The sequence below is a fragment of the Odocoileus virginianus genome, chromosome 5 (assembly GCF_023699985.2).
Source record: "Odocoileus virginianus isolate 20LAN1187 ecotype Illinois chromosome 5, Ovbor_1.2, whole genome shotgun sequence".
NCBI lineage: Eukaryota > Metazoa > Chordata > Mammalia > Artiodactyla > Cervidae > Odocoileus > Odocoileus virginianus.
This window is the reverse complement of record NC_069678.1, coordinates 42,436,414-42,508,502: the sequence shown is the minus strand read 5'-3', so window position 1 is coordinate 42,508,502 and position 72,089 is coordinate 42,436,414. Positions and strand designations below refer to the sequence as shown.

Below are 72,089 nucleotides of genomic sequence, written 5' to 3'. Positions count from 1 at the left end.
GCTGGGAGAAATATCAATAACCTCAGATATGCAGATAACACCACCCTTATGGCAGAAAGTAGAGAAGAACTAAAGAGCCTCTTGATGAAAGTGAAAGAGGAAAGTGAAAAAGTTGGCTTAAAGCTCAACATTCAGAAAACTAAGATCATGGCATCCAGTCCCATCACTTCACAGCAAATAGATGAGGAAACAGTGGAAACAGTGGTTGACTTTATTTTTATGGGCTCCAAAATCATTGCAGATGGTGATTGCAGCCATGAAATTAAAAGATGCATGCTCCTTGGAAGGAAAGTTATGACCAATCTAAACAGCATATTAAAGAGCAGAGACATTACTTTGCCAACAAAGGTCCATCTAGTCAAGGCTATGGTTTTTCCAGTGGTCATGTATGGATGTGAGAGTTGGACTATAAAGAAAGCTGAGTGCAGAAGAACTGATGCTTTTGAACTGTGGTGTTGGAGAAGACTCTTGAGAGTCCCTTGGACTGCAAAGAGATCCAACCAGTCCATCCTAAAGGAGATCAATCCTGGGTGTTCATTGGAAGGACTGATGCTGAAGCTGAAACTCCAATATTTCGGCCACCTGATGCAAAGAGCTAACTCATATGAAACGTCCCTGATTCTGGGAAAGACTGAGGGCAGGGCTAGAGGGGGAAGACAGAGGATGAGATGGTTGGATGGCATCACTGACTCAATGGACATGGGCTTGGTGGGACTCCAGGAGTTGGTGATGGACAGGGAGGTCTGGCGTGCTGCGGTTCATCTGGTTGCAAAGAGTCAGACACGACAGAGTGACTGAACTGAACTGAATGCCACTTTCCTGCCCTCCCCCTCCAAAGTAGATGACCATTTGTGCATTTCTTAAAGATTTCTTCATTAGGAGAGTTTCCCTTCACCACTGTCATAAGAGGGTGGCTCTTATGGCCATGAGAGTTACTGAAGAAGCAGTAGTGTATGACATGGACGTTGATGCCATATACCTTTCTTGTGCTCTTTAGGCCAACTTGTGCCTAATCCTCAGTCCATGATCTCCATCTTACAGCAAATTGCTGCTAGGCAGCTAGACCCTAATACTTGACAGGTTTGATAGAAACCAGCTGATAATGAGCAACTAGCTTCACCAAAGTCCCTTGTCTCTTAGTCATTCATCTTCAACAAGACTTAGTAACACACTGGGAGCTATTTTTCAAATGGTGAGTAATTCTCTGCTACAGAGAGTATAGACTTTCTCTAGAATTCTAGGAGTCTATCTTCTCATTTTCCTACTGGGCCTTACTACAAGTCCCATATCTTCCACAATTAATGACTCCTCTTATGTCACAGAGTCTGCTGATTCATATGGCCCAAGTAGCAGGAATATTTGTACAGCCTGAACCTGCTACAGAGCGTTTTACTGCTCTGGGCCTCACGCAAAACTGGAAGCCTTCCTTGTCACTCGGTAAATGGGTTGGATGAATATTCCTATTGGGATATCCCAGTGTAACGTAGGGCTTTCCTGGTGGCTCAGGTGATAAAGCATCTGCCTGCAATGCAGGAGACCCATCTTACATCTTTGGGTCAGGAAGATTCCCTGAAGAAGGGAATGGCTACCCACTCCAGTATTCTTGCCTGGAGAATCCCATGGACAGAGGAGCCTGGTGGGCTACACTCTATGGGGTCTCAAAGGGTCAGACACAACTGATAGACTAACACTTCCACTTTCAGTGGAAAATAATGCCTCTAAAATTACTAGGTGCTGTTTTCTTCTTAGTGGTAGAAAATTTAAAGTGCAGTAATATGTTCTTTATTTTTGAATGGATGTCCTGTAATGCCCAAGATTAAATATCAGAAACATTTTCCGGGCCAGAGTAAATATTTTAAGACTTTGTAAGCCAGATAACCTGTGATAACTACCCAACTCTGCCATTGTAACATGAAAGCAACCACGACCTATATAAGCAAATGGGCCTGACTGTGTTCTAATTAAAATTTACAAAAATAGGTGGTGGGACAGATTTTGCCCTAGACCACTGAGTTCCTAAAAACTTCACCAATATGGTAGGCCTGTGATGGGCCTGTCTACCATTCTCCAGAGGACAAATGTCACTTCTTCCTCTTCCAGTCCAACTAACATGGTATCGTGGATACAATGAAGTATTAGAAGTGTGATGTTCTGAGGAATGAACAGATGATGGTCCAAGTCACAATACAAATAGCAAGAGAGTTAAGTTAGTCCTAAGGCAAAGCCATAAATGTACACAATGATCTATCCCATGTGAATGGAAACCACTTCTTTTCTGCCTTTATCCCATAAGCTCCTTCAGTATCAAGCCCCATCTATAATCCTCTGGCTCCTATATATATTTAGTCTTTGCCACACTTTTGGCCTATAGTCTCTTTCCTCTCATAGCAGGCCCAGCATGTCTCTGGCTGGTTTATGCTGTGACTTGATCCTATTTATAGATCTGGTAGCCAGGAGGGGAGGTGGGATAGAACTCAAGCAGGCACGTGTTTCCTCACCAGGCAGAAATCTCTGTGCTATGTTCAAGCAAAGGACACAGTCCCAGCTTTTAGTGGGGAGGAGTACATCACTGCTGCAGGCCTAGAGGATTGCAGGAGATCGAAGTGTTCAAGATTTCAGATGCATCAATCAGGACCCTGATGCCGGTGTGGCAACTCTATCAGTGTTTAACACTTTCTTTATTTCTTAGAGCTCTGCTTTTCTAAGTCCTGGGCCCAATCCTAATTTTTTCTGCCATCTGGCTATGTCTCTATATGCTGCCAAGGAGTCCCTCTTGCTTTCACACTTTGCCTTATTGTCTTTCTTAATACGCTAACAGTCTCTAGCAACACCCATCCAGGTTCCATTATCCTTATAATTATTTTCCCCAAATCACTCAAGCACCTGAGATATTGCCCCTATAGTAAATTCCCTTCCTCTAGTATCTCAACCTAATTCAACTCTGGTAGAAGTTTTAACAGTTGTGTGATTATAACACTCCAGGGGCTCATTGCCAGCTGGCCAACAGGTGGCCCAGTTCCTAAACCCTCATTTTAAAGCCTCCTTACTTTACTCCTGGTATCACAGACAGATATACCCATGAAGCACATAGTGAGACTCTGAGATTTTCATGCAGGAGATTGAGTGAGGGGTACTCTTTGGAACAATGCCTGTGAGCAGTGAAGGAAGCAGGGTTGGGCAGAGGGAGAATTTGAACTATGATGCAGTTGCAAAGGCCTCTGCCCATTAGGAGCTATGGAGCTGGAGTGCCCCAGATGGGCTGCCCCAATTCAGCAAGAGGATCAGGATTTTGTATCTCTCACATTGACCAACCCTGGATATGAGCTGCTCCCCGGGAGTGGGTGTAAACTTGGGTGAATCAGCCTCCTTCAGCCAAGGGCATTCTGGTAGCAGAAGCCAGTTATAAGCCATCAGAAACCAACACTTTTGGCATCTGAGTGCCTTGGTCCCAAGGGAGAGCTGGTTGGGTAATACATCACAGCATCTTTAATAGGGGTTTTATTAAATAACACCCACTTTGTGTCCATGGAGAAAACATTACCACACACGAAAGGCAGTAAGCAAAGGATGGCTTGAACCTGAGTTGCCAAATCAATCCTGGGATGACGACTCTCTAAACTTAATAAGATAACCTTTCCATTGAAGGAGCTTCCCAGGTGGCACTGGTGGTAAAGAATCTGCCTACCAATACAGGAGACATAGAGACATAGGTTCGATCCCTGAGTCAGGAAGATCCCCTGGAGAAGGGAATGGCAACCCACTCCAGTATTCTTGCCTTGAGAAATCCATAGACAGAGGAGCCTCCTGGGCTACAGTTCATGGGGTTGCAAAGAGTCGGTCACAACTGAGCAACTAACACTTCCATTTAAGACACTGTAATTTTTAATTTTTAACTTTTAATTTTTAAATTAAAAGTATAGAGGATTAATCTTTAGCTACACAGGCTCCTATTCTTTTCAGATCTGGGGATACCACGTGCCCCTTTCCAATTTGATCACATAGGTGTATAGAGGATTAATAAACAATGTTGTGTAAGTTTTAGGTGAAACACTATATTCATTTTCTTGCAACCAAAAGTATTCTAATGCATGCATGCATTGCATTATTTCAGTTAACCCCCAGTTACTCTGAAGTTGATATTAATCCCATTTCAAAATTATACAATTAAAGTTTAGGGTAAGTTCCCCAAGTTCACGTAGCGTAGAAATTGGTGGAACCTAGTCTAAAATGTCACACCATCTAAATCCAAACTCCATGCTCTTTTCCATTTAAAAAAATCTATGTGATCAAACTGGGAAGAGGCAGGTGGCATCCCCAGATCTGAAAAGAATAGAAGCCTGTGTAGCTAAAGATTCAATATATACCAGAAGAACTGCTTTTAAGAAGCTCCCAGCTTCCTGAGTGGTGGCTCCAAAATCCTATGTCCACGTCCTAGTTGCCAGAAACTGTAAGTGTGACCTTATGTAGAAAAAATGTCTTTGTAGTGGTCATTAACCTCAGGTTTTGAGATAATGAGAGTCCCTTAGGTTGTCTCTGTGGACCCTAAATCCAATGATGAGAGTCCTCATAAGGGACACACAGTGGAGACTGGGCTTGGAGGAAATGCAGCCACAGCCAAGGGTCTCTGAAAGAGCAAGGACAATCACCTCCAGCACAATCCTGCCCACACCTGGAGCTGGACTTCTGGCCTGCAGAACAATAAAGGAATAAATTTCTGTTATACACACCACCAAGTTTGTATCACTTTGTTATGGCAGTCTCAGTAAACTAATACATCTGTGATCTTTCTTTCATTCAAGACACATTTCCTTTCTCACATAAAGGTAATCAGGGTGCTTTTCTCTTATGTTTGGTTGAGTATATTCCTTATGCAGTAAATTTCTAATGGAATCCTTTACACTTCGAAGATGGAGTATAAACTATTTCCTTAGCAGAAGTTAAACATCTGTAGAGATGTGAATGAATGCTTGCCCTAGAAGAAGGCCCATAGCCACTGTATTTACAATACATTCTCCATAGGATCCAAAGAACTCTAAGGATTTCTGAGAAAGAAATGAAATGAAAGAATGAAAGAATGAGAGGCACCCAAGCTCTAGGAGAAGCAAGAACGAAGACTATAATAAAGAGATGAAGTTTCCAATGTTTGAAAGTGAGAATAATCCAGTGTTTCAGGTTAGAAGACTGGAAATCCATGTCTTTAGAAATAAGATTTGGTTCATGAGAAAACCAGAGTTACAGAAGTATTATAAAGGAGGATACAAAACACAAAGTCAGACAGCCCGAAGTCCTTTCTGAATAGAGGGTTAGGAAGTTAGCGGGAAATTCATGTTTCTATAGTTGAATCTTGTAGGCAACTAGAAAAGGTATATTCCATTTCAATGACAAACTGTTATCTCAAGAATTATTTCTATTATATTGGGGGCAGGGAAAATGGGAGAAAATCAGTTTACTAAGAGTAAAGAATGGTATGAACTTAAGTCTGACTGTATGAAGGGAGGGAATGGAATATTTTCTGAGCCTGTCTCTGTGAAAACCTAGGAGATGAGATTTAGAGGATTTGGAATAAGTCATAGCCAGAATCTTGGTTGTCAAAACCATAAGGCCCAGGTGACAGCTGCTCCACCGAAGACCATGCAGACTGCCTCCCAGGTAGCAAATGTGCTAGAATCACCTGTTTTATTCCCATATAGTACTTGATGGATTGGGCTAAAAACAGGGAGGTAAGAGGGAAAAGTGCTGTGAGAGAAGCTCTGCTTCCCAGAAAAGAGTTTATGTGACCTTCTGTAACAAAATCACAAAGTGTTTTGATACAAATTACCTCCCAGGTGTTTACAGTCCAGGCTGGCCTGCTCCTCTGCCGAGCAGCAGGTGAACTAGGAAAACTAATTTTCAGCATATGGTTTACAATTCCAGCCACAAGAAAACACCTCTTAGGCTCCACCCTGTGACCCTTGGAGCTGCACAGACTGGAGACTGCAAGGGCCCAGAGACAGCAACAGAGACATTAACAGCATATTGGGATTTCAGCTCAGTTCACTCACTCAATTGTGACTGACTCTCTGCAACCCCATGAACTGCAGCACGCCAGGCCTCCCTGTCCATCACCAACTTCTGGAGTTCACCCAAACCCATGTCCATTGAGTCAGTGATGCCATCCAACCATCTCATCCTCTGTCGTCCCTTTTTCCTCCTGCTCTCAACCGTTCCAGCATCAGAGTCTTTTCAAATGAGTCAGCTCTTCGTATCAGGTGGCCAAAGTATTGGAGTTTCAGCTTCAGCATCAATCCTTCCAATGAACACCCAGGACTGATTTCCTTTAGGTCTCCTTGCAGTCCAAGGGACTCTCAAGAGTCTTCTCCAACACCACAGTTCAAAAGTATCAATTCCTCAGTGCTCATCTTTCTTTATAATCCAACTCTCACATCCATACATGACTACTGGAAAAACCATAGCTTTGACTAGATGGACATTTGTTGGCAAAGTAATGTCTCTGTTTTTCAATATGCTGTCTAGGTTGGTCATAACATTCCTTCCAAGGAGTAAGTGTCTTTTATTTTCATGGCTGCAATCACCATCTACAGTGATGTTGGAGTCCAAAACAATAAAGTCTGACACTGTTTCTACTGTTTCCCCATCTATTTGCCATGAAGTGATGGGGCCAGATGCCATGATCTTAGTTTTCTGAATGTTGAGCTTTAAGCCAACTTTTTCACTCTCCTCTTTCACTTTCATCAAGAGGCTCTTTAGTTCTTCACTTTCTGCCATGAGGGTGGTGTCATCTGCGTATCTGAGGTTATTGATATTTCTCCCAGCAATCTTGATTCCAGTCTGTGCTTCTTCCAACCCAGTGTTTCTCATGATGTACTCTGCATATAAGTTAAATAAGCAGGGTGACAATATAGAGCCTTAACATACTCCTTTTCCCATCTGGAACCAGTCTGTTGTTCCATGTCCAGTTCTAACTATTGCTTCCTGACCTACATATAGGTTTCTCAAGAGGCAGGTGGGGTGGTCTGGTATTCCCATATCTTGAAGAATTTTCCAGTTTATTGTGATCCACACAGTCGAAGGCTTTGGCATAGTCAATAAAGCAGAAATAGATGTTTTTCTGTAACTCTCTTGCTTTTTCGATGATCCAGCGGATATTGGCAATTTTGATCTTTGGTTCCTCTGCCTTTTCTAAAACCAGCTTGAACACCTGGAAGTTCACAGTTCACGTATTGCTGAAGCCTGGCTTGGAGAATTTTGAATATTACTTTACTAGCATGTGAGATAAGTGCAACTGTGCGGTAGTTTGAGGATTGCCTTTCTGTGGGATTGGAATGAACACTGACCTTTTCCAGTCCTGTGGCCACTGCTGAGTTTTCCAAATTTGCTGACATGTTGAGTGCAGTGCTTTCACAGCATCATCCTTTAGGATTTGAAATAGCTCAACTGGAATTCCATCACATCCACTAGCTTTGTTCATAGTGATGCTTCCCAAGGCCCACTTGACTTCACATTCCAGGATGTCTGACTCTAGGTGAGTGATCATACCATCGTGATTATCTGGGTCATGCAGATCTTTTTTGTATAGTTTTTTTGTATATTCTTGCCACCTCTTCTTAATATCTTCTGCTTCTGTTAGGTCCATACCATTTCTGTCTTTTATTGAGCCCATCTTTGCATGAAATGTTCCCTTGGTATCTCTAATTTTCTTGAAGAGATCTCTAGTCTTTCCCATTCTATTGTTTTCCTCTATTTCTTTGTATTGATCCCTGAGGAAGCCTTTCTCATCTCTACTTGCTATTCTTTGGAACTCTGCATTCAGATGCTTATATCTTTCCTTTTTTCCTTTGCTTTTCACTTTTCTTTTCACAGCTATTTGTGAGGCCTCCTCAGACAACCATTTTGCCTTTATGCATTTCTTTTTCTTTGGGATGGCCTTGATCCCTGTCTCCTGTACAATGTCATAAACCTCCATCCATAGTTCATCAGGCACTCTGTCTATCACATCTAGTCCCTTAACTCTATTTGTCACTTCTGCTGTATAATCATAAGGGATTTGATTTAGGTCACACCTGAATGGTCTAGTGATTTTCCCCACTTTCTTCAATTTAAGTTTGAATTTGGCAATAAGGAGTTCATGATCTGAGCCACAGTCAGTTCCCAGTCTTGTTTTTGCTGACTGTACAGAGCTTCTCCATCTTTGGCTGCAAAGAATATAATCAATCTGATTTCAGTGTTGACCATCTGTGATGTCCATGTGTAGAGTCTTCTCTTGTGTTGTTGGAAGACGGTGTTTGCTATGACCAGTGTGTTCTCTTGGCAAAACTCTTATTAGCCTTTGCCCTGCTTCATTCTTTACTCCAAGGTCAAATTTCCTGTTACTTCAGGTGTTTCTTGACTTCCTACTTTTTCATTCTAGTCCCCTATAATGAAAATGACATCTTTTTTGGGTGTTAGGTCTTCATAGAACCATTCAACTTCAGCTTCTTCAGCTTTACTGGTCAGGTCATAGACTTGGATTACTGTGATATTGAATGGTTTGCCTTGGAAATGAACAGAGATCATCCTGTCATTTTTGAGATTGCATCCAAGTACTGCATTTTGGACTCTTTTGTTGACTATGATGGCTACTCCATTTCTTCTAAGGGATTCCTGCACACAGTAGTAGATATAATGGTCATCTGAGTTAAATTCACCCATTCCAGCCCATCTTAGTTCGCTGATTCCTAAAATGTCAATGTTCACTCTTGCCATTTCCTGTTTGACTACTGCCAATTTGCCTTGATTCATGGACCTAACATTCCAGGTTCCTATGCAATATTGCTCTTTACAGCATCGAACCTTGCTTCTATCATCCATCCACAACTGGGTATTGTTTTTGCTTTGGCTCCATCCCTTCATTCTTTCTGGAGTTATTTTTCCACTGATATCCAGTAGCATATTGGGCACTTACTGACCTGGGAAGTTCAACTTTCAGTGTCCTATCTTTTTGTCTTTTCATACTGTTCATAGGGTTCTCAAAGCAAGAATACTGAAGCGGTTTGCCATTCTCTTCTCCAGTGGACCACATTCTGTCAGACCTGTCTGTCTTGGGTGGCCCCACATGGCATGGCTTAGTTTCACTGAGTTAGACAAGGCTGTGGTCCATGTGATCAGAGTGGCTAGTTGTCTGTGATTGTGGTTTCAGTCTGTCTGCCCTCTGATGCCCTCTCTCAGCTCCTTCTGTCTTACTTGGGTTTCTCTTACCTTGGACGTTGGGCATTTCTTCATGGCTGCTGCTTACCTTGGAAGTGGGGTAGCTCCTCTCGGCCACTCCTGTTCTTCAGCCTGGTGGCTCAGATGGTAAGGTGTCTGCCTACAATGCAGGAGACCCAGGTTCGATCCCTGGGTTGGGAAGATCCCCTGGAGAAGGAAATGGCAAGCCACTTCAGTATTCTTGCCTGGAAAATCCCATGGATGGAGGAGCCTGGTGGGCTACAGTCCATGGGGTTGCAAAGAGTCGGACACAACTGAGGAACTTCACTTATTGGGAATAAGCACATCCAAAACAAAGGTCCTGGAGCCGCACCCCTGCATGTCTGACAGATGGCATGTACGAAGGACATGGCAATCTTTGTTACTTGGGGGAGAAAGAGGCTATCATTTATAGGGAGTATTGATGTCAGGCTAGCTCATCAGTTACCAGGGAAATCAGCAGCTGGGGCAGGGGGCAATCATGTAGGCAGTTACTGATTAAGCCCTATGATTCAGAGGACTGGACAATGACGTGAGTGAAGCAGGGGATGAACAGAGAACAAGAAAACAGCCATCTTGGATGACCTAACCATGCACTCCACTCCTCTGTACCCTGCACATCCCTTGCTGTGTTGGTTCACCCCTCTTCTGACATACTCCTGAAGTGAGGTGTGTGGAGTACACTGCATCCCAGATACCACAAATGCAGTACAGACACCAGCAACTAGAGAGTATCAAGAGTAAGCCAGGAGTTTATGTCGGTTTTCCATGCAAGTCCAGTGGGCAACAAGAGCATCTCACTGTCGACCCCGCAATCAGACTCATTTTACAGTGTGGCCATCACTGTGCACAGATTCCCTCTGGTCAGACTAGGGATGAAATGTGAGATGTTTAACAGACACAGTATAGGGAAGATCATGACCATTAAGCAGACTACAAGCAGTAACAGCATTCTGGATCATACCACCCCTGCCCGTGGGCTTTGTCCTGGCCAGCAGTACCATCCCACCTGCCCACCCTCAGTGCCCACAGCTAGGGTCAAATCCAGGAGAGGTGGTGTAACAGTAGACCACAAGGTTAATATTGGGTTGGCCTAAAATATTTCAGGTTTTTCCATAACATCTTACAGAAAAACCCAAATGAACTCTTTGGCCAACCCAACACAATGGTTCTTGTCTTCAGTAGAGGCCCAGATTAGTCCTTAGGAGTCTTAAGTGGGACCAGGTAGAAGACAAATGAAACCTGTAAGTCCTTTTTTAATCCTATTCCCCACGATGCAGCAAAACCAAAGCACTGGCGACTTATCTGCCAGTCCCACAGCCTTTCTATAGTGTGTTCCCCTCAGCATAGACCCTGTGGCCAGGGTAAAAGTGAGTTGTTGTCCTGACCCATAGTTGGCAGTTGTCCTTTGGTGGTCAGCGGTTAAACTCAAATGGTGTGGGCGGGTTGCCTCTGGGTTAGCATGGTGCAGCCACTGGGACAATTGCTCCTGGGTGTGTCCATGGGTTGGGAACATCAACTATTGTTGAAGTAGCCCCTTCATTCTTCCCATTAGTCTGGCAGCAGTGGAGTGGTGAGGCAGGTGGAAACACCAGTATATGGCTTCTTATCAGCCCAGCCCATGAGTGAACTTCACGGCCGGCAAAGTGGGATCCTCGCTCACTATCAGTTCCAGTGGGTGCCCTGTGTGTCACATGTGCACAACTGTCCAGACCCTGAACAGTCACTCTTCTTGTGGCTTGATGCCTGCTGTGGCTTGATGCCCACAGCAGGTATGCCTGCAGTAACGTCTTCCACCTGTTTTAAGGCACTGCAGGCCACATATCATTGCTGTTCCATCACACTGCATCCTTCAGAGCTGGGGCCAGGAGTCCAAGGGCACTCTATTATTTTGTCATTGCCACAGGCCCCAAACAAACCCTTTCAGGTAATAGGCCACATCCAATTCTCAAACCTATCCCTGAGTTAATATCCCTAAAACCTGTGTCAATGGCTTATTTTTTAAGGATGGTAGGTTGGGAGTATGCTTATTTTACCTGACCAGATAACACCCAAGTGTTTGATAGATAATCCAAGTCCTGGCATTTTATCTGTGTTTACCAGCCACCCCATGCAGTCAGATAAGCCATGAGCACAGGGCTATTTTTGAACTGGAAAGAGACTGAGGTTTATGGAGTATCATAATATAATGGAAGAGGGAGACAGGTCTCATGGTGGTCAACTACCACAGGCCCACATGCTAATCACCTCAGGGTTACCCGCATAACTTTTCACTCCCTGTCCTTATTTCCTGATATCTCAGCACTCATGGGAGTTTCCTTGGCCTCTTGGCTGGCTTGCCAATTCTTAGGCTGCACCCACAGGCCTCCAAGTCTTGTAGTTGCCCAGGCTCAAGACTGAAGATAGAGCCCAGAGACAGTGCCAGAGACATTGATGGTTTGATGTCTTATACGTTCAAAACAAAGGATCCTGGAGCAACATTCCACCATGGCTGGCAAACAGCAGGCAGGATATGGCCACAGTCTTCACTATTTAGGGGAGGAGGCTACCCTTTATAGGGGGAATTGACATCAAGTTGGCTCATCAGTTACCAGGGAAACTAACAGCTGGGGCAGGGGCCAAGCACATAGGCAGTTACTGATTAAGCCCTCTGATTCAGAGGATTGGATAGTCATATGAGCGAAGCTGCACAGAGAACAAGAGAACAGCCATCTTGAATGGCTTGACCACACAAAACAGGAAATTGGTCCTTGAAATTTTCACAGACTACAGACTTTCCTGCCACACACCTGGGATATAACCTCCAATAGTTCCTTTGCAACTCATTACAATAAAGGCATATATGAATAAAGTAAACTACGATTTCTAAGAATTCTGCTCTTCTCTGAAACAAATATAGTATTTCTAAGATTTATATTACCATTGAGTAAAATGGAACTAATTAAGGTTTTTTTCTTTTTTAAGGCAAAATCATGTTAGAATCTAAATTCCTCTTTGCACAGAATTATCAAATTAGCAGAGGAATAAAATGTACTAGCCATTTGGCCATGCAAGTTACATGATGTAGAAGCACATTTTGTAACAGGAGTAATCAATACAGCCAAAACTTTCTATGTCAGCGTACTGCATCCTTCTTATCTCGTGTTCTTCATTAAGCAGCAGCAGCTTGAGAATGACCTGCAGCACCTTCTAGAATTTGCTGCTCTCAGACCTCCCATCTTTCATCTCACCCACAAAGTCCAATGATAACTTTCCATGTAGGTCTAAAAACAAATGAAAAGAAGGCAGGATTTTTCATTTAACAAACACATACAGAAATTTATGTGTCAGGTATAAAAACTACCATGTGCTCAGTCGCTCAGATATGTCCGACTGTGGCCTCATAGACTGTAGCCTGCCAGGTTCCTCTGTCCATGAAATTTTCCAGGCAAGAATATTGGAGTGGGTTGCCATTTCCTCCTCCAGGGGATCTTCCCAACTCAGGAATCGAACCCTTGTCTCTTGCGTCTCCTGCTTTGGCAGGTAGACTCTACCACTCCACCACCTTGGAAGCCCCCCTACTACCATAGTTCTTTACAGACTATTAATTTAATCCTCAAAAAAACTTGAGGTAGGTTCTATATGTTCACCTCCATTTTACAAATGCAGAAACTTGTCACAGAGCTAGTAAGAGATGGGGTCAGGATTTAAGTGAGATTGTGCAATCAAACATGGCACGTTAAGTAATAGTATTATAAAAGTGAATGCAGAATTGTCAAATAATACTAAGTACTCATGAGTATGTATTAATGAAAAGGGAGACAAAAAATTTAAATAAATGGAGATTTCTAATCATTGTGGTTCAGTTGCTCAGTTATGTCCACCTCTTTGTGACCCCATGGACTGCAGCACACCAGGCTTCCCTGTCCTTCACAATTTCCTGGAGTTTGCTCAAACCCATGTCCATTGAGTCGGTGATGTCATTCAACCATCTCATCCTCTATCATCCCCTTCTCCTCCTACCTTCAATCTTTCCCATCCAGGTCTTTTCAAATGAGTCAGCTCTTCACATCAGGTGATCAAAGTATTGTAGCTTCAGCTTCAGCATCAATTTTTCCAATGAATATTCAGGGTTGATTTCCTTTAGGATTGACTTGTTTGAGCTCCTTGCTGTCCAAGGGGACTCTCAAGTGTCTTCTCCAGCACCACAGTCTACAGGCATCAATTCTTTGGTGCACAGCTTTCTTTATGGTCCAGCTTGCACATCCACACATGACTACTGGAAAAACCATAGCTTTGACTAGACAGACCTTTGTTGGCAAAGTAATGTCTCTGCTTTTTAATATGCTGTCTAGTTTTGTCATAGCTTTTCTTCTAAGGAGCAAGCGTCTTTTAATTTCATGGCTGCAGTCACCATCCACAGTGATTTTAGAGCTCAAGAAAATAAAGGCTGTCACTGTTTGCATTGTTTCCCCATCCATTTGCCATGAAGTGATGGGAATAGATGCCATGATCTTAGTTTTCTAAATGTTGAGTTTTAAGTCAGCTTTTTCACTCTGCTCTTTCACCTTCATCAAAAGGCTCTTTAATCCCTCTTTGCTTTTTGCCATTAGGGTGGTGTCATCTGCATATCTGAGTTTATTGATATTTCTCCTGGCAATCTTTATTCCAGCTTATGCTTCATCCAGCCTGGTATTTCGTATGATGTACTCTGCATTTAAGTTAAATAAGCAGGGTGACAATATACCTGCATTTCATGTGATATACTCTGCCTTTAAGTTAAATAAGCAGGATGAAAATTTTTTAATGGAGGAAGGTTATCTAGGATGTTCATATAAACAACTTTCAGTCATGGGTTTCTAAAATTCCAGTTTATGAAGATTTATGGTGTATGTACAACAGTAGTGTTAGTTTACTGATGTAAAGATAACCACCATTCAAATACACACATATCTTTAAATCATCAATTATATTTATTTCTCTGATTATAAAAGTAATAAATGTTCATATCTAGAAGATTCAATCAAAAGACAAAATATAAAAATCACTCATAATCCCACCATCCAGAAATCATCACTGCTGATATATTCATACATATAGTATTCAGTCTTCTTTATATATGTATATTCAGCCACCTGGGGAATGACTTACCATTTATTAAATGTGACTCTGTGCAAAAGTGATACATTATTCAAAGAAAAACAATTTACACTTTTTTACAATGCCTCAGTGTGTACTAAACATTCTTTAAGGGCTGTAAAAGTCATAAAACCAATACATTAAAATTTCAAAAGTACTTTTAGAGTAGAAATAAACTCCCAATAATACATATGCTAGAGCATATTTAAGAACTCAAATATTCAGTCTAATTGAAGTCACAATGGTGATATTTTTCAAAATATTACTTTATCATTACATTTTCTGCATGGCCAAGGAGCAAGTTTTAGCATCAGTAGGATGAATGCAATGCTGACTTCTTAAATTTGTTCACAAGATTAACTGTTATCACACCTCCATTGATTCATGATTATCTTCCTATTGAATGCATTGTAAAGCTCCTCTAAGATAGGAAGGCCCAAGACCACTAAAATGAAATACTGATTTATGATTATTCTAATACTACTCAGCATTTGTGAAATAAACTGTATCCACAACACATGTTTTAATTACTAATCCCAAAATACTTTGCTGAGCTAGGTATAGAAGAATTCTTTCATTTAGGAGGAAAATGAACACTATAAATCAACATACTGGGTTGAAAATTTGCATGACTATACACTATGATTTCCAGCATCACAAGTGGCTTAAGGAATGCCTCAATGGAGCATGGACTCCCACTGGTGGCCACAATGTCACAGCCTTGAAGTCAGCTTCCTCTTGACTGTACCAGTAATTCTGCCATATGGATTGTCTAATGGTAACAAGACCTGTAGAAAAACCACAGGGCACCTTCAGAGACACTGAAGAGAGATGAGGTGATTTTCCAGAAAATTAGAGTTTTTCAACAATTTTTAATTATCAGGATATAAATGTTTCTCAGATGCATTACATATCCCTGCTTTTTTAAACAGAGTGTAGTGAACATAATTTGGCCTTTGCTTGATGACTCACTTTGAACATCAATCATTGTCCAATGCTATAATACAGTTATGCCCTCAGGGACATTTGAGGTCCTCAGGACTCTTAGCCCAGTGCTAAATGGCTCCAGACAGCTGTGCATTTGCAGTTCTGTCCTCCACTCTGCATTAGTCACTTCTCTGCTGTTTTCTTTGGGTCCTGACTCCTGCTTCTCATATGTTGCCCTCCCTTTGTAGGCACTTGCTGAGTGAGGGCCCAAGCGTGACCAGCCATCCTCAAGGTGCGGGCCCAAGCGTGACCAGCCATCCTCAAGGTGCAAACACAGACATAGGGACAGCTTGCTCACCCCCTTGAGTGCCTTTACACAGAGCCTGACCCGAAGGACCTCAGGCCTTCCTGCCTGCAGGTCTCCAGAGGAAGTTTTGAGTCTGACTTCTTAGAGCAAAAGACACAGTGGCCTTGGTCTATCGGAACACCATCGAGATAGGATCACTGCAGGCCTGCAGTATCGGGAGCCTTGGGAGACCCTCCTGCTTAGGTTGGGGTTCCTGAGCTATGCACTGCTCTAGCCATGAGCCTGAGCCTTTCTCTGTTTGGGGCCCATTGGTTTCATCTTTGCTGAACATGTCCCCTTTCTGCCCTTTAGAAAGTAAGCTGTCAAAAGAGTCTTTACATCCAAATGAACAGTGACATTCTGGGAATCTACGTCCCCTCCATCCTGTGAAGTCCACAGGGCTGCCTGTCCTTCCAGCTGAATGGACAATGACTGTCCTCTGCAACTCGGGCCCTATTTCAGCCATGCCAGGCACCTCAGCATGACCTTACTTACCCAGCGCTGCTCCCCAGCCTCCCTCACAGCGGTCACAGTACAGAGCGTGATGGAGCCTAACACACAGAACAGAAACAAGGTACCTGGCCAGACGGCTGTGACTGATAAGGCTCCTGGGGCAGCAGGCCCAGGAGGTAGGACCTTCTGGACACCCTTCACTGAACTTTTGCCATGTCTAAAAGCAAACCATGGTTAAGTGCTTTTTCTAAGGCTGGGTTTCCTTTCGAAAACTGAACTTCCTCATCTTGCCTGCTGTAATTGCAATTAGAAACACAAATCTCTTTCATTTTGTGTGTGTTTATTGCATGCTACTCAAACTGACTATTTAAAAGGGATGATAGAAGAAAATAAAAAGATAATCTTTTTCCTTTCTTCTCCTTGCCTTGTGATGGAAAAATAATGAAATTGTGACCTTCTGTGGCACCTTTTGGAGAAGTGGATCTCAGAGCTGTTTCTTTGGGCACACTCTGTTCTTTCTTTGTCCTTTGCTCTCTGCAACTTTCAAGCCTCCTCTATAAGTATTCATCCACTTCTATGGCATACCAGCCTCAGATACGGAAAGGCCAGAGTCTAAGTGGGCTCTAAACAGTTGCAACTATAAATATCCCAACAGCCACAACGCATGAGACAAGTGCTCGGGCCTGGTGCACTGGGAAGACCCAGAGGGATGGGGTGGGGAGGGAGGTGGGAGGGGGGATCGGGATGGGGAATACTTGTAAATCCATGGCTGATTCATGTCAATGTATGACAAAAACCACTACAATATTGTAAAGTAATTAGCCTCCAACTAATAAAAAAAAATGGAAAAAAAAAGAGTTGTGGCAGTTGTATCACCCCAAGTTTACAAATAGGGTTAAAAAGTAGGCAAGGCAGGGGAAATGTGCTTTAAATATTTTAAAAGTTCTCTTACCTCTTCCTTGTTGATCAGTCCCATTTTGGACATGTCTATGTTAAAGTAGTGAATGTTCGGCAGACTGATTTCCATATCTTCTATCTGGAATCCACAATAATACGTATTACATTGGAAAACTAGGAATCTGTCTCTATCACTACTTGCCCCCAACCTCCAATTAGCTCATTACTCAGATTCCACCTCTGTCTCTGGGACACAGTCTGATGTTCCTCTACTGCTTGACACTGTTCTGTCTAGCTAGTACTATTATTAAATGATGGACTCACCCCTCCCTCTGTGTATGAAATCCATTTCTCAGAAAAGTAAAATCTCCTGGGGTCAGACACCTGGGAAATGTTCAGCATCCAGCTGGCTTCCAGATGTCGGCCCATCAACCTCTTCAGTTCCCACTCAGTCCGTACCCTCCTCTCCAGGCCTGTCCTCAACATTTGCAGGCCCTGGAGTAACAGCATTTGGAGGTCCCCACACCAGATGTTTTGGACTTCCAAGGTGGCACTAGTGGTAAAGAACCCACCTGCCAATGCAGGAGATGCAGGAGACGTGGGTACAATCCCTAGGTCAGGAAGATCCCTTGCAGGAGGAAATGACAACACACTCCAGTGTTCTTGCCTGGAGAATCCCATGGACAGAGGAACCTGGTAGGCTATGGTCCATAAGGTTGTAAAGAGTTGGACACAACTGAAGTGACTTAGCACACACTCATACCACATGTTTAAAGACTTAAAGTTATGAATCAAGCTAAAATACAGAGATAGAAATATGTTCTATCTCTGTAACTTAACAGATAGTCCTTCACAACTATCCTTCAGTCCTTCAAAACTATCTGGAAGGCCAGGACCAAATTTTAAATCCTCTGACTCCTTGCAGCATCAGGCCAGGACCTGGTAGCATGGGAAGAGCCAGCCCCAACCCCTGGCCCACCCTATCCTCTCTCTTGGACTCACGTGGGTGGATATTCCAGCTTGAATGTCAAGTTGCCTGATGGCAAACATCCCAGAGAATGGTCTATAAGGGGAAGCATGGGCTCCTGAAGTGTTCACTGCCTTGAAGTGCCTCTTCCAGTAGAGAGAAGCATAGCTAGAGCATGACCTGAAGGGGCCTCTGGGCCATGGTGGGTGTCCCTCTTGCCCAGGTCTAAGGATAGCACTGTCCTCTCCATCCCATCATGGCCATGGTTCATGCCCTCCTTTTCAGCTTCCTGCAATAACCTCCCAATAGGTCTCCTTGTCTATGGCCCATCATCCTTTTAATCTATCACACATCTTTCAGAGCGGTCTTTCTAGAGTGCAAAGTTGGTAGCGTGGCACCTTGCTTAGACCCCTCGGTGGCTCCTAAGATTTTTTCAGGATAAAATATAGACTCTACAGAGACCACAAAGCCCTCCAGACCTGTTTCCCACCTAGGCACATGGAAGGGCTTTCACTCCTGGAGCCTAACATGTGGCAGACCTTCAACAATAAATGCCTGTTCCATGCTGCCTCCTGTTGTCCATACCTACCCCTCCCTCATCCTTGAGTATGAACCCAGAAAACCCCTACTTGTCCCTTAAGGCTCAATTCAAATACTTCTCCTTCCAGAGAGCCTGATAGGCATTTCCCATATACTTGAGTTAGGTGCTGTCTTCTGAATTTCCATAATATTCTATTGTTTATTGCATATTTAGCTTACTTATTTTCTTCTTTCACTGAATGATGAACTCATTAAGGGTAGAGTCTATGGGACTCTATGTCTAATTTATCCCTGATTTTCTCATGTGCTGATAGAGACATAGTAACATTCAATAATATCAAATGGATGGATGGATGCAATCTCTTTGCATCTATCCTTCATTCTCTGGCTCTCCGGAAACATAGACCCTTGGGATAATTACCCCTCCTTCAGGCCATTCGAGTGTCCTAAATATGAGACTCAAATTGTAGCAGATTGAAGAGACTCAGAGTCTTCAAGAAAACTAAAGAACTACAGCAGTGGCCTATGTTTTCAGGTTGCACAGATTTTTCCACTTTTTTTCTCTTTTCTCACTTGCTATAACAAGCTTTTGAGCAACAACAGATGTCATTTTTCATGTGTCTTCCACTTTCTTATTTTAACTCTCAGCTCTTTCTCAGAGCTAACAGGAGACACAGAAAGTTCTCTCAGTCTTCAGAATGGCAAGTGACAAAACGTACCTCAGGAAGCTGGCTCAGGGAGAGCACCTGGATGTCATAGAGGGTCTTCTGGACTGAGGGCGAGTACTCGCCTTTGTCACAGGGTCCAGCAAATTTTTCCAGGACGTTGCCCCTGACAGCCTCCCTAGAACACAGAAAGGAGAACTGAGGGCTCCCACAGGGTGGTCTTTGGGAATTCACTGTGAAACTAAGATATGGTGACCTCTCTGTCCCCCACCCCCAAAACAATTTTATTGCTGGTTTTAGAGAGGATTACAGGGACTTCCCAGATGGTGCTAGTGGTAAAGAACCTGCCTGCCAGGGCAAGAGACCTAGGAGATGTGGGTTCAATCCCTGGGTTGGGAAGATCCTCTGGAGGAGGGCATGGCAACCCACTCCAGTATTCCCACTTAGAGAATCCCATGGAGAGAGGAGCCTGGTGGACTACAGTCCACAGGGGTGCAAAAAGTCAGACGCGACAGTGACTTAGCACAGCACGGGGATATATTATAATGCCAAAAAGAAAAACAACCCTAACTTCTCATTTCCTTACACACACACACACACACACACACACCAGTCAACAGACATATTGCGCATAACTAGGCTATCTTCATAATCTGGCACCAGGACTCAATGGGCATCCCAGGGTAAGTTTCCCCTCCATGCTTGAAGAATTTATGAAGACTTCCTCACATTCTAATCTTTGTGCTGCTTGGCTTGGCTGGTTGCTTGAATTGCTGCATTTTTGAGGGGTTTTACTATGCCAGGCTGTAGGCTAAGTGTTTTATCTGATTACTTCATTAAATTTTCTCAATGTACCTGAGGCAGTTCCTATTATTATTATCCCCAATTTGGAAGGAATATGAGCTTAAAAGTTAAATGATCCACTCTTAGTCCTTCTCCTTAGTGGGATGCCCAGCTGGTACCCTGACTATCTCAATTTCATACTCATTTCAACATAAATACATCAGACTGCTGCCCATGGGTAACACTTGAAAAAACGAGGTAAAAAAAAAAAAGACTGAGGTGAGATTCTCTTCAAGCATTTCCAACCTAGCATATAATAAAAGGAGCAGAGCAACACTCTGCCCGTGGGAGGAAGCTACCGGAGGCAGATTCTAGCTCATCACAGAGTACAAGATTCTAACAATTAGAACTTTGACAAAGGAATGAGATACCTGGTCAAAAGCAAACTGGGAATTCAGAGGTCTAATCACTGCTTCATGAGGATGTTAAAATAAGTCATACCTTTACAATGTTAAAGCATTTATCATTTAGAAAATGCTTCTGTAACTGTCATCTTGTTTTGAGTTTGGCCTACGGTGGCCAATTTGACTGGGACCAAGGGGTTTCCTAGGACATGGGACCTTCAGTGTTAAAATCGGGAAAGCCCTTGACAGACTGGAATGAGTTGGGTCAGCCTGGTTTAGCTCTCCCTGCACCTGCTATGAAGTGACAAGGCCACTATCCTCATTTGATCCAGTGATTCTGGAAGTGTGGCCTCTGGTCCAGCAGCATGGCAACACCTGGGAGTTTGTTAGAAAATGCAAGTCCTCAGGCCCCATTCCAGGCCACAGAATCAGAACCTCTGGGGATGGGCTCAGCGAGCTACAGTGCAACAAACCCTCCAAGTGGTTCTGATACCCAACCATGTTTGTGTACTACTGATTTAGTCAATTAGGAAAGATGGAATCAGAGAAATCAGGCAGTCCACTGAAGGCTGTTATAGCTAAGAGCATCTAAGATTCAAGCGCAGGTTTACTCACTCAGAGTAAGACCAGTGTTCTTTCTGTTACCCATCAGAAGGGATTTCTTACAATGGGGAGGTCGAACTAAATGGCTTCCAAGTTCCTCTTTCAGACTGAAGACTCCTAGGCCCCTGGAAGAGAGGGCGGACACTACCTGCTCCAGTGCCAGACCCTAGCACTTCTTCATACCAGGTGGCCTCAAAGTCCACGTCTCTGCCCTGGTGGTAGCGCCACTTGCAGTACACTTGGGTGGCGAAGCACCGGTCCTTCACCTCGGGGAGGGTGGTGAACTGATCCTTGAGGAATCCTTCAAATCCAGACTGCGAGGTTTTCAATACCTTGAGGTCTTTGATTCCAGAATGAATGACTGGAGGTCCTGTTTTTAAGTCAAAAGGTAAGAGGGGATGAAGTCAAAAAGGAAACAGTGCCTTCTTCCTGCCTAGCCCTGAGGATTCTGGGGCCAATAAGACATGGCACACTGGGTCTGTACGAAGAGCAACATCACTCCGCAAGAGTTCTGTCTCTTGGTCTCCTCTGAAGTCCATGTGATGAAGATGCTGTGCCTTTCCCCCATCTGAATTCCACTCCCTGCCTTCTCACGCCCTAAGAGAACTGAAGGGCAGAGACTAAACCTCCAGGCTGTGTTGAAGCCCACAGGGACCTTTTTCTCAGCTACGCGCAAGTGTGTCTTCTAGGCCAAATTACGTTCCACATGTTGAGCTCCATCTCACTCAGCAGGCAGTCATGCTGGAAAGAGTTCATAAACTCCTCAAAAGCAGCTCTTCTGCCCAGCACTGCGATGCCTTCAATTGGGGGTGGTTCTCATGTGCATTCTCTATACTGCCGAATGGCTCCAGACCCCTCAGACCCCACCAGACCCCTCAGTTCCCTGTGTTTATGAACTCAGCAAAACCAGACAGTTTTATGAATGGGAAGCAGCATGGGCCCGAATGAGCCTAAATGGAGACTGGGAAGATGAGACCAGTGATCTGTAAGTTATAGATTGTATACGTGGACACCCATAAAGGTTTTTAGCTTTTGGCTGAACTGAGAGGGGGGCAGAGTTGGTTTCTGGGGACCTAGGGGAGAGAGGGCAGAGTTGAAAATATTGGAGGAGATGATATGTCTCTCTGGCAGTCCGTGACATCACCTCCTGAGGTGCATTGGAAAGGTGGTGGGGAGAGAGGCAAAAATCTGAAAACCTTGTTTGCTTATGCCAGGTAGTTCTAGCTCAGGGCCCAGGTGACAAGTAGGGGACTGAGTTAGTGAGGGGAGGGGTCTTTCTTTTCGTCTGTGGAACACACTGTAACTCCAGCAATTTGGTGTCGCCTGAAGAGAACACGGCACCAGGAGACACAGTGGGAAGCCCAGGACACAGCGTCTGTGGAGAGCGGCTTTCTTCCCCAGGAGCGATGGGAGCCGGCACAGAAGATGCTGGATGGAGCTGTGAGGCCACAGTTGTCCTCAGTGGGTGCGGATTTCTCCCTGAGCCCCTGTGAGACAGCCCTCCAGGCTGGGAGAAGGTGGGAGAGGTGGGCTGGAGAGGTTCAACAGTTTGGTAATAAGAGAACGACAAGGCCAGGGAAATTCAAGAATTAACATCATCATGGCCTTATTTTGTATGTGCAGACTGGTGAGGCCGGTATGCTCAGGGAGTAGCTGGGTGCAAACTCCCAATAGCATAGTCAAAGCAGGATGACTAAGGTCAACCTCTTTTAGATCTTGAAATCAGTCCTGACTAATATCTACCCCTTTTGACCTAAAATCTTAAGTCAAAAGCTGGAGGTATATCATCAAGCATCACTATGTTGCACATGGCCCTGGTTGAAGAATCAGAACGCAATCCATGATCATCAATTAAAATCCTGGACAGCTCTTAATAATCCAGTGGTTTACATCATCCTATGTGATTTCAATTGCTGTGGTTAACTTGGGAACCGTGGAGTTTCACAAGTAGGTAAACAAGGACTATATTTTTTATATTTTCCCAATCACATGTGTGTACCTACCGGAGAGAGCAGGGGCCCTGTTTAGTGGTAGATCTGCTGATTAAATATGTGCTGCTTAAATAAGCATTCTGGCCAGAGTATTCTAGGATAATGTGGTAAGGTAGAAAATGGTATTTGTTTAACATTCCAAAGTTCTCATTGGAAGTTTTATTTGAAGAAGGATCAAGAGGATACCTGGACTTAATACCTTAAGTTGGTTGGCTTTATCAGATTCTAAGTATAAAGACACAATTCTGCAAAATCAGCATTTCAAAATGCAGTGTAGAGCTAATCCAAGTGGGTCTAGTCTCAGACCCAAGAGAATTGCAGAAGCAATCAATAAATATCCATTAAACGAATGAATGAATGAATGCAATGCCATTGATTCACCTTAGCAACTTAGCCTCATAACTTAGTGTCTTTTTCTTCTAGACAGTTCTCCTCTATCAGTCTCTAGCATTTCCCTTCCTGATCTGGCCCCTCTTCTCAGCTCTCAGACAGTATGGCAGGGGTAAAGGGGGAGGGCAGCAACACTGAGAAGGCCCTGACTGCCAACATGCATTCTAGTCACCTGGCCAGACACTAGCAGAGGTGGAGTTGGAACTCACCACCCCATTATGAAATTTCGTGCTTTTCTTCCCCCTTTTGCATCACTTCCCATCCTCAAAATGTTTCCTCCTTCTTTCAATTCTATCTTTCCATTTCTGTAACAAAAGAGGACTTTCCAAGAGACAAGAAAGTCGCCACCACCATTCCACAATGTGCTTTGAGGGTTTCAGACAGAGCCCCTAATTGAAAAATACCATCCCCATTGGTTTGAAATGAAGCATCACTTTTAGAATTGATCCCTATATGTTTTGAAAATATTTTATCATTAAAAAATTTCCCATTGAAATACCAAGACCCCTTAAAGGAGTGATTCTTTAATATTTTATAAACTAGTATCATAATTTACTTCTAATAGTAATCCCTCCTAGAAAAAAAAATCCTCTAGAAATGAGACTTCAATTTGCAATCAGAAGTGGGGTTAGAACAAGTGGTGGGAACTTCAAGGTGGATAAAGAGAAGGCAAGAGACACCAAAGGTAAACTTTATCCATTTCCACTTTTCCTATGTAGATGGCCTTGATCACCAGCATCTCTGTGAGCCAACCAGACTTGGACCCCTCAACTGTCTCAATCATAAAAGGATTTCCAGATTCTGTGTTCCATACAGTTGAGTCCACAGTCTTGGGACTCTGATCCTTTGAATTCAATTCCAGTGCTCTTCATGCTTCTCCTCCCCTGTTTATGAGAAGTATTTCCCTGATAGAATTACTTAACCTCTATCTTGATTTTCTCATTTGCAGAAGATGATAATCATAACTATTTCCTAGAGGTGATAGATGTCTAAGATGGTACACATAAAGGACTCAGTAAAATGGCTGCCCCATTGGAAATGCTCTACAGAAGTTACTAAGATGATTTTGCCCTAACTGACTTCAACTCCCTGTAAATACTGACCATGTTTCACAAAGAATCATTGGGTTCTGAAAACTCCTTCTGACATGCCATTCCTATCCGCCTGGATGATATTTGTTAATTCTTGGGGAGTGTCAGTTTGCTAGGCAACTTTGAAATGATCTACTTTCTCACTAGAATCCGAAAATGGAGAAAGCAGTTGTATTTTCTAATATATTTTGGCTTCAGTTTCATGCAGTATAAAACATCTTACATTCTCCAAGACAGTTCACTACTGCCACAGTTTAGGCAGAACACAAACTACCTACGCTGGTATGCTCATCATTCTATGAACAACAACAACAAAAACTTATTCTCTTTGAATGTGAAAAATAAATTCTCTTGGCACACATCAGACACCCTTGATGAAGTCTGGGAGCTTATTTTATCTTTTCTGCTGGCGGTGCCCCAGCTTACTGAACACTAGTAGGAACCTGAGCCTTTCAAATTCATGGGCCCATCAACTAAAAATATGATACTTCACACACTCTAAAAAAGATTCCAATTTAGAAGACAAGAAATAATCTAACCCCAAAGACTGTCCTTTTCTAGGTTACTTCCCATGAAACCACTTAATCAGCTTTTTTGCCTTTCTGCCATGTTTATGGAGTAACACAAAAGGAAGATTTCCACATTTTCCTTTGCTAGAATATAATCTTTTCCAGCTTTTAGTGTCCTCCTACACACTTAACAGATTGTGGTTTATCTCTCAGTGAAGCATACATCCTACCCCTTCAGGTCTCTAAGGGAAAGAAACTCACTGCAAATTAATAGAAAATAAGCCTGATTCCTTACCTACGCATCAGGTGTCACAAAGCACAAAGCTTTACTGAGCCAAGAAAAAAAAAAATCCTGTCAAGAAAAGGATAATTGCTTCCACATTTAACACCTCCAAAAAGGACACAAATAGCTAAAGGGGGACTATTTTAAAACTATATTAAATAATTCTAGTAGAAAACCTCACACCTGTAAAGTGCTAGAACAAGTGAAGATCAATTAAATATCATTTGCCTCTGAGAGTCCATTTAGCTCATGGAAGGAAGGCGAAAGCTCTCTGTGTGCAAATTCTGGATGAGAAGAGATGATGTCACCCCATGGAAGGAAGTTAACTGGGCTTTTGTACAGCAAAGTGATCCTCAAGATGATTTTTATAAAATATTGTGCTTGCCCAGAAATTTTCATTTGAAATAACTGATGAGTGCCTTAGTCTTGACATTAGAACGACAGAAGTAATCTTCTCGGCAGTGGCCCTCTCTGTCTTGAGTCTCTCATTTTCCTCTCTCTTCTCTTCCATCTGCCCGGCTTGACACCTCTAAAATCTCTTCTTCTGGACTTTATTTTCATCTCCCACTTCCTTAAAACCATCTTCCTACCTCTGCTAGTCCCCATGTCAAGAGATTTTTTTCACCACTAGAAGATAGTATCTCTTATTTGAAATATCTTCTTTATCTTTCATTCCTTGATTTGGTTATGCTTTAGTTGCATTTTTATAATTAGTGTCAGATTGGGAGAAATCTGATGCTTAAAGAATTATGTATTATAATTCAAATAGTGTGTGTGTGCGTGTGTGTGTTGGCAGGGTGTTCTGCTTATTTCAACGAGTTTAAATTAGTGACTTAACCATCCTAGTGACTTAAAGGCTTGTCTAAGCTTGCAGGTCACAGAGACTCATGAGAGAAAGAGTTTGGAAGATTGAGGTTCCATATAATGCCTACACCACAGCCAGGGCCACACATGTAGAGCCTCGCTCTCCTCTCAGAGCTGAGGAAGTCACAAGCATAACACCCACCCTCATCCCTTTGGTGAAAAAATTTCTCTCTCTTCCAGATTCCCCCATGGAACTAGCAGGCTCTGAAACAGCTAAAAGTACACTTCATGATATAACTTTAAAAGATATGGTAGGAAACAATAAGAGTAGTGGGAGTTTTTACAGCAATTCTCAGGGCCTAAAATGGGTTCCTCAGATTCAGTGGGCTTTCTCTAAATGTTTGTTCAATCAATAAAAATGAATCCAGTCCACTAAGAGAAACCCAGTTACATATCCTGCTGGGGGAAGTTGTAGGTTGAATGTGTGATTAAGTATATGTGTTTGAGGGGGCAGAATTCTCATGACTCTAGCCAGCCTCACCCACTGAAAGTCTTATTTAGAGGTTTGTAACAGTAGCCTTTGGGTTTCCCTGCTGGTGCAGTGATAATGAATCTGCCTGTCAATGAAGAAAACGTGAGTTCAATCCCTGGGTTGGGAAGATCCCTGGAGAAGGAAATGGCAACCCATTCCAGTATTTTTGCCTGGAAAATCCCATGGACAGAGAAGCCTGGCAGGCTATAGTCTATGGGGTCACAAAAGATTCAGACTTGACTTAGCAACTAAATAACAAAAAACAGTAGCCTTCAGCATGTGAACTGGAGTGTGTGTGTGTGTCGGATAATAATTATTTTCTTCAGTTAAGCCTATGTAAGGGCATTTCTTGTGACAATGATTGTACACTGAATCACCTCATGATATCTGCGGTTTTAGCTCTTGGAAAATAAGCAAATTAAGAATTAAACTTTGCTACGAAAAATCCAAAGAGGGACAGAGTACGAGTATCATCTTCAAATAGACAACACAGGAAGATATGCACACTCAGGGATGTGTGCACACACATACTGCACACACCCAGGCAGCAGATGCCTCCCCCCTCCCCCCTGACAGCCCCACATGCTATGGCGGGGGGGGGGGGGGCAGGGTTTACTGGGCTCTAGACAGTCAAGCTGGAGCTCTGGGAACATCGCCACAGTGATCGCAACACCCTGAAGTTTTCTGCAGAAAGAAAAAGCTTTGGGCCTGATTCTGTTGATAAATTTTCCCACCCTGCAGCAGCCAGGTGACTAGCATACAAGCTGATGATAGCTCCTGGTAATTCCTGGAAAGAACAGGGTGTGAAGAGCAGCCTGACTTCTTTGATCAGCTGAGCCCTGTATTTGGCCACTCCACTTCAACCTCCAGGGCTCTGCTAAATATTCTTGCAGAGGGAGGTCACCAATGATGTCTAACTGCCAAACTGCACAATCTCTTCAGTCTCCTTTCAAGCCAAACTTCTTAACCTTCCTGCAGCAGAAACCAAGGGCAGCTTCTCATCTTCCCGGGTCCTTGCCTGGACTACATTTCCCAGCCTTCGGGTGTGGTTGTGTAATTGGGTTCTCTTCATTCGATGTGCTCTGTGCTACTTTCAGGCCTGGTGCTATGCTTGAGTGGTTTTGCCTCCTCCATTTTCTTCTCCAAGCTTTTTTCTTCCACTTGTCTGGTATGGGGATCCACTCTCAAGGTGACCCAGAAAGGAAAGGATTAAAATGTCTGGTTGCATCAACCTGGGTTCCTGAATAAATTCCTGGATCAGAGCGCCCTCCCAACATACACACCTACACAGTAAACTTAACTTTTACACATAGCAGTAAACTTTGTATAGGAAGCCACTACGTATAAACCTACTTGTTATGCATTCTGTTACCCCAATAACTATCCCTCATTTCTTAAAATGTACTTTTCCTTCTGCTTCCATAATACCATTGTCTCCAAGTTTCCTCCTGGCTCTCTGACCATTCTTTCTATCTCAGTCTTTAAACTTTTAACTCTTAAACTGGGGAATTTTCCCCAGGGCCCTTTCATCTTTCCTCTTCTCACTTTATATGTTCTTCTGGATCAGTCCTTCTCCCCATGGCTCCACCAACTATCAGTCTCCAAATCTTTTCCTTATTTCAAAACTCACCAGTTTCCTCTGAAAACTTCCTCATTACACGTATTATTCTTAGTCAACACCGCCAGACTCCTGACTTTAGGGTAACCTTAACCCCTCCTTTTCTCTAACCTTGCATCCCTATGCAACTCACAGACCTATTAAGCACACTTCAAAAATGCCTCACATAATGTCCCTCCCCAGCTTCTGCAGTCCCTCCATCTCTGCCTCTACTGCCTGAGGTCAGCCTCCATCATTACTTCATCTCTGCAACAAGTCTCCAAATGTTTCCCTCTGGCTTATTTCTCTAGCCAGTTCACCATAATCTTGGTCAGAATTACCCAAATGTACACATATATGCACAAAGACCTTCCCTGGATCTCTATAATTATTCAAAATAATAACAGCTTTCTTTCAAGGAGCGCTTCTTATATGTTAGGGACTATACTAAATGCTTTAAATTAACATTTATTTCTTTCAGTTATCTGGATAATTGCTGAGGTAGACATTTTATCCTCATCTTACAAATTAAAAAACACTAAAGTAGTGTATAAAGTATTGTATTTAATGTGCTAATAGTCACAAAGTTATTAAGTGGTGGTGGTTTAGTCACTAAGTCATGTTTGACTTCTGTGACCCTAAGGACTGCTTGCTAGGTTCCTTTGTCCATGAGATTTCCCAAGCAAGAATACTGGAGTGGGTTGCCATTCCCTTCTCCGGGGGATCTTCGCAACCCAGGGACTGAAACCAGGTCTCCTGCATTGCAGTCAGATTTATCATCTGAACCACCAGAGAAGCCCATTAAGTAATGGAGCTCAAGTTCAAAAACACTTCAGTTTTCATAGAATAAAAGTAGGAAATCTAGTAGGGAGAATAAAAGACAAAAGTAATAAATTCATTCATATCCACAATAAGAAGTTAAAGGACACACAAAATATTTAGATTAGAAAATAATATCAAAAACAGTAATCATGAGGGGAGGAGGGTACAAATGCAAAGTATCTATCTAGATAGATTGCTGTGCAAAAACCTCATTGTAACCACAAAACAAAAATTCACACAGAAAAAGAAAAAGAAATCCAAACATAATACTAAAGATAGTCATCAAATCACAAAAGAAGAGAACAAAAGAAGGAGAAAAAAACACATAAAAAAATCCAAAATAATTAATAAAATGACAATAGGAACAAGCTACTGGTGCTTTTGTTTAGTCACTAAGTCATGTCTGACTCTTTGCAACCCCATGGACACCAGGCTCCTCTTTTTATGGGATATTCCAGGCAAGAATACTGGAGTGGGTTGCCATTTCCTTCCCCAGGGGATCTTCCTGACCCAGAGATCAAACCCACATCTCTTGCTTGGCAGGTAAATTCTTTCCCACTGAGCCACCTGGGAAACCAGTGGGAACATATATACCAATAATTGCCTTAAACATAAATGGACTAAATGATCCAACCAAAAGATATAGACTGGCTGAATGGGTAAAGAAACAGCTTCCATATATGTGCTACCTACAAAAGACTCACTTCAGATCTAGAAATATGCATAGACTGAAAGAGAGGGGATTAGGAAAAGGTATTTCATGAAAATGGAAATCAAAAGAAAGCTGGAGGGAATTCCTTGGTGGTGCAGTGGTTAAGAACCCCTCTGCCAGCATAGGGGATATGGGTTCTAGCCCTGGTCTGGGAAGATCCCACATGCCTTAGCGGGAAACTAAGCCCACGCAGAGCTGCCAAGCCAGGGCTGTACAGGCAGGCTGCCACAACCACTGAAGCACATGTACCTAAAGCCCGTGCCCTTAAACAAGAGAAACTATCACAATGAGAATGCACTCACTACACACACTAAATGAACTCACACACTGGAAGAGTGGCCCCCACTCACCACCACTAGAGAAAGCCTGTGCACAGTGATGAAGACCCAGCACAGCCAATAAATAAATAAAAATTTTAAAAGAGAAAGCTGCAGTAGCCATACTTATATCGGACAAAATAGACTTTAAAATAAAGACTGTGAAAAGAGACAAGAATTTGCACTGTTTGAAATAAATTGTAGGAATTTTTTTTATTCATCTCCTAGAGTAATGCAAATAGAAAAATAAACAAATAGGGCCAAATTAAACTTAAAAACGTTTGCACAGCAAATAAGCCCATAAACAAAATGAATAGACAACCTACAGACTGGGAGATATCAAAGGATTAATTCCCAAAATATATAAATAACTCATACAGCTTAATATCAAAAAGCAAATAACACAATCAGAAAATGGTCAGAAGACCTAAGATACAATTCTCAGAAAAAGACATACAGACGGCCAGCAGGCACATGAAAAGATGTACAGTATTGCTAATTTGGGACTTCTCTAGTGGCTCAGACAGTAAAGAATCTGCCTACAATGCAGGAGACCCGGTTTCAATCCCTGGGTTGCAAAGGTCCCCTGGGGAAGGGAATGGCGACCCATTCCAGTATTTTTGCCTGGAGAATTCCATGGACAGAGGAGCCTGGCAGGCTACAGTTCATGGGGTTACACAGAGTTGGACATGACTGTGCATGCACATATACATACATTGCTAATTTTAGAAAAATACAAAACTACAATGAAGTATCACTCTCACAGATCAGAATGACCATTACTTAAAAAGTCTGCTAATAATAAATGCCAGAGAGACTGTGGAGAGAAAGGAATTAATCATATGATCCTGCTATCCCACCCCTGGGCATATATCCAAAGAAAATTCTAATTTGAAAAGATACAGGCATTCCAACATTTATAGAAGCACTGTTTACAATAACTAAGATATGGAAGGGTTCCCCTGGGGCTCAGTGGTTAAAAAAAATCCTCCTGCCAGTGCAGAAGATTCAGATTCACTCTTTGGGTCAGGAAGATCCCCTGAGAAGGAAAAAGCAACCTACAAATCCTGTGGACAGAGGAGCCTGGTGGGCTATCGTCCATGGGGTCACAAATGAGTTGGACATGACTTAGCGACCAAACAACAACAACAAAAATAACAACAAGACATAGAGGTAACCTAAATGTCCATAGGCAGATGAATGGATAAAGAATATTTATTACTCAGTCATAATAAAGAATGAAATAATGCCATCTGCAGCAACATGGATGAACCTAGAGATTATCATATTGAATGAAGTAAATCAAAGACAAATATATGATATCACTTACAAGTGTAATCTAAAAAAAAGATACAAATGAATTTATTTATAAAGCAGAAATAGATTCACAGACATAAATCTGACCTTATGGTTACCAAAGGGGATAGCAGCTGTGGGAGAAAGATAAACTGGGAATTGGGGATTAATATATACACATTAGTACATATAAAATAGACAAACAAGGACCTAATATATAGCACAAGGAACTATATTCAATATCTAGCATTTAAATAATCTCTAATGGAAAAGAAGCTGAAAAAGAATATATATATACGTATATATGTGTGTGTGTGTGTGCATAACTGAATTATTTTGCTGTACATCTGAAACTAACACAACATTGTAAGTTAAACTATAATGTAAAAAAATGGTTTACATTTAAAAAATTACAATAGAAAAGCAATAAGGGAAGCAAAACATCTTAGTCTGCAAGAACTATAGACTTAACTACCATGCAAACACTGCCTCATTGCACTAGGGTTATTTTTGTTTTTTTTGGCCATGCTGCTCAGTTTACAGGAATTTAGCTCCTGAACCAGAGATCCAACCAAGGCCCTCAATGGTGAAAGTGTGGTGTCCTAACCACTTGACCACCAGGAATTCCCTAGTTACACCAGTCTTGCTAGTACAGTACATTAAGGCCCAAACCAATCCCTTCACATTTGGAGGATTTAAAAACTCACTATCTTCTCAACTTATCAACTAATTATTCAGTCTTCTTTATATACTAATAATTTCGCAACTATTAGTCAAACACTGAGAAGGCCCTGGCTGTGTCTAGAATTTAATACAGATAGAGAAAACACTAAATGATTAAAATATTAAATGACTAGGACTTTCTAAGGGAAGGCAGTATCCAGTAGAACTCAGAATAAGAGGCACTTATATTTTACTAACCTTTTAAAAGATATTTATGATGTTTACCAGATACCACCTTAAATTCTTAATGAAGATAGCTAGAGATGGAAGAAAGATAAAGAAAGTAAAAGAAATGAAATGAAAGAAACAAGTGGGAAAGAGAAGGAGAGGAGATGAAAGAAAAGAGAGATGAGAAAAGAAAAAATTCAGAGTCCTCAGTTTCAATTTATAATGATCACTAAAGTTTATTTTTTACTAGGATAGGGACATTTCTACCATGGTGGCTCCACAGTTCTTAAAGGTCATCTAGTCCAGCTCTTAACCAATTATTGAACTCTGTTCTGACAACCTCAACAAATCAGTAGAAGACATACTTTGCTAAGTTTAGTCATCAGTACCAATAAGGTCTATATTGTAATTATGTTCCACAGTTAATGTTTAGATTTCTTATTAAACAGAAAGAACTATATAACTGTCACTGATATTTTAAATGAAGCTTATACTATGGTAATTATAATAATATCAATGGTTTTATTATTAGGACAAAATAAGGAAACATGATTGTTATTTTCTAGGTATTTCCCATAAAGTTATTATAATCATAGTTTGGTATGGTATAAAAAGCATTGGTCAGAAATTTCAGAGATTTGAGATTTTTGTCAGCCTGAGTCTTTTTTTTCCTCTCACCTCAAGATCATGCAATAAAAATGATTGACCCCACTCAACCACCAGATTTGTTGCAAAGGGTATTATTTCATCTTTATACGTTTAAGATAAAAAGCAGATAGTTCTTTAATGTAATCCAAGGTCACAACTTTCATTCCCATCTCAGATTTAAAAGAGTTCAAAATTCTCTACAGTTCTCCTTGGTGCTGATAAACAGAGTTGTTTAGAAGAAGAAAAAAAAAAAAGACTAAAATTGTTATTGCAGAATCAAACACGAAAAACATTTTCTCACCACTCCTCAACTGTTCAACCTCACAGAAGTGCGTTCCAGTGGGAGTATGAATAAATGCATGAACATGCTTAACTCCATTCTGAAAATTAGAAAAAAAGATTGTTTTCAGTAAAATTTCAGCATATGTCAAAAAGCCAATGTCTTTAATTAAACTGAGAACACAAATAAGTAAGGCAACCTTTTCAAAACGCTTCCAAGGGACTTCTTCCACGTAGACTTGAACTCGAATGACATGGTTAAAAGATGAAAGGAAATGCTCACAGATATTCATAGCAAAAGTTTCTATGCTTTTGATCTATAAAGAGAAACAAATGTGAATGAGCAGAAATACTTGCCCCAATTGAAAGTCATTTTTAAATATCCATGGGAGTCTCTTTCCTGATCAAGTGTTTTTTAGAATCAGAGAAACAAAGACTTAGAAAGAATCTTAGAGATGAATTTATCTTTTTTACCCCAATTTTTCACATGGGCCCCTAAGTGTAGTTAACGGATCACCATCACCAGGTGAGACTACCCGGTTTTTAAAAGAAAACTGTGTGCCGGAGAGGGTGTGTCTGTCCATCAATGGATGAGCAAAAAGGAATTGAATATTCAGATTCTTCTCAGGATGAGCTCAGTCATCACCCATGCCAGCAAAAGTATTGCAGGATACTCCAAAACACTCTGCTCTCTTTATGAGGCTGGCAAACAGACCTCCCAGTTTCCCCAGGAAAAATGTTAAGGAAGGGTCACTTCAGCTTTCTTTCCTTGCAAACATGCCTTCTATAGACCATCTCCAACTCTCCACCCCCATAAAGCAGCTCCCTACTTCCACCCAAATTCTTCATATTAATCTCTATTTTATGGCACTAGTTCAGTCTACAGATTATTTATGGTTTTGCCTATAATTAAGGTAGACTATACAGGTTTCCAGTATAGTTTTGTTTCATATCTGAGGTTTATAAGCATCCTATTGCATTCTCAAAAGTATCTTGGTTTGGATAAGAAATTATGGTCGCTATAATGAATGAATTAAAAATTTTTTCTAACATCCAGGTCTACCCCTTCACTTTTTTGTATCTCTCACATAGTACAGGAAGTATAAGAATTTGTGGTACCCAACCATCTTCTTAAACACAGTACTAGAAGCTTATTTCAATTTTTTTTAAAAGAAAGCAATGCCTTTTTCCAGAGCCCTGTCTATGCTTGCTGGTACATTTTGATTAGCAAGAGAAAGGTTCAGAGTGGAGACAGGCCTTGCAGAAATAATTTTTCAATTAGTTTGTTCATTTCATGCATTATATGTGTGGATTTCATGCAAAATCATGGAAAAAGAAACTTTGTAGTCTACATTTCTTGTCTTTTTAAATGTCTTAGTAAATTAAAAATCATCCTGAATTGCCCAGAAATCTGGTGGTCACCCAGCACAATTTCACTCACACTTTTTAGAGAAATCTGAGGTAAAGTGCTAAAAAAAAAAAAATCAGATTCTATTAGTTCCAAGACCCTTTTGAAAAGTACAGTTACCATCAAATGTGGACACTAAGTGGTCATAGAGCTGAGAAAATTAGGAAGGCATTAAAAGTTGAACAAATATCTTTCAAACTGTATCTTATACTGAATTTTCTTCTTTAGTAATACCAAGAAGAGAAATGGTACTTTCTTCTATAAATACATACCATTCTTAAAGAAAAAAAACAACCAAACAACAGGACTCAAGTAAATGCATGGCAATAGTGGGTAAAATTCTAATCTGAAATTGTCTCAGGGCCTTGATTTGCCAATGATCCTAGATAAGTGATAACATGTGAATTTGTCAAATAGGATTCTCTACCTTCTCAAAGATGTACGGAGTTGAAAACCAAGGAAACAGAACAAAGAGGGAACAAAAAAAGAAAAGCATATAAAGCGGTAAGTTTTTAAAATGCAAAATTTTCTGTAAAGCTGAGAATTTTAGAATAGAAAAGGAATCTTCTTTCAATGGTTTAAATGTAAAAATAAACTGAAAACACATAGGGAACTTGAAATAAGCAAGTACTATCCTCACACTATAGTACAGTGAATTCCCCATCCAGATAGGCAGCATCTAAGAAGAAGAATGACACATACACCTTTGAACTTGGCCAGGACGTGAACTGTGTTCTTGATGGTGTCTGTCGGGATGATGTCTGAATTGTCTCCATGCAGGTACTCTCTTTTGGAGCTCAGAGTAAGTTGCACTGAAGTTGCCACTTCCTTAATGCTATGATATTTTCCATCTCGCTGAATATGAAGAACTTTTACCATATCCTTACCATAACCAGTTCGGACAAACTCCACTTCATCATTCTGCAATGAAAATAGTCATCTTATTGAAGAAGTCTAGATGAAAACCGGAAGTCAACTGCAATTTCTTTTATTTTTATTTTTAATTGGAGGATAATTGCTTTACAATATTGTGTTGGTCTCTGCCATACATCAACATGAATCAGCTATAGGTAAAAATATGTCCCCTCCCTCTTGAACAACAGACTGGTTCCAAATAGGAAAAGGAGTACGCCAAGGCTGTATATTGTCACCCTGCTTATTTAACTTATAGGCAGAGTACATCATGAGAAAAGATGGGCTGGAATAAGCACAAGCTAGAATCAAGATTTCTGGGAAAAATATCAATAACATCAGATATGCAGATGACACCACCCTTATGGCAGAAAGTGAAGAAGAACTAAAGAACCTCTTGATGAAAGTGAAAGAGGAGAGTGAAAAAGTTGGCTTAAAGCTCAACATTCAGAAAACTAAGATCATGGCATCCAGTTCCATCACTTCATGGCAAATAGATGGGGAAACAGTGGAAACAGTGGCTGACATTTTTTTGGGGGGCTCCAAAATCACTGCAGATAGTGATTGCAGCCATGAAATTAAAAGACACTTGCTCCTTGGAAGGAAAGTTATGACCAACCTAGACAGCACATTAAAAAGCTGAGACATTACTTTGCCAACAAACGTCCGTCTAGTCAAGGCTATAGTTTTTCCAGTAGTCATGTATGGATGTGAGAGTTGGACTATAAAGAAAGCTGAGTACCGAAGAATTGATGCTTTTGAACTGTGGTGTTGGAGAAGACTCTTGAAAGTCCCTTGCACTGCAAGGAGATCCAACCAGTCCATCCTAAAGGAGATCAGTCCTGGGTGGTTCATTGGAGGGACTGATGTTGAAGCTGAAACTCCAGTAATTTGGCCATCTGATGTGGAGAGCTGACTCATTTGAAAAGACCCTGATGCTGGGAAAGATTGAGGGCAGGAGGAGAAGAGGATGACAGAGGATGAGATGGTTGGATGGCATCACCGACTCAATGGACATGGATTTGGGTGGACTCTGGGAGTTGGTGATGGACAGGGAGGCCTGGCATGCTGCAGTTCATGAGGCACAAAAAGTTGGACACAACTGAGCAACTGAACTGAACTGAACTCTTGAATGCAATTTCTTTTAGCCTTAATTTTATCATATAATTGTGAATGGTGAGAGTCAAATTATTCATGAAACCAAAATCATGCCTTACTTTTGAAGAATGAGAACTTGTATGGAGAAAAGAGAATTGCAAGAAATAGACTAAAATATATCAGGTTGGCCTTAAGAAAGACAGGGAGATGACTTTCTTGATAATACTTAGCAATAATAATAAAAACAGTACCTTCTGAGGCTAACTATTTACTCAGTCTTCATTAATCTCTACTAACTTAATCCTTGTATCAGCTCCATGAAGAAATATTATTTCCGTTTTGCAGAGAGAAAAACTGAGGTTCAAAGAATTTAAGTGACTTGCACTATTTAGTAAAGGATAGAGCCAAGAATTCACCCTCAGAGCTGTTGACTCCAAATTGTGTACTTCTAACCACTGTATAAACTGCCTTCCTCTATAAAAGTGTTTTGACAATGTTAACTGGAAATAATTATATCCCTCTTTTTTAAAAAAAAAAAAAATTTTTTTTCCATTTATTTTTATTAGTTGGAGGCTAATTACTTTACATCATTACAGTAGTTTTTGTCATACATTGAAATGAATTAGCCATGGATTTACATGTATTCCCCATCCCGGTCCCTCCTCCCACCTCCCTCTCCACCCAATCCCTCTGGGTCTTCCCAGTGCACCAGGCCCGAGCACTTGTCTCATGCACCCAACCTGGGCTGGTGATCTGTTTCACCCTAGATAATATACGTGTTTCAATGCTGTTCTCTTGAAACATCCCACCCTCCCCTTCTCCCAGAGTCCACAAGTCAGTTCTATACATCTGAGTCTCTTTTTCTGTTTTGCATATAGGGTTATCGTTACCATCTTTCTAAAGTCCATATATATGTGTTAGTATACTGTAATGGGCTTTATCTTTCTGGCTTACTTTGCTCTGTATAATGGGCTCCAGTTTCATACATCTCATTAGAACTGATTCAAATGAATTCTTTTTAATGGCTGAGTAATATTCCACAGTGTATATGTACCACAGCTTCCTCATCCATTCGTCTGCGGATGGGCATCTGGGTTGCTTCCATGTCCTGGCTATTATAAACAGTGCTGCGATGAACATTGGGGTGCATGTGTCTCTTTCAAATCTGGTTTCCTTGGTGTGTATGCCCAGAAGTGGGATTGCTGGGTCATATGGCAGTTCTATTTCCAGCTTTTTAAGAAATCTCCACACTGTTTTCCATAGTGGCTGTACTAATTTGCATTCCCACCAACAGTGTAAGAGGGTTCCCTTTTCTCCACACCCTCTCCAGCATTTATTGCTTGTAGACTTTTGGATAGCAGCCATCCTGACTGGCGTATAATGGTACCTCATTGTGGTTTTGATTTGCATTTCTCTGATAATGAGTGATGTGGAGCATCTTTTCATGTGTTTGTTAGCCATCTGTATGTCTTCCTTGGAGAAATGTCTGTTTAGTTCTTTGGCCCATTTCTTGATTGGGTCATTTATTTTTCTGGAGTTGAGCTGGAGGAGTTGCTTGTATATTTTTGAGATTAATCCTTTGTCTGTTGCTTCGTTTGCTATTATTTTCTCCCAATCTGAGGGCTGTCTTTTCACCTTGCTTATAGTTTCCTTTGTTGTGCAAAAGCTTTTAAGTTTCATTAGGTCCCATTTGTTTATTTTTGCTTTTATTTCTAAAATTCTGGGTATATCCCTCTTTCATAGAGAGCAGTATTCTGGAGAAACAGCCCTATGATCAATAAAAAGAATTTGAAAATTGCTTCTTCTACTTGCTACCAGGAAGAAGAGCAATTAGTGACAGGGTCTTGATGACTTTCAGCAGCACAGAGCCAGGGCCATCTGGCTGTAGGGAGAGCTATGCTTTTAGAGAAGAGACCCTTAATAAAAGCCAGTGATTGATTCATCAGTATCCCTGTCTGAAGCTGGAGCCCTCACTGGCGATTACGCCCATCTCCACTGCTAGGCCCTTTAAGACTTGTGCCTGGGCTTTCCTGGTGTTTGAGAAAAGAGGCAGGAGGGAGCAGAGGGACAGGAAAACTTATTTTATTTAGCATGAAAATTGTCATAGACATGACACAAGTGCTCGGGCCTGGTGCACTGGGAAGACCCAGAGGAATCGGGTGGAGAGGGAGGTGGAAGGGGGGATCAGGATGGGGAATACATGTAAATCCATGGCTGATTCATGTCAATGTATGACAAAAACCACTACAATATTGTAAAGTAATTAGCCTCCAACTAATAAAAAATAAATGAAAAAAAAAAGAAAATTGTCATAGAAACGGTAATAAGAAAAGGTGACAAAAATAACAGTAAATCAAAAACAACATGCAGTGAGAATCTGGGGAGGTCACAAAGAAGAAACCTCACCTGCTTATCACACATATGTGATATGCTCAGACAGGTCAGGAACTGCCTAAACACCTACCTGCATTTAAAAAAAAATCACCACACCCCCTAGGAGGAATTTTAAAATACTAAAATTAGAAATTATTGTCATATCCTTTATCAAACTGAGGTAGGGGAGGCTGTCTTAAATCTTGGGGACAGAGCCTGGTAGGGCTTGCTGCTGTCCTTGCTGCATATTCCCTGAGGGTCTGCGGCGTTTACATTCAGTACTTCCCCCGTAGGAGTGACATACGAAAGGGTCACTCTCGGAGAGTCTCCACAGAAGCCTCTGACCCAATCTTTCGGGGACTCATCTTCAAGAAAAACATCAGTAAGAAAATCTGAAGAGGAGACTTAAAGGATCCTAATAAGAACTCTAATGCTGACCGGGAAAGAGTCACAGTCGTGTGATTGTAGTGGCTTTGAAATCAGACCAGGTCCAGATTCTTCCCTGCCAGTTATAGCTTTGTGGCTTGTAACAAATAATTTGATGTCTGTAAGCCCGAGTTTCCCCCTGCTTTGTAAAAATGGAGATAACTACCTCAACAAGTGCTGGTGAACGTGAAGGGCTGGGCTCCATCCCTGGTACCACTGATGCACTGAGGTCCCCCCCGTAGCAAGAGTGGCCGTGTCAGCTCTGGCTGTGGATGCGGCAGCAGCAGAGACAGCAGAAGGAACCCGGAGCAGGGGCACTCGTTTCTGGAGTGGGGAGCCCTGCTGCTAACAGCTGAAGGAAGACTGGTGTGTCTTGAACCACTAGGAATTCTACCCGGAGGAGGGAGGGCTTGGCTGGCTTGGGGTCCCTGGGTAATATGGGCTGGGGTCCAGGACAAGAGGTCTCTGAGAACTTCCAGCACCTTCAGCACACAGGAAGACTCAACAAATATTACTCCTCAGTCCTATTCCCTGCCACTAAGTACCCATGCTGGTTAGCCTGTTAAAGCAAGTAGTTACCATGAGGTACCAAGAAAGATGGAATGGTAGCTACCCTTCATATCTCTACTCCTGCTCACCAATCCAGCTTTGTATTCTATCACATTCTACTTCAAACTGCACTTTGGCTATCCTGAGCTAATTGTGGTCACCCTGGCTCTGCATGCTTTCTGCTCTGCCAGTAGCCCTTTGAATTTACTATTACTTCTTTCTTTTTTTTTTTTTTTCATTTATTTTTATTAGTTGGAGGCTAATTACTTTACAACATTGCAGCGGTTTTTTCCATACACTGAAATGAATTAGCCATGGATTTACATGTATTCCCCATCCCAGTCCCCCCTCCCACCTCCCTCTCCACCCGATTCCTCTGGGTCTTCCCAGTGCACCAGGCCCGAGCACTTGTCTCATGCATCCAACCTGGGCTTGAACATTCTTCTCTTCCTCGTTATCTGACTACCAATCTCTTCACCTGACTAACTTCTGACTCAGCTTCTTTAAATCTCAAATGTCACTTTCACTAGGTAATCTGCCCCAGCCCTTCAAGTCTGAAGTAGGTGCTGCTTCTGTGTGATCTCAAAATGCTCTGTTATTGCCTTATCAGAGACTTTATCAAGTAGAACTATAACTGCCTCTTCATGTGTGTGATTTGTTCAAAAACTGTAAGCCATGAAAGCAGAAACAATTTCCATCTCTGTCGCCATAGCAACCCCCGTGCTCAGCAGAGTGCTTGGAACATAAATAGGTGCCTAATAAATGTATCATGAGTGACTGACTGCTGCCTCATCACCTGCACCTCTTATGCAATGACGGACTCGTTCATGAAAATGCCCCTAAGATTTCAATACAGGAAGAGCTGCTTCAGCTCAGAACCCCATCAGGAAGTTCCTCTTCCTAGGAAAGAGGGGAAGGCAACTTGTGCTCTCTGATCACCGCAGCACAGAGATGACAGGAACAGCTGGCCGGAGAATAAGGTCAGGAAGGGCAGAGTTGAGGGCAGACAGAGTCAGTGACACAGCACATAGTGTCCCCAGTGCTAACAAGACAGAACGCTCCAGAACCACAGCCACCCAGGGCTCATGGGTGACACATGCCGGACAGGTCAGCAACCTTAGAAAGCCCTTGCCTAGGCCTTGGTGCTCCAGCAAAGGCTGAGTAATGATGTTTACTGAGCAAATGAGTCAGAATGAAGAGGATGTAACCATCTGAGGCTGGAGCAAGAAGGAACAAGAACAGTGTGGGACACTCGAGAGCCCCTCAGCAGGACCTGACAGAACAGATAATGGCCCAGGCCAGACTGAGGCTGTTCTCAATGAAGCCTCCCCAGCTCTGTAGTCTGAGAACCAGGAGTAGGTGCCAGAATCCTATTGTGTACACTGCACAGTGTGGGGCAGAGATCCACATCCAAGATAACCAGGTAGGAAAATACCAAGGCTTCTCTCATCCAGAGGGTGGGTGGGGAGCAGAGAGGATGGAATCAGAGGGGCCAAGTGTGAGTTTCTGTTCTGCCACCTATTAACTCTCTGAATGGAGGCAAATTTCTTCATTTGCAAAATCAATGACACTAGAGCCAATCTATCAGGATTGCTGTGAGGATTATATGACCAAAAAAACATAAAACACTTAGAAAAGTACCTGGCAAATAAATGTTCAACAAACATTAGCTATTAATAAACAATAATTGTATGTTATATTTTGCATCAAAGGGTTCTTCCAGTTACCGTTAGAGAGAAATACTCAGACTGCACGTCAATCCAGAACTAGGGTGGCTAAACTCAAAGACTGCAGCTATGATCCAGCCTACTTCTGCCTTCATACTTTGGTTGTCTTTCCTCAGGCTTATGCGGCTTGGGGGAACAAAGTTATAAAAGAAGACTTAATTTCCCAGAGCAGTACTCTCGACAAAATATCAGACAAAGATATCAGTAGGATATCTATACTTGGCACTGCATGAGAAAAGTCCCCTTTTCTTAGATAATCTTGAAATATAAAGGAATAGAGAATCATTGATTGCCTCTAAGTAATGCTGGAGAGAACTCTCAGAGATTTTTTTTAAATGACTCAAGCATTTTCACTTCTGCAGTGAGATACTGAGTGTTCTGTTTTTCCCAGGCCACACTGAAAGTGATGTAGGTTGTCACTACAAGTCTCGGATTTATTAGCCTGGAGTCTGTTAAGGTCTATAAGGTCCAGTGGATGGATCTGAGGTAGAAAATATTAGGAAAGACAAGGGAAAATTTTTATAAATTTAAATTTTAGAATGACTAGAATTTTCTCTCAAGTATTAGAGGAGCTCTTGTAAGCATATCTCTACCCACCATAATAGAGGGAAATACAAAAGTGCGAGCTGTTTTGAACCCATCACTCATGTATAAATACCAATTCAGTTGCAGTGTGCGGTGATAGATGAAAGAACTCAGCCAGGAGACATGCCTCCCTCCTTGTCTTTGGAATGTGTTAGAGAAGTCCTTCCAATTCTCTGCCTAGGTTCTTCCTCTGCCTGGGTATTTTCTTGAGCATTTGTGAACAAGAAGACTTCCGAGAAAAGTGCTGAACTAATATGAGAAAAAAAAAGCATTCATACGAACCCTCTTAATATCGTTTTGGTGGATCTTAATAATATATAATGATAAAAACAATAATGATGAATAATAACCTTAGAGGCAACTGGTGTTTTTTTTTTTTTTTTGGCTGCTTAGGATCTACTAAATGTCAGATAGAAAAATATTGATATCAATATTGATATTGATAGAAAAAGTGTCATGTTGCTTTAGGTTGTAGAGTGGCTCATTTTTAATATCAAGGGGGGATATGCCTTGAGTTATGTTCAAAGTGTTTTAACTAACATTAAGGGATTTGTCAAGCAGAGGTTTCAAGAACAATGTAAAAATTCATAAGCATAATTATTGTAGAAAAGGCGACCTGTCACCTAATGAAGACTCCATTTATAGGTGCTGAATTATTTTCATACTTCTGCCTGTTACAAAGGAAGAGCAACTCATTACTAAATGCAAAGGGAAATGCTAATTTTCTTCTTGCCAGCCTCTCCAAGGTAGCAATAGTCTTAGCTGGAACAGGCCTCTGGAGCCTCTAGAATTAGGGGCAAGAAATCTCACAACAAAGAACTGATGGAGGGACTTCCCTGGTGGTCCAGTTGTTAAGACTCTGTTCTCCCAATGCAAGGGGCCCGGGTTCATTTCCTGGTCAGGGAACTAGATCCTACATGCTGCAACTAAAGATCCCTGTGCCACAGCTATGACCCAACACAGTCATATAAATAAATAAATAAATATTTTTTAAAAACTTTGTAAAAATAAAAAATAAAAAGAATTGATGGAGACTTCCAAACATGCAGTTGGAAGGAAATTCTACTGAAATGCCTACACTGAAAGATTTCTCTTTCCTAATGTGTAAGACTTACAAGTAAAAATACGAGTAGCAACCATTTAGTGAGGGTTTGATACATGTTGGGAAATTTGCATGTATGATTTCCTCTAACCCTTTACCAGAACACTGTGAAGCAGATATCCTTATTCAAGTTTCACAAAGGAAGACTTTAAGGCTAAGTACTTGTCAAGGTCACACAGTTATTGGGTGACAGAGGCAGGAGGAAAACCCAGCCCATTTGCCCTAAAATGATATGTTCTATCTTACTACATCAAAGTCCCTATACTCATTAGGGAAAGAAAGGAAGTACTCTGATCCCAACAGAAAGAGGGAAGTGGACATGCTACTGCAGAAATTTGCCCTTCTATACATTTAAAAATTTTCCATCCATTAAAGACCTACACTATCTAATCTATTCCTCACAAAAACCCTGTGATTTGGTGAAAAGAACACTTATTTTAAAATAAGCTACATCAGTGATGTTAACAAGTTTCCCGAAGTCACATAGCTGACAGGCAGACTGTCTGGTCCTCTTCTGATTATTCTCCTTATCTTTTCTTTTAACCACATTTTCATCAACAATTCTTTATGCTACAAATACCTGGGCCATTTTGCTTGTCTCAGCCCATTTCATCAAAATAACAATGCAACAAGCATATTAACTTTTTCTTTGTCACAGTCTAGATTTTACTCTGTATATTAATAGTTTTTTTTAACAGTTTGAACAAAATTAAAGTTGGACTTAAACATAAAAATGTTGTAGTATATAAGTGAAAGTCACACAGCCATGTCCGACTCTTTGCGACCCTATGGACTGTAGCCTATCACACTCCTTTGTCCATGGAATTCTCCAGTCAAGAGTACTGGAGTGGGTTGCTATGCCCTTCTCCAGGGGATCTTATCCACCCAGGGATCGAACCCAGTTCTCCCACATTGTGGGCAGATTCTTTACCATCTGAGCCACCAGGGAAGCCATACCTCAAAGAGTTACTGAGGCTAAAGAAACAAAGCCAGCAGTCGAATACCCAGGAGTCGTTGCAAGATGAATGCACCGTGCTGAAGCCAGCATAGACCACGGTCTGGACAAACCCAGCTGGATCTCATCCTCACATTCTCACATATAAAGCTTTAAGGGACATGGACTCATAATGAAAAATCAAAAGCATACATAGTAACAAGGTATCTTGAGAGAGAGTCACAGAAATAACAGGTAGAAAAGTCTGAGCTGCAAAGAGTTCAGATACTGGAATTATCAGACACAAAATGTAAAATCAAATATTTAATATTTTTACAGAAATAAAAGAGAAAATTAAGAAGTTTCTCTTGAATGAGAAATTAAAAAACCATAAAAAAGACCAAGAAAATTTGGAAAAGAATCCAACAGAGCTTCTAGAAATGCACTAATAAGTGGATTAAGAAACAGACTGAAACAGAAAGAATTAGTTATTTGCAAGAGACAGATTAAGTAACAATTTAATCTTGTCAGAGATTGATCTGGGACACTGACCCAAATAAAGAATCAGAGATTAAAGCGGATACACAGGAGATCGAATATACGAAAGAAACATAAAATGTATTTACAAAACAGAAACAGACTCACAAACATAGAAAACAAACTTATTGTTACCGAAAGGGAAAGGTTGGAGGAAGGGATAAATTAGGAATTTATGAGTAACATATACACACTACTATATATAAAATAGATAATTAATAAGGACCTACTATATAGCACAGAGAACTCTATACTCAATATTTTGTATCTTAGTCACTTTGTTGTACACCTGAAACTAGCAAAACATTGTAAATCGACTATACTTCAATGAAAAAATAATTTTTTTAGAAAAAGAACAGTATAAAAATGTACTAGAAAGATATAATAGAGATAATGTGAAAGAGGCAAAATTTGGAGAAATTAAGACTGAGCTTTTCGCAACTAGAGATTATCTTACTAAGTGAAGTAAGTCAGAAAGAGAAAGACAAATATCATATGATATCACTTATATGTGGAATCTAAAATATGACACAAATGAACCTGTCTATGAAACAGAATCAACGACATGGAGAACAGACTTGTGGTGGGGAGACGGTTGGCGGAGGGATGGAATAGGAGGTTGGGGTTAGCAGATGTAAGCTTTTATACATAGAACAGATAAACAACTAGACCCTACTGTATAACACAGAGAATTATATTCAATATCCTATGATAGACCACAATGGAAAAGAGTATTTAAAAAAGAATATGTATGTATAACAATCACTTTACTGTATGGCAATAATTAACATTGTAAATCAACTACACTTCAATGAAAAAAGACAGATTTTCTAGAATTACTGGATGAATGAATGCAAACTTTTAACCATAAAATAAGAAGCCCAATGCCAAGTGAAGAACTCATCTTTGTTCACTATACTTGACCAAGTTACAATGAAGGGATTTTCTATGATTTCTTCTATAAAGATTTAATCATTATGACGGAGACATGGTATTTTCATAATATTTTATTACTTGGGCTTCGAAAGTGGGTAATGTGAAAAACATTCTGCCCAGTTTGTTTTGTCTATCCATTAAATTCATTGTGCTTCTTTCCATGCCATTACTTTGCTGTTTTTAGTAAAAACCCAGGACACACTGGAATTTAGGCTTTAGGGTAATGTTGAAATCCCTGGATCCCTGTAGTGTCTGGGGTGCACTGTTTGACACTTAGTGATTGCATAATGAATGCTGTTGACTGACAACCAGCATGATCAGGCCAGAAACAAGAGATAAGAAAGTTTATTGAAAATGACATCTCCAAGAAAAGAACCTACCTTGTTTTTCCAGACCTTGAAATAAAATTAGCTTTAGCAAAACCATCCTAATGCAGATATCCTAAAGCCTAGTCACAGGAAAGGCTCAGGTTGAAGTAAAAATAATCTTAGCTATCATTTACAGATCATTTACTATTTGCCATGCACTGTGCTAAGTGTGTAGGATGCGCACATAGAACAGTTGGTAAAGAATCCACCTGCTAATGCAGGATAATGCAAGAGATGCTGGTTTGATCCCTGGGTCAGGAAGATTCCCTGGAGGAGAAAATGGCAACCCACTCCAGTATTCTTGCTTGAAAAATGCCAAGGACAGAGGAGCCTGGGGGGGTTACAGTCCATTGGATTGCAAAGAATCAGACACGACTGAGTGACCATGTATGCATGCATGTGCTAAATGTGTAATGAGGAGAAAATATGAATTATCTTATATCTTATTCAACAAAAGTTCTTTAGCTTATATAACTGAAAACAAGTTCCTTATATTTCCAAGAATTAATGAATCTTAAGCCTTGTGTATTTATCTATTATCATAATATGAAAAGGTATCACAATATAAATATGAATAAAATTAAATTTATTTCACTTTAACTTAGAAAAGTAAACTTCATGCTATGAAATTTTTTAAAAATTGATGAAAAGCTTGGGTTTGCTGAGATCATTTTAATCTGAGAGCAGTAAAAACATACATTAAATAATATGATACCCATGGAGGAATAGTCAGAAAAAGGCTTCTCAGTTTACCAATTTGGTAACCAGATACAGCACAGCCTTGATCTCAGGCCAGCGATTCTCAAAGTTTAAAGTACAGCAGATCACCAAAAACCTGGTAATTAAGGTAGATTCCTGACCCAACTGGAAGGATTTTTATTTATCAGGTTTGGATCAAGGCCCACAATTCTGTTCTTGCAAGGCACCTCAGGAAAATATGGATGGGTGGTCCAGAACATTTCACACAAAATTCTGTTATAAGAGAACTAGCCCTCTCTTTCCTATGAACCCCCTAGAATCCTGAATAACTCCAGTTCAACCATAGAAGTGATCCAATTTGCAAGGGTCCAGTTTAGTTTGAATTCTTAAGTAACTGATCTGGATCCATAATCAAAGAGACAGATCAGAGCCATAATTATTTTCAGGTATAAAGTAAACTGCTATTTATTATGACAGCATCTTTAATAATTGATTAAAAATCAGCAGGCACTTAAAGAAATTTTTTCGCATGCCCATCTACCTCTTCCCTCCTCCAAAAAGAGAATGGGCTCACCTTTTGATAGTCATTACGGTAATGAGCCATTTTCCCTTTGTTTTCAACTTCAGATTCAGTTTCAAGAGTGAGAAAGAATAATTTGGGCAAAACTGATGCTTGCAACATTTTTCATTTGATCTGATGCAAGAGTGGTCAGTATGTTTATCTGATTGCATTGTAACCTATTGGACAGCAAAGCCTCTTTGAAGTAAAGCACCATGCTGAGTGGCTGAAGCTAGGAGGTGGAGAGGATATGTAAACATCTTTGCTAAAAGCAATTCTGAATTTGCCCTTTCTTTGAAGCAAGCCTTTGAAGCACTCTTCAGTAAATGTTTCCTTAAGATAGAGAGTATCACAAGTGATAGATCCTAATTATTATTAAGACATAAGATTTTGTCATTTCTGTTTAATGGGTAAACCACAAACATTTACCCTCACTCATAGAGAAACTCGTAGAGGACTTCCCAGTGGCTCAGACAGTAAAGCATCTGCCTACAGTGTGGGAGACCTGCGTCCAATCCCTGGGTCAGGAAGATCTCCTAGAGAAGGAAATGGCAACCCACTCCAGTATTCTTGCCTGGAAAATCCCATGGACAGAGGAGCCTGGTAGGCAACAGCCCATGGGGTCGCAAAGAGTCAGACATGACTGAGTGACTTTACTTTACTTTCTTTTCTTTTCATAGAGAAACAATCATAAGGGGAAAACACATGAAATAGATTTAATTCAACATCTGTTTATCAATACAGAGTTCTCCTGTCCACTGAACTTCCTATCACAAGATGTTCACTCCAAAGAGTTACCCATACATCCCTTTTTTCTCTCCAGGACTTTTTGATGACTTTGCAAACCAGTCAACAATTCAGCACAAAGGCATGAGGAATCACGCTGGCATGTTGTGACTGAATCACACAATTACATAGGATGCATCCCATTCTGAAAATGCCCAGACAGCAAATGGCAGAGGTGAATGGAATCAAACGTCAGAGCCAGCACAGTTTGAGGGAGATTTGAAACTCAGACTCCACCATCCAGGGGGAAGTTTTCCTGCTGTGCCATGGACTAAAGGTGACAGAAAATGACAGCAAGACTTCTAGGAACGCTGCTGATTGTGCTGTTCCTTGGTCTCTTTGGGATCCTGGAGGCAACAAAAATATCATGCAGAAATGAAGACGGTGAGGCTGTGGATTGGTAAGTAAATGAAATGTAAGGCTTGGTGCCTGCCAGTGGAAAGCCAAACTACTGGTGGTTACTGGTTCACTGGGTGTTCTGAAGGAGACCTCTGCTCCACCTCTCCCCATAAAAGGAAAGGACGTGAAAGTGTGTAAACTGGCCATGTATCCAGGTATAGATAGGATCTGAATGAGGGATCTTTCCCTTGAGAAGGAGCTGAGCAGTGCCTTGTGGGCCTGATTCATGCTCTCAGCAGGGCAAAGACAGCTTCTCTCATTTGGCAAGTTCCTTCAATTGTTTTGTGGTTTTCCTAACAGAACACTCCCAGCATCCTTTTAAGAAAGGAGAGAAGATAGATGACTTTTTCCTGATAGTGGAGCGTATGCTTACGTGAAGGAGAAAGAGGGTTTGGTGGTACATAGCACTGTTTGGTTAACCTTGTTTATTGGGTCAGACAGGCAGTTGTCAGAGTGGGTGGGAGGCCACTGATCTCCTCAAGTGTCAAAGGGGTGAAACACAGCTTTGCATTACAGTCATGGATGCTCCAAAAGCTCTGATCACTTCTTCACTCTTTAATTAGGGTATTTAGGTTTGCTTTTACGGTTGGCATCAAGCTTTGTGTAAAGTTGAGGCTGGAGGACACAGATACACTCAGTCACTCTCTCACCAAAGAGTTACTGAGCACACACCAGTCCTGTGCTAAGTTCTGAAAACATAAATATGAATAAAGCATAGTTGTTACTCTTAAGGAGCTCATAGTTGTGCGGTAAGGGTATAGATGGGGCACTGGAGAGGATGGGGCCCAAAAGACTTCTCTGGGAGAAGTTTGGATAATAATTTTTAGTTAGTTAGAAAGACAAGGGAGATGTCAGGGCATTTCAGGCCAATGGGGAAGCACTGAGGAGGTCCAGAGGCAACAAACAATGGGGAAAGTCTGGAAGCAGTTGAGTAATGTTTGTGCTTCAGGAGAACATGGGGAAATGGCAAGAGGGGAGCTTAGAGAGATAAGCGAGGGCCAGGTCATGAAGGGCTTTATGGGTTAAATTGCTGAGACTGAATTTGACCTTGAAAGGGAACTACTGAGGGACGTCAAGTAGGGACTTGAATAAGTCAGATTTGCATTTTAGAAAGCCCACTGGCAGTGCTGTGAAGGCCAGTTGGCCGGGAACCAGTGCAGGGTCATGGAGACCAACGAGACTTCTGCAGCATAATAGGTGAGGAGAGTATCCAGGCAATGTCTGGATACTCGAGTTAAAGAAGTAGAAGTAAAGCAGAAGGACAGCTGAGAAGACTTGGTAATGGATGGGCAGAGGGTAGTAGGAGAGAGGAAGATGTTAAGAAAGACTTGCAGGTTGCTAGTTTCTGTGATTGTGTGAATGTGTCCCCTAAGAGTAGGGAATGAATAGATTTGTTGCACAATATCATGAACTTGGTTTCAAAACCATGGAGTTGGTCTCTGAACCATCTTTGCATTTGGGTTTATCTAGACCTCAGCACAGAGGCTAGAAATAGATTCAAGAATCTTCAGATTGTAACTGGATATGGTCACCCAGGAAAATTGTTTATAAAAGCACTGGTCCTTAACTGGTGTGCCATGATAGTTCACAAACCTTTCATTGGTGGGCCATCAAATTGTGATCAACACACAAAATTTATTTTTGCCACAAATGAATGGACATGTTATTTAGTAGTCTCTGTCAGAGAGGATGCTGAGTTGAGCACACACGGAGGCACAGTCTTGAGTCTAAAACTTACTGTGAGAGTTAAAGGCCAGAGGAACATGAGGTCAGCATCAAAGAATAATTTCATGTTTCCTGCCACATGTGAGGACCTGGCCCTGAGAGTCAGAAAGCCTGGACAGGGCAGGAAAGAACAGAAATAGAAGCATAAGACTGGTGAGAACCCAATGAAAAGTGAAGATTTTCTGGGTAAAGCGAAATGCTATTATGTGGTAATAGTGAATGCATTACAATATTTGGTTCAGTGTGAGTATTTGAGGGTTAAATGTGGGTTCATGATATTAAAGGGTATTTGGCTAGACAAAGTCAATTTCACCTTCCAGGTACTTTTGACAATGTCTGCAGACATTTTTGATTGGCATGACTGGGGGAATATGTACTACTGACAGGTAGAAGCAAGGGATACTACAGTTCACAGGGAAGCCCCCCAGAACGAAGAACAATGAGCCCCCAAATGTGAATATAGCACACTGAGAAACCTGGGCCAGATGATTCAAGAACGTCTGAATACCATGCAGGTCCAGCCACCTCTGCATCGTGTGAGGCAACCAAAGGAAACATACGAACAGGAGACAACAGGAAAGCAAGCAAGGCACGCACTTAATTGGTTGGGCTTGGCCCTGAATCCTCAATGCAGAGTGTACCGATAAATCGAGCTGAAGAACGTGGCTCAGGCCAGAGGCTCAAAACAGCCTCCACTGACTCTGATGCCCAAACCCAAATCTCAGATTCAGCCAGCCAGCTGCAAAGAGATGAGCACGCCAAGCCCTTCAGGCAGCAGAGACACATCTAAGACTTCTCTAGTCCAGGCCTAGGCCTTGGCATTCTTACCAACTGTGGAAAGAATAGAAGAGCCATTTTCAATGTATGTGGGCTTTCACCACATGGGATCTCACACACCAGGCCAGTAAATGTTTTTAGAACACGCACAGTCAGATTTGTATTTCCTTCGCTAGGAAGGAGCAACAGTAAGGGTGGAATGTAAGAGGCAGAAAGCTGGAGCAAATCCCTCTCCTTAACTTCGAGACCTTTTGTGAAATATAGGTGAAATGATATAGTTAAAGGCCTGACAGTGCCTACCATCAAGAAAATAGTCAGTCCAGCCCTCAGAATGGGAGAAAATAACTGCAAACAAAGTAACTGACAAATTAATCTCCAAAATATATAAGCAGCTCATACAGCTCAATATCAGAAAAACAAATAACCCAATCAAAAAACGGGCAGAATACTTAGACATTTCTCCAAATAAGACATAACCATACGAAAAGATGCTCAACATCACTCATTATTAGAGAAGTGCAAATCAAAACTACTGTGAGATATCACCTTACACCAATCAGAATGACCATCATCAAAAAATCTACAAACAATAAATGCTGAAGAGGCTATGGAAAAAAAGGGAACCCTCCTGCACTATTGGTGGGAATGTAAACTGATGCAGCTATTAGGGAGAACAATATGGAGATTCCTTAAAAAGCTAGGAATAAATCTACCATATGATCCCACAATCCCACTACTATGCATATACCCTGAGAAAGCCACATTTCAAAAAGACACATTTACAGCAGTGTTCACTGCAGCACTATTCACAACAGCCAGGACATGGAAGCAATAGATGTCCATTGACAGATGAATGGATAAAGAAGATATGGTACGTATATGCAATGGAATATTTCTCAATCATAAAAAGGAACAAACTCGAGTCATTTGTAGTGAGGTGGATGAACCCACAGCCTGTTACACAGAGCAAAGTAAGTCAGAAAGAGAAAAACAAATATAATATATCAATGCACATATGTGGAATCTAGAAAAATGATACTGATGAACCTATTTGGAAGAAAGGAATGGAGGCACAGACATAGAGAACAGACTTGTGGACGCAGCAGGGGAAGGAGAGGGTGGGATAAATTGAGAAAGTAGCACTGACATATTTACATTATCATGTATAAAATAGATAGCTACTAGGAAACAGCTATACAACACAGGGAGCCCAGCCTGGCACTCTGTGATGACCTAGAGGGATGGGATGGCAGAAGGGGAGGGAAGTTCAAGAGGAAGGTGTGATGGATGTGTGTATATATACACACACTCATGCCTGATTCACATTGTTGTATGGCAGAAATCAATGCAACATTGTAAAGCAATTTTCCTCCAATTAAAAACTAAATTTAAAAAAAGGTAACACTCAGTAAATGTTAGTAATTCATAATTATTTCCTTTGTTAGGTTTACCTTTTATAAGTTGCCCAAAAGGCAAGATGAGGAAAGCAGAGAGACTGGGTTAGAGTACCTTTACCTAGACTCTACAACCAGAAGCTGGAGCAGGAGTAAGCAACTAATGAATGCCACCAAGAGTGTTTTGGGAAGGACATTACAACAACTATATGCAGCATCTGCCTCCAAGGTATGTTATAGTTAATCATTCATTTGAATCACATAAAATGCATAATACAGACTCCAAAGCTTCCAAAAAGTTATAACTGCTCACATATCCAACCCCCAATCCTAGCAACTGGAAGTAAGTTAGCTTAGAATCTGAATCAATCTAAGACCTTAGGGGATATGTCAACAGACTCTACAGCAATGCCAAATTGTGTATACTTTTAGCACTATGTCCAATGGCATCACTGAACTAATTACATATTGAAATCTTTTGGCTGCCAAACTCTGCCACTTTTCTCAGTACTGGCTATCTTAGCCCTTTAAAGGGAACTAGAGAGAAGAGATCTTTCCTAGTACAATGTAGTATAGATCTGTGGTCAATATGCCATGAGTTATGGGTTGCTCATGCCATGGTGTGATGAGTTTGATGGGAAAAGTAAAGGGTTCACTTTAATTAATCATTTTCAAAATAGTAGTTTAAGAACTAGGACTGGGTTAGAGTATCTGTACCTAGGTTACTAGGTTAAGAACTAGTTCAAGGCCCTGGAACTAACTTGTCTGAATGGAGATTAAATCTGCTATCTGGACTTCATTGGGCTTTCTCCATAGCTCAGCAGTAAAGAATCAGCCTGTGAATGCAGGAGATGCAGGAGACGTGGGTTTGAACCCTGGGTTGGGAAGATCCCCTGGAGGAGGAAATGGCAACCCACACCAATATGCTTGCCTGAAAAATTCCATGGACAGAGGAATCTGGCAGGCTACAGTCTTAAGTATCACAGAGAGTAAGACATGACTGAGTGACTGAGCACACACACTGGACTTCATCAGGCAATGAACTAACCAGCCAAAGAGACATGGGTAAATAGGCCTAGTGCCTCAACGTGAGCAGTCTCCCAACATCCAGGCAACATTTGCTATCCAGTGAAAGATATTGTTTTTTCAACCAGAGATGACAAGTAAGTCAAACAATAATTAACATCCAGTTACACTCATCTATGGGCTTCCCTTGCAGCTCAGCTGGTTAAGAATCTGCCTGCAATGTGGGAGACCTGGGTTCAATCCTTGGTTTGGGAAGATCCCCTGGAGAAGGGAGAGGATACCCACTCCAATATTCTGGCCTAGAGAATTTCACGGACTGTATAGTTCACGGGGTCGAAAAAGAGCCAGACATGGCTGAGCGACTTTCACTTCACTTCACTTCATACTCATCTATGCATTTCCTAACAATTTATTGAGAAGTAAAAATGTAAAATAACTCAATGCTTAACAATGTGCTGGGCCTTTACATATGTCAACTAATTTAATTCCCACAACAATTGTGAGTTAGACTGTAGCACTACTGAAAGTGTTAGTCGTGCAGTCATGTCCAACTCTTTGCGAACACATGGACTATAGCCCACCAGGCTCCTCTGTCCATGGGATTATCCAGGCAAGCATACAACAGTGGGTTGCCATTCCCTTCACAAGGCGATCGAACTCAAGTCTCCTGCACTGCAGGCAGATTCTTTACCATCTGAGACACCATCAGTTCAGTCGCTCAGTTGTGTCCAACTCTTTGCGACCCCATGAACCACAGCATGCCAGGCCTCCCTGTCCATCACCAACTCCCAGAGTCCCCCCAAACCCATGCCCATTGAGTCAGTGATGCCATCCAACCACCTCATTCTCTGTCATCCCCCTCTCCTCCTGCCCTCAATGTTTCCCAGCATCAGTGTCTTTTCCAATGAGTCAACTCTTTGCATCAGGTGGCCAAAGTATTGGAGTTTCAGCTTCAACATCAGTCCCTCCAATGAACCACCCAGGACTGATCTCCTTTAGGATGGACTGGTTGGATCTCCTTGCAGTGCAAGGGACTCTCAAGAGTCTGCTCCAACACCACAGTTCAAAAGCATCAATTCTTTGGTGCTCAGTTTTCTTTATAGTCCAACTCTCACATCCATACATGACCACTGGAAAAACCATAGCCTTGACTAGATGGACCTTTGTTGGCAAAGTAATGTCTCTGCTTTTTAATATGCTGTCTAGGTTGGTCATAACTTCCCTTCCAAGGAGTAAGCGTCTTTTAATTTCATGACGGAAATCACCATCTGCAGTGATTTTGGAGCCCAGAAAAAAAAAATGTCAGCCACTGTTTCCACTGTTTCCCCATCTATTTGCCATGAAGTGATGGGACCAGATGCCATGATCTTAGTTTTCTGAATGTTGAGCTTTAAGCCAACTTTTTCACTCTCCTCTTTCACTTTCATCAAGAGGCTCTTTAGTTCTTCTTCACTTTCTGCCATGAGGGTGGTGTCATCTGCATATCTGAGGTTGTTGATATTTCTCCCAGCAATCTTGACTCCAGTTTTTGCTTCCTCCAGCCCAGCGTTTCTCATGATGTACTCTGCATGTAAGTTAAATAAGCAGGCTGACAATATACAGCCTTGACGTGCTCCTTTTCCTATTTGGAACCAGTCTGTTTTTCCATGTCAGGTTCCAACTGTTGCTTCCTGACCTGCATACGGATTTCTCAAGAGGCAGGTCAGGTGGTCTGGTGTTCTCATCTCTTTCAGAATTTTCCACAGTTTATTGTGATCCACACAGTCAAAGGCTTTGGTATAGTCAGTAAAGCAGAAATAGATGTTTTTCTGGAACTCTCATGCTTTTTCGATGATCCAGCAGATGTTGGCAATTTGATCTCTGGTTCTTCTGCCTTTTCTAAAACCAGCTTGAACATCTGGAAGTTCTCAGTTCACGTATTGCTGAAGCCTGGCTTGGAGAATTTTAAGCATGTGAGATGAGTGCAATTGTGCTATAATTTGAGCATTCTTTGGCATTGCCTTTCTTTGGGATTAGAATGAAAACTGACCTTTTCCAGTCCTGTGGCCACTGCTGAGTTTTCCAAATTTTCTGGCATATTGAGTGCAGCATTTTAACAGCACCATCTTTCAGGATTTGAAATAGCTCAACTGGAATTCCATCACATCACATATCGCTTCTCGGCCTTTTGGCTAAGATCAAGTGGAATTCCATCACATCCACTAGCTTTGTTCATAGTGATGCTTTCTAAGGCCCACTTGACTTCACATTCCAGGATGTCTGGCTCTAGGTCAGTGATCACACCATTGTGATGATCTGGGTCATGAAGAGCTTCTTTGTACAGTTCTTCTGTGTATTCTTGCCACCTCTTCTTAATATCTTCTACTTCTGTTAGGTCCCTAACATTTCTGTCCTTTATTGAGCCCATCTTTGCATGAAATGTTCCCTTGGTATCTCTTATTTTCTTGAAGAGATCTCTAGTCTTTCCATTCTATTGTTTTCCTCTGTTTCTTTGCATTGATCGCTGAGGAAAGCTTTCTTATCTTTCCTTGCTATTCTTTGGAACTCTGCATTCAAATGGGTATATCTTTCCTTTTCTTCTTTGCTTTTCACTTCCCTTTTTTCACAGCTATTTGTAAGGCCTCCTCAGACAGCCATTTTGCATTTTTGCACTGAGACACCATAGTGCACAGGTCTATTTGAGCATTTACTTGAAATGTGTGAACTGTCTCTGTGTGTGCAAATACTCACTGTATTCACCTGTCATTAACACCAGCCTTCAGAGCCAAGTTACCAAGTCAAAACTTACTTGTAGGCTATTTCAATACATATGATGTTCCAAACACTGTCCTAGGGGCTTTTAGAAATTCTTCAGTCTCAGCAACAGGCCTGTTTTGAATTAATAAATTATTATGTAAAATAAAAATTACTTGCAGCTGCTTCTGCTTTCCAAGGTTGGCGATGGAAAAACCTGGAGTATAACCCATCAATGAAAAAATAAACACATTCTTCCCTTTCCCATTGCACACTGCCCAAGAAGAGAAAGGAAAGGGTAACACTGCAAAGCCTCTGTCGTTTACCTTGGTTGGGAAGGATGGATCTTAGTTTGACAAACTATAACAATGATCTTTGGAAGTGCAAAAGTAGTCCCAGAGCCTAGGAGGGCAGGAGAACTAAACTGCTTTGCTAAAAAAAAAAAAAAAAAAAAAAAAAAATGCAGATGGAAGCTAGGAATTAAAAAGTATATAAAACATGGAGGGAGGCTGAAGCAGGTCAGCTTGGCAATGTAAAACCATTCAATGTTTCCTAGCTTCAGTACGCCCTGCTCACACACGACGCCAGGAGTGGTGGATTCTGGAAGAAAATGACAGTAGCAGGGCTGATTGCCATGTTTGATTGGCATAGAGCCAAAAGAAGAATAGCGACAGTAGGGGGTGATATCCAGATAAGACTGAATGTTCTTCAGAAGTTGAACACACGTGCCAGGAGTGACCATGAAAATACACCTTTCCGATCTTCTGACCCAGAATTGAACTTCTAACAGAGAGCAGAAAGCAAGATCAGACTAACTGGTTTTAAATCTCAAATGTCAAGTTAAGATAATGTCTGGGGTTATGTTGGGAAATACTTTCCTTCTGCTTTTGTGTCAATAAATGAGAACCTTCCATATACCTTAACAATAACACTTAGACCATATCACAGTTGCCTATATTTGCCTGACTATATTCCCAGCTAGACTGGGGACCATAACCTTCTTGTTCAACATCCAGTAGTCAAATAAGTCAAATCCAATTAAGAGTTAAAGAAAGAAAGATGTCCAAACACACAGGACTAGGTCTGCTTATTCTTTTTTATTATTATTTTTATTTTATATTGGAGCACAGTTGATTAGCAATTTTGTGCTAGTTTCAGGTGCACAGTAAAGTGATTCAGTTATATATACACATGTATCTATTCTTTTTCAAATTATTTTCCCATTAATTTATTACAGAATACTGAGCAGAATTCCCTGTGCTATACAGCAGGTCTTTGTTGGTTATGTATTTTAAATATAGCAGTGTGTACATGTCAATCCCAAACTCCCAATCTATCCCTCCTCCCCACATTTCCCCCCGACTCCTGTATCGTAAATTTATTCTCTAAGTCTGTGAGTCTGTTTTGTAAAAAAAGTTCATTTGCATCATTTTTTAAGATCCTGCATACAAATGATATCATATGATATTTGCCTTTCTGTCTGACTTCACTTAGTATGATTATCTCCAGGCCCTATTGTTAGTTCATGATTTTTCCTCTTTGTGAGAGGGCCTCTCTTCACTAGAGTTACATCCCATTTAATCTTAGTTGATTGTTACACTCCTAGTTAGAATGATAAACTTCATCTATTAGGAGAATTATGTTCCTCACCGAATCTTCCCAGAGGCCCTCGACATTGTACCCTAAAGGCACACAATGGCCTTGTTACCGCATTCAACACAGACTCATAGAATAACTGTCAGAGTTCTCCAGTGGAGAATATGAACGCCAACTGTAGCTATGGTCAATTATGGAAAATGCAGGTAAGAAAACAGCTTATTTCCCCAAATATTCCTGAATATAGTAGCCAAAAATGCTATACAGACTATCTTATGCCTTTAAAAAAAAATGGTTTTAGATGAAATCAAATAATGAAGCAACTGTAGGAGACTCTTATTTTTTTCTCAGAGAAAAACAAAGACCTTTTTTACAGAGATGGTTTGTCCTTTCCTGCTTTTAATTATTAATATATAGCTGGGACTTTTTACTATTGACATTATTGGCTTCATTAAAAGTCACTGCATCATGACACAATTGAAATGGAATGACACTGAACAAATATAAGCAAGTTTCCAAAACATGACAAAAAGACACTATCAAAGTAATAGTTTCATTTTGACTCAGAGATTTGGCAAACTGGAGAATTTACTAGCATTTTGCCTTCCCAGAGGAAATTCAATATCACACATTCAATTACACCACTTTTTTTAAGCAGGGGAATGTCAATTGGAAAGGTGAAGTGACACAGAGAAATAGATTGAAGAAAAATCCTCCACTAACAAAGAGGTAGTAGAAGCAGAGAACGGGGAATCCTGATTAAACAGGAAGCTATGACCAAGTGGTAAAGCACAAAGTAGGCAGAGGAAATCAAACCCTGACAGCCAGCTCTGCGCTGTGCCTATAATATCAATGGAAAGAGCCCAGATGTAATCCTTGGCTGGTTGTTCTTACTTCATTTCCTGAACAAATATTTAAGGACTCCTTTATTATACACTAGTTGCTTCATCAGAAACATGAGTCCAAAACAACTGGGAGAAATAGGAATATTGCCCTCGAACACACATCACAGAGCACAGGGCTCCTGTCACACAAGTTGTGAAGTTGAGGATGGACTTCTTGTCGCCTGCCTTGCATGTCACAGAATTCAAATTGATGGGAAATCTGCCTATTAGGGGAGTGGATGGTTTCTCATGTGTATTAATGAAAGTTCTGTATTGTAGGCTGGGTAGCTAGTAGAAATGTTGTGAGCGAAAAATGTCTATGAGTGAAGGACTTATGCCATTATAACCTTAAAATATTCCTGCAGAATAACAGCACAGCCTATCTAATATACAATGATGGAGTCCCTAAATCCGTGAATTACAGCAGAAAGTATGGACACAGCAAAGGTATGACAAAGGCTCTTATTTCTCTTTCCTACTGGAAGTCAGCATTTTCTTAAACATCCTATCTTCAGTAGGTTTATATTCCACACTAAAAAGATAGCTTTTCTTTTTAATGGTCTGAGTTATCAAGATGAGTGATTCCTGTATCACAGTTTATAATAATATAATTTGACTTTGAAATATCCTTTGCCCAAATACCATTTTATTTCTCAATATTTTTAAAATATACTTTAAGGCAAAAATACAAGCATTTGACTACTGGAAATACTAGCCAGCCTCGTGTGTGTGTGTGTGTGTGTGTGTGTGTATACACACATTTTAGTTAAGCTTATAGAAGTATAATTTACATAGAGTAAAATTCACCCTTCTTAGTTCCATTTAAAATACAGTAAACATTTTTGAAAAAGTATTTTAAAATAATTTTCATATTATAGTAAGTTGGTTAATAATTATATATTACAATAATTTTATTATAGGGATGTTTTATATTTTTCTATTTGTAAACTATTTATATAAGTATGTGTGTTGTTGAAGAAGTCAAAATGATAGTAAACAAGAAATTTGTAATCCTAATATTCATTAGCTAATTATACCTAATCTTGTTGTTTAGTCACTAAGTCATGTTTAACTCTTTTGTGACTCTATGGACTGTATCCTACCAGGCTCCTGGAAAATGGAATTTTCCAGGCAAGAATACTGGAGTGGATTGCCATTTCCTCCTCCAGGTGATCTTCCTGACCCATGGATCAAACCTGCTTCTCCTATTGCAGGCAGATTCTTTACACTGAGCCACCTGGGAAGCCCCCAGTTGTGCCTAATATTTTCTACTTTTTCTATAATATATATTTTGAAACATTTTTTATAAAACTTCTGTAGTGATTACTTCAAACTCTTTTCAACTTAATATACCATGAATAACTTCCCACAGCAATAAGTATTTTTCAGAAGGTTCCCAAATCAAATGCCTTCGGGGTCAGGCAAATGATGTCAGCACGCCAAGGGGGCTGAACCGGCAGGTAACTGGAGAGCTGGAGAGTATACACATGGTCTGAAGAAGCAGTTACCACTCAGCTTGCCTTATGGGAATGTGATTTTTTCCAGAGAAAATGAGGAGTTTGTGGAAAATCCCAGTTTTTAAGTGCTGGCAATGAATTTGAAGTTTTAAAAATAATCTTCAAGCATAGTAACATGTATCTGCAGGTTAGACTTGGTCTGTGGGCTGCCAGTTTGCAAACTCTGATTAAGAATTTAATTTGTAATGGCTATCAGATGCCATGAGCAACTTAGCTTTTGATTTAGCTAAGTTGCCCTCCTGATGGTTGTATTTGCCACATCCTGCCACATTTTGCAAACTCTTCTTTACCAACCTCCCACCACCATTATCACTCCACTCTGTTAGTTGATACAAGGGCTCAGAAAAAAGATTGGAAATGGAGTGGAACCTGATGTCATATGGGAGAGTTCCCCGCCAACAGGTGCTCCAATATCCTGTGGCACTTGTACCAGGAAGTTAGGATTTCAGACAAACAGCATACTCATCTGGGCAGAACAGAGACCCTGAGGTCATGCAGCTCTGTGAGGCAACTGAACTTTGAACATTTTCCATCTCGACGCAGGTATTGATTCCACAGTCACTGAGACAGCAACAGTGTGCTTTCTTAAAGTGTGTTCTTTGAAAAAGAAATAACTGGCAGGCATTTGGTTTCTACTCTAACACTAAGGCAAGTATGACTTTTATGTCTGCATGGTCATGTGCAAACTAGAAAGCCAAGTTAGCATACCCAAATTATCCTGATATATTTATAAACACAGAAATAGTCATAGGTGCCTGTTGGACAGGGTTCTTTGTGCCATGTCACAAGATGATGAAAATCTTTCAGTTTTATTCCTTTCTGGCTTTCATACTATCTGCTCCAGAGATTTACAAAATACAAGTAACTAGGATGCTTTAGAACATGACTTCCTTCATCCCCACCCCCATCCCTTTTCTGCTTCTTTTTTTTCAAACTTGTAAAATTGGGTGACCTCTGCACATAAATGAGCATCAGTTTCTCACAACAAATTACTGCAAATGCAATTTTTCATTTGATATTTTCTCTTTCAACTATGTTTTTCAGCTGGGTTTTGAAAATAGCTTAGCTGCTTAGCAGTAAAGACATCTGAAGCTTGCCAGGTGACTATATCGTCTAACGAGGTCAAACTCCAATTTAGCAAATTTGCATTCTGCCAAAGCAAATTTTCCTTGTAGTTTCAACATGAAATGTCTCTTAGCTCTTCACTGGGTGTCTGCGCTAGCTCCCTTTTGTGTTGGGTTATCATCAGTAATGGGGCAATGTGATGTGTACCTGAACTGGTTTTGAAATCTTTGAAAAAGAACATGATCCTTGTCATTATTAGCCTAAGGAAACATTAGCCTGAAGTTTAAAGGGCTTAAATGTTGTAGCTTTGAACTCTGTTTTTTTTTTTAAAGGAGGCTTATTTTTCTAATTTATCTGTATTAACTTTATCTTTGGTAGGTGTACTTCTGTGGAACAGAGTCCAGGGGTTCTGGTTGATTCACTCCATTCCCCATTTTCCTCCAGTTCCTGAAGAAGGCTATGATTATCCACCCACAGGGAGACGAAATGGACAAACTGGCATCTGCATAACTTTCAAGTACAACCAGTATGAAGCAATAGGTAACATTGGAGTGCTTAAAAAAAGACATAATATTTAAGAAGGGATTCGGAAATTATGAATAAACGTATCACTTCATTTGCTTCTCTATTCATAAACCCTGATACCTGGATTCTAATATTGGTTTTGTCATGATGAGATCTTGGGCAGGCTCACTTACTGAACCTTGGTTTCCTGGTCCAAGGAAGTCTTTGAACTTGATCAGAAGTGGTAGTTTCAAATGTCTACAGGGCCCAGGCAGGTGACAAAACTGGGTGACACCAGTGGACATCACATGGGCAGTGGGGAATTTGACAAAATGGGGTATTGACTCTCCACTAGCTTTCCTTGAAAGCTGCAACTCCATTATGTTGTGGCTCCATGAGAATGAAGACCTACATCTCCATATTTTCCAGAGGAAGCAGAAATCTAGGGGAAGATGTAAAGTAGAAAATAGAGAGAGAAAGAGAAATTGAGAGAGAAAGAGATATTCTGATTTTCTGATATGGTCTCCATCTTATTTTTTAAATTGTGCAGACCTCATGTTGCTTACAGGCCACCAACATGACACTTCTGAGCCTAAACCAGATGATTTTCCCTTAAGATCTGAAGCTCAAGTGGCCAAAAATACTTGGACTTGAAAAATCCAAAGTACAAATGAGGAGGAGAAGTAGTAATGATATTTTACCAATCACTTTTTACTGAGGGAGCTGCTAAAAGTAAAGAGTGATTTGTTCTAATATAGGACGTTTCAAATATTTTTTTAATCAAATTTCCATCTGATGGAAAGGATCACTGAGCCTCTTACCCAAATTAAGCCCTAGTCTAGCTAGTTGAGCTTCTGCAAAGATTAGAGAGTTTAATAGCATAGAGACTGGGTGTGCACAGTGATGAACTGGTCATTCTTGGAGCTGGATGATCAGTATATGGGTGTTTTCTACTTTTGTATGTTCACACATAGGGGAAAAAACACATGGTCTCCAAGGCCAGCCTGCCTGGGCTTGAATATCAACTCCTTCAGTTACAAGTTTTATAGCTTTGGGCATAAATTCTCCATTAATTTATCTATAAAATGAGAATTGTGATAAAATAACTTACCCAATAATAAAGGTAATATTCTTATGATTAAATCAGTAAACCAATGTAGTAAAAAGTAGGGAGGGCTCAACAGGTGTCAACTATTTTAATTAAAAGTTTAAAGGCTATTGGCTTAAAGAAGGAAATACTTTCATTTTTGTTTTTCATTCTGTTCAGTTTTTTTAATTCACAACAAGATCTAAAGTACCAATAAGCATTTCCGTTTGTATCTCAATTCTCAACTTTTCTTTACTGTTTGCGGTTCAGACTCTCAGCTCTTGGTCTACAACCCAAATATTTACAGCTGCTCCATCCCTGTAACCTTTCACATGGAACTCATCCACATGCCCCAGCTGTGTGCTGGATCCAGCTCCTCAAAGATCCCAGGCCGGCACCTGGCCACACTTCAGTCAGCCCAGGGACAAAAATTCCTCAATTTTGCAAAGTCTGATTCTTTTCTTGACGGTAAGAAAGACCATCATCAAAACAATATGTTGTAACCGTACTGTTGGACTCACTTTGGAATGCAAAGAGCAAATATACTGATTATTTAGGAGTGTAGAAGTAGAAAAGGAGGGAAGACAAAAAGGGAAAGGGAAAAGGGAGATCAAGGATCAATTCAAACAATAGCCACTTGAATAGAAGGATCGCTGATCCATCCAAAAAAAGTATCTCACAACCATCTAACTAGAGGCCAGTAAAAACTCAGTCTCCAGCCTCAGTTGGGCACAGAACCAAGCTGTTTTCCTTTTCTTACACTCCCTAAGCAATTATTTTGAGCCTTCCTTACTCTGAAATCCTTTCCCTTTCCCTGTCTCTTCACTCATCTTCACTTTCCTTCACAGAGCGAATAGAGGTAGAAACCACTTCAAGAGCAGACTCCACCCTCAACAATCATTTCTACTTTCATTCCTTTTTACCAGATTCCTCCCTTCCCAACAGAAGCAGTGCACCCCTGTGCCCTAGAAACTAATCAGGCTCCGAATACATGGATTCTTACATTCGATCTGTTCTCCCTCTTGTACTTTAGCCTATCTATTCTGCGAGCCCCGAACATTCCTAAAAAATCCTCCCTCAATTCTAGATCCCCTATATCTCTGTTTTTTTTTTTCTTTTCTTCTAAATTTATTTTGAGGAAACTCTTCAGGATCTTTACTTGCTTACTGCTCCTTGACTGCAGTCTTGCTTCTCTGTATCCATCCCCAGACACCCATGACGGCCTTAACTGACCTCAGTCTTCCATCCCTACTTCCTTCCTTTAATGAATAAACTTTATTGAATGCCTACTACTTGTCAAGTCCTGTGGTAGGCATTAGAGATCCCCTAATTAACAGGACAGAAATAGCTTCTGCAGAATTTGGCACAGTTGGAACACTTTCCTTTCTGGAACTTTTCCCTCCCTGAGTCTTGGCAGTATACAGTCTTTTGGTCTTCCTCCTGATTTTAAGTCTCTTCTGCCATGCCCTCTTCCTCTGCATAATCCTTATGTGACTAGGTTGCCCTGTGGTCCTCTACTGATCCTTATCTCATCTACAATGCATTTGAGGCAATTCTAGCCAGCTCTTGCTGCTGCTGCTAAGTCGCTTCAGTCGTGTCCGACTCTGTGTGACCCCATAGACAGCAGTCCAACAGGCTCCTCTGTCCCTGGGATTCTCCAGGCAAGAACACTGGAGTGGGTTGCCATTTCCTTCTCCGGTGCATGAAAGTGAAAAGTGAAAGTGAAGTCGCTCAGTCGTGTCCGACTCTTAGCGACCCCATGGACTGCAGCCCACCAGGCTCCTCCATCCATGGGATTCTCCAGGCAAGAGTACCGGAGTGGGGTGCCATTGCCTTCTCCGAGCTAGCCCTTGAGAGATTCCCAAATCTAGATCTTCATCCAAGGCCTGTGTTCTGACAGATGTATTCAACAGTGAGTGGCAGAGCCACATAAAATTCAACATGTCAAACTCATCTCATCATTATCCCTCACATATCTTACCCCTTTTCTCATTCTGCATCAGTTCAGTTCAGTTCAGTCACTCAGCTGTGTCCGACTCTCTGCAACCCCATGAATTGCAGCACTCCAGGCCTCCCTGTCCATCACCAACTCCCGGAGTTTACCCAAACTCATGCCCATCGAGTCGGTGATGCCATCCAGCCATCTCATCCTCTGTCACCCCCTTCTCCTCCTGCCCCCAATCCCTCCAAGCATCAGGGTCTTTTCCAGTGAGTCAACTCTTTGCATGAGGTGACCAAAGTACTGGAGTTTCAGCTTCAGCATCAGTCCTTCCAATGAACACCCAGGACTGATCTCCCTCAGGATGGACTGGTTGGATCTCCTTGCAGTCCAAGGGACTCTCGAGTCTTCTCCAACACCATAGTTCAAAAGCATCAATTTTTCGGTGCTCAGCTTTCTTCACAGTCCAACTCTCACATCCATACATGACCACTGGAAAAACCATAGCCTTGACCAGACAGACTTTTGTTGCATTGTCACCTGGAAACTCTCAATCCCTCTTTTTTCTCACTGCCCCCCATATCAAATCATCAAATACAATCAGTTTCAGGTCCTTAATAACTCTCACATTTATCTCTCTGCCATGGCCATAGTCTACATTTGTGCTTGTTATCACAGTTATTATGACAACCTCGTGTTTTTCCTCTCTCCAATCTAATGTAGTCTTCTCATTCATCCTGCACATGGTTTCTCAGTTGATATTTATGATCATAAATCAGTTTCTATTAATTCCTCCACTAACACTCCTTAAAAAATTCTCTGTTGAGGACTTCCCTGGTGGTACAGTGGCTAAGAATCTGCCTATCAATGCAAGGGACATGGGTTCAGTCCCTGAACTAGGAAGATTCTACCTGCCTCAGAGCAACTAAGCCCCTACACCACGACTACTGAACCCTCACTCTAGAGCCCATGAGCCAAGGCTGCTGAAGCCTGCATGCCTAGGAGCCAGCAAGCTGCAACTACTGAGCCCATGAGCCTAGAGCCTGTGCTCCGCAACAAAAGCCACTGCAATGAGAAGCCCTATGCACTGCGACTAGCGAGTAACCCCTGCTCTCCACAGTTAGAGAAAGCCCGCATGCAGCAATGAAGATCCAGAGCAACAGAAATAAATAAATAAAATTAACTAATTTAGAATACATAAATAAAATACAGTATTAAAAAATTTCCCACTGATTTCAGGAAAATTCATACACTCTGGCATGGCTTATAAAGATTTCTAGATGCTGGCCTCTGATTACTTCTCCAGCCTTAGTCTTTCCAAAGGTCTTTTCAGGACAAAAACATATATCGCTCCCTTGTTTGTGCAGAACAGAAGACATTTTCAGCACCAATATCATCTTAGTAATAATGATAATAACTTTTATTTTCATATCACTTTAGCATTTACAAAATGTTCTCCCATTCACCCTCTCAATCATGTTGTTTTTATTATGCTTGTGACATCCACATATCAGGCATGAGTGATGATTCTCTTCCTGAGGATATTTTTAGGATTTATCTAAGAATAAATATTAACCTCACTATCTTTCTCTTTATAAACTCTAGACATATTTGCAGCCTGGATGGCTCAACAGTTGAAGACACACTTGCTAACAGAAACCTGGCAGCGAAAGAGACAAGAGCTTCCTTCAAACTGCTCCCTTCCTCACCATGTCTACAATATCAGAGCAATTAAGATATCTAGACACTCTTATTTCAGCTCTTATCAGGATCATGCCAAATGGTGTATTTCCCACAAGGGCACCAAAAATCGCTGGACATGTATTGGAGACCTAAATCGGAGTCCATACCAAGCCTTCAGAAGTGGTGGATTCATCTGTACCCAGAATCAGCACATTTACCGAGCATTTCAAGGATTAGTTTTATATTATGAGAATTGTAACTAAACTTGGTGAAAGGACATATGTGCTATCATTTTCAACACTGATAAGGGGTCTTCTTCTACTAAATTCATTCTTCATATATTAAAAACCTGTGAATTTACTTATTGTCCATCATCATTTTAGTCACTCAGTCATGTCCAGTTCTTTGAGACCCTATGGACTATAGACCACCAGGCTCATCTGTCCATGGGATTTTACAGGCAAGAATACTGGAAGGGGTTGCCATTTCCTTCTCCAGTACTTATGGTCCACATATCATCAAATAAAATGCTTTTCTCCCATGCCTACCACGTTATCTTCCAAATAATGACAATCTATCTACTTTCATTTATATACCATAAACATGCACATATATACACACATATATATAATTAATAAAATATGTATTTATTTTTTATATGTTTAAATATATATATAAAATGAAAGGAGTGAAAGGGAAAAGTTTTTTTCCAGATTAGTCAGCTCTCAATTGTCCATGGAGTGACTGGCCACCTCCTAGAGTAATTTCATCTTCACAAAGAATACCCTGACTCTCCTCCTCACCTCTTTTTGAAGGAGACATTTCTATCTCTCTGTACATCAAACTACTTAGTCATTTTCCTCCTAAAGTTCTTTTCAGTGGTTTATGTTTAAGTCTAATTGGTCATTCTTGAGCTAGTATGTGTTAGTTGCTCAGTCATGTCCAACTCCTTGTGACCCCATGGAATTCTCCAGGCAAGAATACCAGAGTAGGTTGCCATTCTCTTCTCTAGGGGATCTTCTCAACCCAGGGATTGAACCCAGGTCTCTGCATTACAGGCAGATTCTATACCATCTGAGCCACCAGGGAAGCCCATTAATTGTATGATTTTGGGCCATTCAGTTGAACTCTCTAAGCCTTGGTTTTCTTCTCTATGAAATGGAGATAATATCTAAGTATGCTCAAGTACCTAGCACAGAGCCTGTCGCAGCTGACACTTAAAAATATAGGTGGAATTTGAATGTGAATCACCCTGCAGTGAGAAAAGACAAAAGTTTAGAGATGATTACTATTTTTCAAAAAGAAGAAATTGTCAGATTAAGAGGAAGAAATAAAAAAACCCACCAACTTGGGGGAAATAAAGAAGTGGAACATAAAATAGAATCAAATCTAGTAATCTTAATTCCAGTGTGTTTCATTTTCTGGAATTCTTATCACTAAATATAACTGTCATAAAAATGAATAATAAAAAATATATTTGTATTAGGTATTCACTGTTTAATAACATTTGGCACATGGTTCCTAATTTCAAGAAGCTTATAATCTAATAAAAGTAATCATAACTAAAACTAGCACTTGTTGAGCATTTTGTTGTTCTTATTCAGCCACTCAGTCATGTCTGACTCTTTGCAACCCCATGGACTGCAGCATGTGAGGCTTCCCTGTCCTTCACTATCTCCCAGAGTTTGCTCAAACTCATGTTCATTGAATCATTGATGCCATCCAGCCATCTTGTCCTCTTTCATCCCCTCCTTCTCCTTCCCTCAATCTTTCCCAGCATCAGGGTCTTTTCCAATGAGTCAGCTCTTCACATCAGGTGGCTAAAGTACTGGAGGTTCAGCTTCAGCATTAGTCCTTCCAATGAATATTCAGGGTTGATTTCCTTTAGATTGACTGGTTTGATCTCGTTGCTGTCCTAGGGAATGCATATCAGTTCATTTCAGTTCAGTTCGGTCGTTCAGTCGTGTCCGACTCTTTGCAACCCCTTGAATCGCAGCACGCCAGGCCGCCCTGTCCATCACAAACTCCTGGAGTTTACCTAAACTCATGCCCATCGAGTCGGTGATGCCATCCAGCCATCTCATCCTCTGTCACCCCCTTCTCCTCCTGCCCCCAATCCCTCCAAGCATCAGGGTCTTTTCCAATGAGTCACTCTTTGCATGAGGTGACCAAAGTACTGGAGTTTCAGCCTCAGCATCAGTCCTTCCAATGAACACTCAGGACTGATCTCCTCTAGGATGGACTTGTTGGATCTCCTTGCAGTCCAAGGGACTCTCAAGAGTCTTCTCCAAAACCATAGTTCAAAAGCATCAATTTTTCAACACTCAGCTTTCTTCACAGTCCAACTCTCACATCCATACATGACCACTGGAAAAACCATAGCCTTGACCAGATGAACCTTTGTTGGCAAAGTAATGTCTCTGCTTTTTAATATGCTATCTAGGTTGGTCATCACTTTCCTTCCAAGGAGTAAGCGTCTTTTAATTTCATGGCTGCAATCACCATCTGCAGTGATTTTGGAGCCCCCCAAAATAAAGTCTGACACTGTTTCCACTGTCTCCCCATCTATTTCCCATGAGGTGATGGGACCAGATGCCATGATCTTAATTTTCTGAATGTTGAGCTTTAAGCCAACTTTTTCACTCTCCTCTTTCACTTTCATCAAAAGGCTTTTAGTTCCTCTTCACTCTCTGCCATGAGGGTAGTGTCATCTGCATATCTGAGGTTATTGATATTTCTCCCAGCAATCTTGATTCCAGCTTTTGCTTCTTCCAGCCCAGAGTTTCTCATGATGTACTCTGCATATAGGTTAAATAAGCAGGGTGACAATACACAGCCTTGATGTAGTCCTTTTCCTATTTGGAACCAGTCTGTTGTTCCATGTCCAGTTCTAATGTTGCTTCCTGACCTGCATACAGGTTTCTCAAGAGGCAGGTCAGGTGGTCTGGTATTCCCATCTCTTTCAGAATTTTCCACAGTTTATTGTGATCCACACAGTCAAAGGCTTTGGCATAGTCAATAAAGCAGAAATAGATGTTTTTCTGGAACTCTCTCGCTTTCTCAATGATCCAGCAGATGTTGGCAATTTCATCTCTGGTTCCTCTGCCTTTTCTAAAACCAGCTTGAACATCTGGAAGTTCTCGGTTCATGTATTGCTGAAGCCTGGCTAGGAGAATTTTGGGCGTTAATTTACTAGCGTGTGAGATGAGTGCAATTGTGCGGTAGTTTGAGCATTCTTTGGCATTGCCTTTCTGTGGGATTGGAATGAAAACTGACCATTTCCAGTCCTGTATCCACTGCTGGTTTTCCAAATTTGCTGGCATATTGAGTGCAGCACTTTCACAGCATCATCTTTCAGGATCTGAAATAGCTCAACTGGAATTCCATCACATCCACTAGCTTTATTCGTAGTGATGCTTTCCAAGGCCCACTTGACTTCACATTCCAGGATGTCTGGCTCTAGGTGAGTGATCACACCATTGTGATGATCTGGGTCATGAAGGTCTTTTTTGTGCAGTTCTTCTGTGTATTCTTACCACCTCTTCTTAATATCTTCTGCTTCTGTTAGGTCCATACCATTTCTGTCCTTTATCAAACCCTTCTTTGCCTGAAATGTTCCTTTGATATCTCTAATTTTCTTGAAGAGATCTCTAGTCTTTCCCATTCTGTTGTTTTCCTCAATTTCTTTGCATCGATCGCTGAGGAAGGCTTTCTTTTCTCTATCCTTGCTATCCTTTGGAACTCTGCATTCAAATGGGTATATCTTTCCTTTTCTCCTTTGCTTTTCACTTCTCCTCTTTTCATAGCTATTTGTAAGGCCTCCTCAGACAACCATTTTGCCTTTTTGCATTTCTTTTCCATGGGGATGGTCTTGATCCCTGTCTCCTGTACATTGTCACGAACCTCCATCCATAGTTCATTAGGCTCTCTGTCTATCAGATCTAGTCCCTTAAATCTATTTCTCACTTCCACTGTATAGTCATAAGGGATTTTATTTAGGTCATACCTGAATGGTCTAGTGGTTATCCCTACTTTCTTCAGTTTAAGTCTGAATTTGGCAATAAGGAGTTCATGATCTGAGCCACAGTCAGCTCCCAGTCTTGTTTTTGCTGACTGTATAGAGCTTCTCCATCTTTGGCTGCAAATATAATCAATCTAATTTTGGTGTTGACCATCTGGTGATGTCCATGTGTAGAGTCTTCTCTTGTGTTGTTGAATGAGGGTGTTTGCTATGACCAGTGTGTTCTCTTGGCAAAACTCTATTAGCCTTTGCCCTGCTTCATTCTGTACTGCAAGGCCAAATTTGCCTGTTACTCCAGGTATCTCTTGGCTTCCTCCTTTTGCATTCAAATCCCCTACAATGAAAAGGACATTTTTGGGGGGTGTTAGTTCTCAAAGGTCTTATAAGTCTTTGTAGAACCATTCAACTTCAGCTTCTTTAGCGTTACTGCTTGGGGCATAGACTTGGATTACCGTGATATTGAATGGTTTACCTTGGAAACAGAGATCATTCTGTCGTTTTTGAGATTGCATCCAAGTACTGCATTTTGGACTCCTTTGTTGACTATGATGGCTATTCCATTTCTTCTAAGGGATTCCTGCCCACAGTAGTAGATATAATGGTCATCTGAGTTAAATTCACCCATTCCAGCCCATCTTAGTTTGCTGATTCCTAGAATGTCGATGTTCACTCTTGCCATCTCCTGTTTGACCACTGCCCATTCGCCTTGATTCATGGACCTAACATTCCAGGTTCCTATGCAATATTGCTCTTTACAGCATCGGACCTTGCTTCTATCACCAGTCACACCCATAACTGGGTATTGTTTTTGCTTTGGCTCCATCCCTTCATTCTTTCTGGAGTTATTTCTCCACTGATCTCCAGTAGCATATTGGGCACCTACCGACCTGGGGAGTTTCTCTTTCAGTATCCTATCATTTTGCCTTTTCATGCTGTTCATGGGGTTCTCAAGGCAAGAACACTGAAGTGGTTTGCCATTCCTTTCTCCAGTGGACCACATTCTGTCAGACCTCTCCACTATGACCTGTCTTGAGTGGCCCCACACGGCATGGCTTAGTTTCACTGAGTTAGACACGACTGTGGTCTTGTGATCAGATTGACTAGTTTTCTGTGATTATGGTTTTAGTATGTCTGCCCTCTGATGCCCTCTCGCAACACCTACCGTCTTATTTGGGTTTCTATTACCTGAGACATGGGGTATCTCTTCACGGCTGCTCCAGCAAAGCGCAGCCGCTGCTCCTTACCTTGGACGAGGGGTAGCTTCTCACGGCCGCCCCTCCTGACCTTCAACGTGGAGTGTCTCCTCTGGGCTCTCCTGCGCCCGCGCAGCAGCCGCTCCTTGGAGGTGGGGCTGCTCCTCTCGCAGCCTCCCCTGACCTCGGACATGGGGTAGCTCCTCTTAGCCGCCGCTCCTGCGCTGTCGCAGCCTGGTGCTCTCGGTCACTACCCCTAACCTTGGGCGAAGGGTAGCCCCTCACGGTCACGCTTTTGCACTGTCCGTCGCAGCCGGCGCGCTTCTGCATATACTGTGCAGTAAACAGCCAACCGACTTTTTCTTATTTGATCTTTATAACTGTGCTATGCTGTAGGAACTACTATAATCCTTTTTTACTGACAAGAAAAGTGAGTCCTACAGAGTTTTAGTAACTTTTA

The 72,089-nt window shown here is 41.3% G+C and overlaps 2 protein-coding genes across 4 annotated transcripts; one reads left to right on the top strand and one right to left on the bottom strand.

The window, feature by feature from the left end:
* Positions 1 to 14,151: 14,151 nt before the first annotated feature.
* LOC110135920 (uricase) lies at positions 14,152 to 47,423 on the bottom strand. The gene is made up of 8 exons (XM_020891288.2): positions 47,316 to 47,423; positions 35,198 to 35,416; positions 33,288 to 33,404; positions 33,110 to 33,188; positions 21,109 to 21,295; positions 19,190 to 19,313; positions 17,019 to 17,102; positions 14,152 to 15,128 (listed from the first exon to the last, which is right to left on the bottom strand). The coding sequence occupies exons 1-8, from the start codon at positions 47,421 to 47,423 to the stop codon at positions 15,054 to 15,056; spliced, it is 993 nt and encodes a 330-aa protein (XP_020746947.2). The 3' UTR covers positions 14,152 to 15,053.
* DNASE2B (deoxyribonuclease 2 beta) lies at positions 41,022 to 66,775 on the top strand. Of its 3 annotated transcripts, none has more exons than XM_020891285.2 (7): positions 41,022 to 41,276; positions 48,124 to 48,486; positions 52,433 to 52,610; positions 58,986 to 59,067; positions 61,581 to 61,742; positions 63,064 to 63,261; positions 66,338 to 66,775. In XM_020891285.2, the coding sequence occupies exons 2-7, from the start codon at positions 48,374 to 48,376 to the stop codon at positions 66,676 to 66,678; spliced, it is 1,074 nt and encodes a 357-aa protein (XP_020746944.2). In that variant the 5' UTR covers positions 41,022 to 41,276; positions 48,124 to 48,373; the 3' UTR covers positions 66,679 to 66,775. The 3 variants fall into 3 exon arrangements, with proteins under 3 accessions (XP_020746944.2, XP_020746946.1, XP_020746945.2); XM_020891286.2 differs by lacking the exon at positions 41,022 to 41,276 and adding an exon at positions 47,608 to 47,903; XM_020891287.2 differs by lacking the exons at positions 41,022 to 41,276; positions 63,064 to 63,261 and having other exon boundaries at positions 47,606 to 48,486.
* Positions 66,776 to 72,089: the final 5,314 nt, after the last annotated feature.

Excerpts from the sequence above, each read along its gene's own strand:
- LOC110135920 (XM_020891288.2), bottom strand. The coding sequence starts at position 47,423 with ATGTTGCAAGCATCAGTTTTGCCCAAATTATTCTTTCTCACTCTTGAA. Across the intron at positions 21,296-33,109 it reads GGTTGAACAGTTGAGGAGTG|GACCTCCAGTCATTCATTCT; the intron begins GTGAGAAAATGT and ends ACTTAAAAACAG. Across the intron at positions 17,103-19,189 it reads CCCTGAGCCAGCTTCCTGAG|ATAGAAGATATGGAAATCAG; the intron begins GTACGTTTTGTC and ends TGTGGATTCCAG.
- DNASE2B (XM_020891285.2), top strand. The coding sequence starts at position 48,374 with ATGACAGCAAGACTTCTAGGAACGCTGCTGATTGTGCTGTTCCTTGGT. Across the intron at positions 48,487-52,432 it reads GACGGTGAGGCTGTGGATTG|GTTTACCTTTTATAAGTTGC; the intron begins GTAAGTAAATGA and ends TTCCTTTGTTAG. Across the intron at positions 52,611-58,985 it reads ATGCAGCATCTGCCTCCAAG|AATAACAGCACAGCCTATCT; the intron begins GTATGTTATAGT and ends ATATTCCTGCAG.